This window comes from Balearica regulorum, chromosome 1, assembly GCF_011004875.1.
Source record: "Balearica regulorum gibbericeps isolate bBalReg1 chromosome 1, bBalReg1.pri, whole genome shotgun sequence".
Taxonomy (NCBI): domain Eukaryota; kingdom Metazoa; phylum Chordata; class Aves; order Gruiformes; family Gruidae; genus Balearica; species Balearica regulorum.
Window position 1 is genome coordinate 206,719,105 of NC_046184.1, and position 60,518 is coordinate 206,779,622.

The following is a 60,518-nucleotide window of genomic DNA, read 5'->3' on the forward strand; positions in this document are numbered from 1 at the left end:
TGCGTCTCGTGATGCACCGAAAGCTCCAGGAGGAGAAGAGCTGGGCTGGGGAGATAGATGATGCTGCCTGAATACAGACTTTTAATTTGTCTTGCTAAATTACCTAGCTCATCTCTCTTGGCATCCTCCGCAACCAGTGGAGAGATGGAGAAACTCCACCAGAGGGTGGCATCTGCCCTGAATCACCTCCTGGGGGAGTCTGCTCTACCTCCACCTTCCACAGCTGGGTTGCAGCGTTCAGCTCACAGAAGATTAAACTCCAGCTCACGACTGCAATACAGCACAGTGACACAGAGAAGTTCAGCTGAAGACATTTTTTACTAGATTTAAGCTAACTCCTAGGTTTTTTCTTTCAGTTTTCCCACTGAAAAATAAAAACAAAACAAGAAAAATGCAATTTTTGCAGAAAACAGGAACAGAAGAAGCTCAGCTGCAGACATCCTTACCAGCTCTAATTAGTAGACCTGAGTGCAAATCCCCACCACCGCAGAGATCCAGAACCTCAGTGCTGTGTCCCCGGGAGTCCCAGCAGTGCCGGCAGGGCACATCGCGGGGATGTGCTCACTGCTGAGCACCTGCATCTGCTCACAGCTGGGAACGGGTGACGGAGAAAGAGTGAGACTCTGAATACTCTCCTGAGAGAAATAAAGAAGAACCAGTTTCCCAGATACATCCCACTCCAACAAATCTCCCTCTGATTGGTCTTGGGGGGATGATCTGCAGCACTACAGGATCTGGGGATGGACAAGACTATCCTCCATCGCTGGAGCCCCAGCACCTGTTCCCTAGTCCTTGATGACACCTGACATTTGAGTTGCCAGTCTTTCTCCTTAACTGTCTGCTGGTGGGATGATGACCCTCAGAGATCATTTGCACCTCTCTGACATTGGGACACTGATGGTTACCATTCAAATCTCTTCTGCAACCACTGGGCTCCGTGGTCTCACAGATCCGTGAGAAGGCAGGCCCTTGGCTCCACATCAAATAACTCATCTCAGCTGTGCCGAGTGCAGTGTTTTTCTTGAGTGCAGGCTATCACCTACAGTGCAAAGGTATACAGTTACATCCCGCAGATGCCTGAGGGTGAAGGATGCTTTCAGCCACCCCACAAATATGCATGTTTTCCATGAACTCAAAAACTTGTGGGCCAAGTTCTTTGTGGGATGGGATCACTCCACACAGGCCAGGCCAACGTGTAGGTCTTGAGGCGCACACGGTGGTTAATCCCATCTGTTGCAGCAGGACCACACACAAACCCCACCACCACCTGAATGTGGCTGTGAGTGCTGGGGATTGTTTCCAGCAGCACTCAGGAGCCATCAGCCCTGGTATCATTCCTACTCACATGGAAGGACTTAGTGACCCAAGAGCCTTCCAAGGGGCTGTGAAAAAGACCATCCCACCTGTACGATCATCTGGGTGACCCACGCCAATGGACACCTCAAAGGTCTCCATGGGTGGGAGAAGTCCCATCAGCCACCAACCCCAGTGAAGCTTCATTGGCCCCAGCTTTAGGCATCCAGGTGAGGTGCCCAGCTGAAAGCCTAGTGAGATACTTATACTGAATGGAGGAAGTCCAATGCCTGCAGAGATTTTAAATGCCCACACTTAGGTGGCATAAATCCAAGATAGCAATGTCTCCCTGAGTGCATTGTATCATCCCACTGGATCTGCTCCACTCATCTCAGCAGCTTGTTGGTGTCAGGAGCAAGCAGAGACCTTCTCAGCCATTACTGTTCACTAGCTACCAGCCACTTGGTTTAAAACATCCCATCCATCTTCTGCTCTTCTCCCACCAGCAAGGAGCTCCCATGGTTCCTCCCCTGCCCACCAGCATCGCCCTGCCCACCTGCTGCAGGTCCTGGCTTTGGTACATAAACATCTTCTACCAGCAGACCCTGAGAGGTTTGGCAAAATCCACAATATCACAGCAGCAAACACGCAGTGACGTCTGCTCCAAATGCCCATTCTCCACCACGTTAAATTAGTTTAAAACATCAAGTTATTAATAAAGATGATACTGCAGAGGAATTTGAAGCTTCAGCTTTGCAGGCAACTTTGCTGCTGGATCACTGGAAAATGGCTTCAACCTCCCAGGAATATGGTCACAATTTCAGTGTTTCTGGAAAAGAAACAGGTTTTTTCACCCTTACAAATGGGAGAAAAGGAGACATAAGCTAAGATGAGCCATCTCCTCTGAGAGGGAGACAGCACGTTCACATGGCAGGCCTGGCTTTAGGCTGGAGCAGGTGCTGAACATCCACGTCCAAATGTCTAACCCAGACCCTGGGCTCCTTTTGGATGATTCTGGTCCTTGTTCCAGCCTGGACCTGAAAAATCTTTTACACTAAACATGGCAAATTGCCATGAAAAGAGCCCTGTTTTTGATAAATCACCCTGTTCTGACAGGATATATTTCCCTGGACATTTTCCAACCAGCTGTAACACTAATACCGCTGGAAAGTCTGTAGTAGGCCTTTCTGCTTGGCTGGGAACACCAGCTCTGTGGAAATCAATGGCAGATGTTACCCAGTGTAAGATCCATTCCCAAATCCAAGTTAAGTCCAACAGCCTGGGAGACTCTGCAGCAAACAGAAATCGTCCTGTGCCGAACTGGCGGGCTCGCAACCTCGCTAACACGCACACCCTGGACACACCTCACGCTCCTCACTCCTGGACAGTCCTTCCTGGCCAAACAAGTTACACTGGTGTTTATTTTCCAATACTTTTTCCATTTTCTGGCAGTGACTACTCTGGAGAGATAATCTGTGAACACGCACGGCTTGGTTCCCTGCCGACCTGGAGCAGCTCCCTGGATGGAGGGAGGTACTGAGCCGGTGACGGAGCTGCACGCAGAGGTGAGCAGCTCCAAAATGTGCAATGGCAGCAGAGGTGTGACCCAGAGGACCTGAGCCCAGGGCTGCGACCGAGGGTCCACGCTTCCGGGGTTGCTGAGTCCCTCTGCCGTTATCAGTGCCCAGCCCCAGGGTGGATGCAACAGAAATGAGGATCATCTCGAGGTGCGCAGAGACCCCTGTGTTGAAGTGTTGGGTGATCTTCATGAGGCAGGAACATCTTCCACTAGATTAAGTTGCCCAAAGCGCCATCCAGTCTGGCCTTGAACACTTCCAATGGTGGGGCACCCACAACTTCTCTGGGCAGCCTGTTCCAGTGTCTCAGCAATTCTTGCAGACCTGAGAGGAACACAGACTCTGCTGGATGGGTCCATTTGCCCAAACAGAGGTACCTGCAGGTGCCAACATCTGGTTTACTCATCCCAGGATCTCTATACTGTCAGTGGAGGAACTTGGCCATTTTTAGAGAGTGCTTGTTTTCCTTCTAAAGAAGAAAAAAGCAGCCCAGGGAACAGCATCGCACAAGAGGGAGTTTCTCCCTGTCAACTGCAAAGAATCATCCTGCCATGATGTGATTTTTCTGTATCAAAACTGCTCATCGTGCTGCACCCTAGGTGTAACCACATCTCAGAAGAATAAAACATCCTCTCTCCCTCTCTCTTCTGGCACACACAGAGCTAAATTCACCTGCAGTCCCCCAGCTTTTACCTATGTATTCTGCAGCTTAATTAATTGACTCTTTTAAAGCACTTTGAGAGAGGAAAGGTGTTTTAAAAGCAGAAAAGGGCCATTAATATCAGATGTCAAACTATAACAAAGAACAACTGTGCTGCTGGTGCTTTCTTGATTAGTCAGAGCACCCCAGGTTGCATTATCTTGTTTGCAACTGTGACAGAAATGTGATGCCAGCCCCTCTTTGGAAAAGTAACTTTTATTTTGTTGAAGCCATACGTTTCCGAGGATAGAGTAAAGCTCACAAGCCATAAATCATGCCCAGATAACAATAATCTCAAACAATAGTTAGTTTGTAGCAGGATGTTGCTTGTTCTGTGATAATCGCTCAGCATTCGAGGCAGATTTCCCATCGCCTGCTCAGACATGCAACACAGAAGAAAAATGCCCTGTGCCGGCTGCGCTTCCCAGTGTTTGAAACCTGAGCATGTTAAGACAGTTTTTAATAATACTGTTCCACATCTGCCCAAATCCTACAGTGCTGCAGCCCCTTAGATATCAAGGACTGTCCGCCCATGAGCACGGGCAGCATGGAGACCTGCTGGCCTGACCCGAGCTAGGCTGGGTAGCCATGGTGTTGAAGACATGGCGACACAGACCTCCCAAGGCGTCTCAGCTTTGCTGCCTCTCAGCACATGAGCTCCCACGTCACTGTGACCAGAGGGTGCACTGGAGATGCTGGTGGAGCTGGGATATGGGGGCTGATGGGTTAAGGTGTGGGGAAGCTGGTCTGGGTGCAGGACCCCCGAGACGTGCATCACCAGCCGTTGTGCAGCACCGCACAGCTAAGGTGGGTGAGAGATAAGGCTGCACAGAAGGCACGAGACAGGCAGCTGTGGGGGGCAGATACCTCCTCCCCAATGCTTGGCCTGCACTTGAGAGCTGCTGCCTTCAGGGGGTGCTGGGGACCCCAGGTGTCCCAGGCTGGTGCCCCTCTCACCTCACCCCGGCATCTCCTGGGACCTGAGCTGGCTGCTTTCCTGCCTTGACGGCTACCATGTAGCTCGAGAGGAGTGCTGGGGTTGGGACAGGGTCTCGTGAAGGAGTGGGAAACCAGCCACACATCTGGCTCTGCAGCAGAGAAGGCACGTTCGAGTAGGCAGAGATGTAAAGTTTGGTTTGGAGAGCATCCGCAGGCTGCTGTCTGCCTGCTGGCAGCAGCAACCTGGACCTTGCCCCTTGCACCCAAAATCCCTGAACCAACAGCTCCAAGGCGAGGGAGGGACTTGTAAAACACCGCTGACTTCACCCAACTATACCCGCATTGGCAACCAAAAGCTGCCTTTCCTTTTGAACAAAGCCAGCGCTGCTTGCAGGCGGCCTCTCTCCACAAACCAGCCTGGCCCGCGAAGGGTGAGACAAGGAGTCACCCTCTCTCGCCCCTCATCCCACTGCCTTCCCACTTCATCCCCATCGATGACATCCCCAACGACACCATTAGCATCATCAGCTGGTTGCACTGAACGCAGCCCCTGAGCAAAGGAAACAACCCTCTGTTACCGCCATGAACCAGCCAAACCTCCTTTACTCGCTGAATCCATCCCTCCCCCAGCTCAGCCTTGCCACAGGCAGCGTGAGACAGGGAAGCAAAGCTGCTGTTGAGTAATTGGGCTTTCTTCAACTCAGGCCTGGCCACCACCAACACAGCACCAGTGGGTCCCCCATGGGGATGGCAGCACTGGCTTGCACACCCCTGGGACTCCTGATGGGATGCTGTGGCAGATCGGGGGTTCACAACTAACCTGGCGCTCGAGGGAGGGACAGAGTTGGGGGTGAAGGGCAGGGTCCGTGCATGTAGGACTCCCAAATGCCTCTGGGAGTCCAGCCAAAGCAAACGCTGCTGAGACTGAGAGCCTCCCTCCTGGAGGCAGCTGCACCATCACATCCAAAGCCCCTCACTGAGCCAAGCCCTGGGGTGGGGCAGCACCCCTGTGCCCTTCTCCAGCAGTAGTGGGTGTCCCTGTGCCCCTTGGCCAGCCACATACCTCTGATGGTCCCCTGCAAAGCCCCCGCATGTGCCCCAGCTCTGGTGTCTCAGATGCGAGGGGTCCTGGCTCAGGCTGGGGGGAAGAAGGGGTGAAGAGCGAGCAGAGAGGATGAGGTGTGCAGAAGAGAGGTCAGATCCTCTGAGGCATAAACATGTCTGCTTGTGCATGAGCTCACCAGGTGGGTATTTACACAGCAAAACGAGCACTGCACCCCAGATCCCCCTCCCACCTCTCCTCCCCTCTGGCAATCCATAGTCCCCATGGGAGACAGAGGCAACACAACCTCTTCTTCCCTCCTCCAGGTTTCCAAAATCAGCTAACGAGGGGAAACGCCCAGCAAAAAGCTTTGGTGTTAGGGCTCAGGTTGAGCTTGGCCATGCTGGTTCCTGCAGCTGCCACAGCCACACAGACCTCTCTTCCTCTGGCGGGTGGCAGACGCCTCTTCCATGAGTGCTGCCAGGACATCCAAGTGCAAGCAACTCACCATGAGTATCCTAATCCCTCTGCCTTTTCTCTCCCGATTGCAGGACTACCTTCCTTGACGTCCCTCAGGCCAGCTTCACTCCCAGCACAGCACCCAGGGGACCCACCTGCCCTGCCCGGAGCTGGCTCCTGCCCCGCTCTGACTCTGCTTCTGGGTACGGGCTATGGAAACAGCAAATGACCCTGCACAAAAGCAGCAAAATCCACCCCCCCTCCCCGTGCACCCCATGTACCACCTCTCCCATGTCCCTTTTCTCTAAGGATGTCCCTGCCAACAACCCAGACCAGTGGGAAGGGCAGAGCTGCTTTTCTTTTGCCCTAGAGGAAAATCCAGCAGGATCATTTTTCCCCAGCGAGGTGTGCTTTCCAAACAAGCCTCAGAAGGACAGCTGTGGTCTTACCCATCGCCAGCCTGGGCATCGTGTCACGGAGACCTCAGGCACATAAATATCGCTGCGTGCTAGGGGAGCTGTCAGCTCTCAAGGGAGGCAGGGCAGGTGGCAACTGATTCAAAGCCAAAAGCGTGACTCCTGGGTGCTGCTGGGCTTTGGAGCATAGAGGCCTGAGACATTCAGGGGCTTAGACCTTCAGGGAACGCCTTGAAGCTTCAGGGCTTAGACCTTCAGTGACCACCAGAGAGGAAGGAGGGGTTGGGGGAAGATGACCTTGGTATGGCTAAGGGAAAATGTTTTCCCACCATGCAAAAGGACAGGCAGTGGGTCTTTCCTCACAGCAAGATCCATGGGATTTCAGCTGCCTGGAACAGCCTGAGGACTATGAGATACACCCGGTCACATCCCCTCCACCAGTGGGACTCCAGTGCAATGAGCAGTGGAACCAAGAGCAGCATTTGCTCCCATCCCACCCTGCTCCCCACTGTTTCCCAGCCCCAAATCCTTGCACTCTTCGCCTCCTCCTTTCTCCAGGTCCCAGAAAACCCTCCATAACTAAAATCCTCCCCTGACCACCACCTCCTCCCTGGTAGAGATGGAATTCTGCAGAGCTCACTGCCAGTGCATAAGTTTCAGTGCTATCATAGCCGGAAAGAAATAACCTCATACCACATTTAGCACGCATCTCCCAGAGGAAGCATCTTGACATCTGCAAATCACAGAAACTTTGTGGCCCGCACTGATAAAACCCGAATACTTTATAATAGACAGAACTTGAGTTACAATGGTGGCATCCCCCAGTGACATTACCTCAGCCCTCCCTGTTACTCCCCAGTCAGTTCATTACTATTAATGTCACTACAATAAATACCAGAACAAAATTGACAGCGTTTGACCACATATCTTAAAGCATTGTCCCGCTCCTCCCTCACTCCGTGTCTTTTCAGCCTTGGTTACCATCCCTATCAGTCATCAGAGGAGCCTTTAGGGACAAACCGTTTGACTATGTGACCAGCCAGGTAATAAAAGCCATGCAGAAGGGCAGCTGTGGCATCGATGACCAGCGAGAAGGTTCCCCCAATCCCAGTGGCCACGTCTTTGAGGACAGAGGGAATGGCACAGATGGTGTGGTAAGGGAAAGCAGCAAGATGAAGGACAAACCCCACGGGGATGCGCAGGATCCTGTAGGTGAGGAATGCCACATCTTGAACAATCTGCACAAAGCCCAGGAAGATGTTGATGATGACCCTCCCCACATCATAGGGGATTCTGATGAGCACCATGCTGATGGCTTTAAGGTAGGACACCACCCCAGTCCATAGGCTGTAGACTCCATCCAGAACCGTACCACCAACCCGCTTGATAACAAGCCACAGAAAATAAAACACAAATTTCACCAGCTCCACAAACACGTAGATGAGGAGTTCCAGAAGTTTGATGAAAGGAGTAGCAATGATGCCAGCCACTCTTCTCACCAAGCCGCTGCCTTTGGCCTCCTGGTTGTCACTTGTTCCTACTCGCTCTCCAGAGCGGATCTGACTGACAGCTTGCAGTATTGCTTTTGTTTTCTCCTGGCTTTTGTTGTCTACCCCACAGTTGCCCTTGAACAAGTGAACTCCTGCTAGAAGCTGCTTCTCCAGCTCTCCCACTGTGAGGTCCTCCAAGCTGTTTTCATCATTCATTTTTTTCACTAGTCCCAGGGACCATCCCTCCAGAGCATCACAGCAGGCTGCCAGCCAGAGGGTCTCTGGCACTGACACCTTGCCTTTAACTCGGATACTGGAAGGAATTGCACCTGCAAGGAGATACAGATGATCCTTCTTGGAGCAGTGAGGGACCAGAGCTTGCTCCACTACCCTCCCGACGTCTCTGTGCCAGCTTTTGCTCAGAGACGGGCTCAGAGGGACGGCATTCGTGAGCGTGTAAGTGGCCATCTGGAAATCCTCCTCATTGAGCAAGCTGGGATTGAGCAGCCCTCTCTCATAATCGGAGCCCACGTAGTCTGAGGTCAGGGCTTGATTTGCACCAAGGTTGGTCACAGTGCCAACGATATCGGCTTCGTGCACCATCTCATGCAGGTCATTTTCTGGATCGTCTATCTAAAATAGTAGAGAGGAGAGTTACTTGATGCAATTTGCCTTTCTAGAAAGCAACATGTAAAATGGTCCTTGAAGTATATTTTCCATTATGACTGCTACTACACGCTGTGCTTCAGGTCACATCCTGTGCTCCCTCCTTATTTTCCTTGCAGCACTTCAGAGGAGTGTATGCTCTACTTAGCTGCCGTGCCAAACCCATCAGTTCAGGCTGCAAGGGATGCTTGCAGCTCTCCAGTCTGGTCTGCAGCACAATGCAGCCTCCAGAATCTCACCAGCCACCCTGCACCAAGCCTCTAACTTGTGCTTCTTTTTTTTCTAGAAGAGATTTTTTAAGGCCAATAGATGGCTTGATGGCCATGTTCTTACCTCCTACAGTGGTGGTATCTCCAGTTCCTTTAAGCACCTACCATGACACTTCAATTCAGTCCCTCTGAACTATCAAATCCAAGCCATGAAGAAAAAAAATACGGCATATAAGACGCCCAGAGAAGGCATCTACCTCTCACCACTGATTGTGTAAGGAGCCTGAATGAAGGCAGGTGCCATGACAGGTAACCTGAACTTCCCTGTCTTGAACACAGACACAGCAGTGAGCTCCTAGGGTTCTCTCAGGGCTTGTCATTAGTAGTCTGAACCTCATGTCATTAATAATCTGAACCTCACATCATTAATAGTCTGAACCTCATCCTTAATGACCACACAGCTCCTCACATAACATGGGTGAGGATGCCATCACCACAGGTCCTTGATGGAATCTGTGCTACCTGCTCATGCCTGCCATTCCCGCGCCGCAGAGCCAGAGGTAGCGATTGCTGCAGCAGACGTCCCTCCCAGAGCCGTGTGCGGGAAGGTAACGAGCAGTGGGAGCAGGAGCACTGAACGCCAGGACGTGCTCAGGTCTTTCTGGGGCGGCCACAGCTCTGTCTGCTCCTTAGTCACTTCTAGTGACACTGCCAGCAGCTGCTCCAGGGAGGTGTGCCAGACAGATTGCCATTGTCTTCCCCAAATTAGAGGGTGAGCATGTTGGTAGAAGCTATGGGGTGGCAGACGGTCTCTTGCAGTCACGGCCCCCTGTGGTCACTGTTTCAGAGGCCGTGGCCGTCAGCTCCCAGCGCTCTGCTGGCCCAGTTAAACATGCTGTCTTTGCTCCTGACCTACAGATTGTTTACTGCGCTATTTAACACACACTTTGGAGCCATCTATGGCAGACAACTCATTTTCTACCTTGAATCACTCTGCAGTCATCCTTCCTCGTCCCCTGACCGTCCTGCGATGCACTTGGACAGATGTCCAATTACATCCTTGCAACCTTACCCAGAGTTTGCATCCTCCTAGTGCTGCATCACCTCCTCGCAGCTCTGCACCAGCCTGTGCTGAGTGTCCGGGTGAAAGGGCCAGCGCCAGCAGCTATCCCTCACCCTCACAAGAGGACTGAGCTCTGGCTGGCCTCCTCCATCAGCCAAGCCCCCGCCGTCCAGGGCTCCTTCCGCACCAAGGCTGGTCACAGTGCCAACACTAGCCCTTGCAGAGGGCTGCATTACCCCCATCTCCTGCTAGGAGGTTTCTTGCACTTCATTTTGATGTATCTGATGCTTATTGCTTCAGGACTGGAAGGATCACAGCAAGTCCTACATGCTGATGCACAAGTTGTAGCTTTTTCTAAATATACCACTTAAGAAAAAAAGACTTACTCTGTGCCTCTTCTGCCTTATTCTGCTCCTCTTGCTCAGACACCCCAAATTCACAGGCTGCAGCTGGCTGACGAGGCCATTTTGCGTTCCACAAAATCACCGTCCCTTCCTGCCTCCCCAAACCCATTCTCCCCATTCTGATGAGACGATGGTGCTTCCCATGGGACAAGGGGTGCACCCAGTGTGTTTAATCTCACGGTGATGGAGGACAGATCATGGGTGCAAGGCTGTGCCTGGGAACTGCCCCCCATGCTATGGCCCTGTTGAGCAGAGACACTCATCGCTTCTCGCTCCACGGCAGCTCTGCAGCCCCTTTCCTGCTCCAGGACCCTACCACCTTCTTGACAAATGAAGGGAAACAGTGGGGGGGGGGGGGGTCTGAGGTGCCATACCACAAGGACATGTAGACCCGTGATGTGTCAGCTCTGCCTCCTGGCAGAGATTCCCAGCCTACATGAAGTAGATGGTATAAACTTATTTCTCTGCTTATGAGCTGATGCATGCAAACCTTGAGGTGCCTATCAAGAAAATATGTCTCCGGTTACCCATTCAGCTGCAGGCTTTTGCACATACCATTGGGGTTGTTTAGGTGCAATTAAAAAAGAACATGATAAAAATGCAGCCGTGTGCTGTTCATGTGTACAGCTCTGACATCACATAATAACTCATATTATGGTTTGTAATAACTCATGTGTAACTAAGGTTTTCACGTCTCCTCCAGCTCAGCCCCAAAGGCATGCTGTCTCCAGCACCACATCTAATCTGCATTGCAAGCTACCTTTCCTTGCTGCTTCAAAAAGCTTTTGGTTTGTGTCACTGCCAGAGCATATCTGCATTCGTGGAGTCAGCCATGAAGCCACCTGCCCAAACAACCTGGAATAGCTAAGGGCAAGATCCAAGCAGACAGGTAAACACCTCATTCATAGGATGGGGATTTAAAAATAAATTATGCATCTGAACACCTGTATGGATGTGAGCACCTAACAATATCGATGCGCTTCATAAAGTGGGGGTTGCATTTTCACAGGAGGGGCAGAGCGGGGTTAAAAGTATGGCAACACACAGCTATTAGAGCAAGCAGCTTCCATCAAGTTTGGTCATTTAACAAGGCAGGACACTGTTACCTCCCACCTTCCCCACCCCAGTACTTAGGATCCCAGGTGAACTTCAGCATCCCACTCCCCTCGCTATTGCCTCAGGCACGCTTGTGCCTTTGATTGCAGTGGAACAATCGCACCCAGCCTTAGCGTGGGACTCGTTTCTCAGGGAGGAGGCACGGTACATCTTATGCCAAGGTTTCTGTTGTAGGACGTTCACATGAGTGGCTCTAGAAGTACCTGTTTCTCTTGACTGTCTGCCAAGAGAGATAGCAAGAACAGCTCAGAGGTAGCTAAGTTGGGTGATACAAATCCCACCTTGGTCATCTGGCTGGTGGTAGTCATCAACCAAATGAAAACAAGGTGATTCATCTAGACCCTCATACATTAGGACAGAAAAAGAAACTCCAGAGTTTTCCATCTCCCTCTAAGCTCCAGAAAGAGTCAAAAACATAGGTTTTCAGACAACCAAAACAAGATGAGGTGAAAGCCACCTAAGTGACTTGCTGTCAACCCCTAGGAAATCCGGCAGAGCAAGTTTTCAGACCTGAGCTTGGGGAAGTCCCATCAGTACCCTGCTCATCAGCCTACCCTGCCTGCTCTCTAATTTTTCACTAATTGCTGACTTAATTTGCTGTTTCCAGCTGCCAATCGGCAGTGGGTGGCACTGACATTCCTCGCACTTCTCACCCAATTACTGCCTCTGTGCTACATTCCGCATTTGTTTCTCAGGCAGACATTCCTGAGGAGGTAGGCATGCAGGGAGTGAGATGGTGCCCTCACCACTTACATCATTACCCAAAAAAACCCCCATGTGACAACCCTGAGGCCCTTACCAGAGTGCTGAGAGCATTTAAATAGTGATTTCTTTCTGCTTGTTGTACCTCTGCATCTCCATGTGCACACACATAGGCGTAAGCACATGCCACTGTGCAGCTGAGCCTGCTCATACCCGGCCATCCCTGTCTTGGCAAAGAAATTACCCAGAAAATAGGCATTGTAACCTCACGGGGCTATGCTGCAGAGCAGGTGTTGCTAAGGGTTCCCTTCAGCAGCCATCTGACCTTTCCTAACCATCTGACCTAGCCTTGATAGGAACACACACAATGGATGTGAAATCTCTTCCCCACTTTCTCCTCCCAGATTCAGTGTGGCAGTGCCTGAGAGAGGTGTTCGTGCTTATTTCTTGACCTACAGGAATTTTTTGTAGTCCTGATTTCCTTCCCTTACAGATTCTTCTGCCAATTTTTTTCCTAGTAGTTTTCTGTCTCATACTGAGGTTCCTCCAGTGACCCACAGAGCTGCTACCTCCCACCTCCGAGACACCGACATTTCAGCAATGGGTGACGGGAACTCATTAGTGTAAACTAAGAACAGACCCACAGCAACCCATGGGGATGCTCTGAAGAAGCCAGAGCAACTAAAGGTAGCACCTGGCCAATTATTTCTGGGGCTGCGGTACACTTTGGAGGCAGGAGACACATGGTTGGGGCTCTGGGGCGCTGGCAGGGGTGACAAGGTGTGGGGTGGAGAGGCGTGGAGCAGGGAAGGCAGGGGAGCCAGCTGGAGGGAAGTGCTGGAGAACTGAAGCTGCTGTGGAGGAGCCTGCCTGGGTAGGTCTGGTGAGTCAGACCATGAGGAGCAGGAGGAGATATGGTGGCTGGAGGTGATGAAAGGCATCAGTGGCCAAGGCAAATGGGAAAGGATCTCATCTCTGCCACTTTGCCTTGCTGCCTCCATGACACTGACAGCAGATGCTCACTCACCTAGGTCCTCTTTGTGCTTTGGAAATTCACCACCCTTTCTCAACTCCATAACGGCAGTCTGCAAAAAGCTTCCCTCTGTTCTAAAAGGGCAAGCAAACACCTCCCACAGCCATATGTGAAGTGGAAGAAGAGCAGATCAAAGGGCCCTTGGGAACCTCTGCATCTCAAACCCCAGCCCAGAGATCAGGCAGACAGTCCAAGGTGAAGACAGGGACATAGGATCTCCCGTCTTCACTGCCTGTGACCTCATGGCCTGAGTGTCTCATCACCCCACACGAGCAACACGAGCATGGCAGCTGCTCTCCTGGGACAGGGGTGAGGTTTGACTCTGGCTATGTCCAGCACCCGAGGGCCCCGCTCCCAACACGCCGCGCTGGTACTGCAGCCGTTCCTGCTCTGGCGAAGCACCCTTGCATGCTGCCAGTCTTTCCTGAGCTCGAGAGTCAGAGGTAGCCTGGTGTCTGCTACAAAATTCCCCGTGATCGCTGCTGAAAAACCTGAACCACAGCAAAATAAAAGAGGTAAGGAGTACTGGTTCTCTTAGGGCACCAGCAGCAAGTTTTTAAGGATTTCCTTTAAATATAACAGCCTGAAGGACTTGCCTAAACATGCCAAGTGTCAAGGGAGACAAAAACCACTGAGGGTCCTGCAAAATTAATTTTATCCTGCACACTCCTGACCCAGCTGAAGCCTGCACACTCCAGGACATGGCAATCATTTCCATACAGGAGTCTGTGTAACAGGGACACGACAAAAAGCTGCAGCGTCAACTTGGTGAACCGCAAATGGATGTTTTATCCCTGCGCAGCGAAGCTAAAGAGCTCTTATCAACACTGCGATCACGCTGGCAACAAAACAAACTTCAACTTGCCACTGCGATGTTTAACCCTGCTCCCCACCGGCAGTGCTCCCTGCCCGTGATAGCTGGCTAGGCAGGACAGACCCATCAGCTGGGGTCAGAGATGACCTTCCTCTCCCCTCCCAGCTTTCATTAATAAGCCCCATGGGACAAGGAAATATTTGTTTGCTCAGTTCCAAGCACAAAAATAAGTTCTGCTTGTGTTAAATCAATATCGAAAGGAGTTCAACAAGCAGAGCTCCTGCCTCCTTTGCAAAATCCTATCCCCAGAGGAAACGTTCTCCAGGAACATTTGCTTTACAGCGAAGGAAAAGCTGACTTACCTGTGGTTCGACCAGCCAGTTCACCTCCTCGTTTTGGGCTGCCTTTGTATACTTAAAAGCTGAATAAAGAGGGATTTTGTCCTTCGTACTGTAGAGGGTTGCAAAGCGTGGCTCTTTGTTGTACCGCTGACAGATTTTCACATGGAACGGCTCCGTAAACCCTTCGGGTGGGAATTGTCCAGGGAAGAACACGTTACACTCGGCAAAACCAGTTTCATCCTCTCCGACAACTCTGCCCTGGGAAAAGCCTGGGAAAACCGAGAGGCAAAGCAAAAACACAACTGACGTCTTCATGGTCTGCTCCCTGGAGCTGAGGGGAGCCCCGTCTGCCTCCGCTGGGTACGGCAGAGGACCTGTGCCCTGAGCCCATGCAGCAGCGCAGCCAGAAAGCGTCTGGAATTCGGGTGTAGCGTGCGAGGGAAATGAAATATGAAACCACAGCCGATCCCTTCGGGCAGCCAGCGCTTTCTGCAGGCAGCGCCCTGTGAAACCGAACGTGCGCCCGGCTGCGCTGACACACGCTGCGGACGCCAACCGCCCGCAGGAGATAACACCAAGCAACCTGAAATCATCAGGGCTGGCCGGGAAGAGGAGGAGGGAAGCCTTCGGCGGTGCGGGGATAGAGCTGAGCAGCACCGGCTGTCCGGGCTGGGGCTCAGCGCCCGCAGGGGTGTGGTGTGCTGCATTGCAGCAGAGTCCCCGGCAGGAATTTTGGCTGACACAGCCAGAAATCTTCTTGGGGCTGCCAGGGGGGATGCTGCAAAATCAGATTGGCCGCCCCAAAGAAGGTGTTAGCTGCCCTCTCCGGCTGCGAGCCTGGACAAAGGAGGGGGAGAGGAAGGGAGAGGGAGAAGAGAGGTGGCAGGATATTGGAACTGCTGGGAACCCACTTTGCCCCTTTTTGGGGTGCCTGTCATCACTATTGGTGCTGACCACATGCTGCTAAGGCGCCTGGGAAAGGCATACTCCTCCTGTCTCTCCTGGAGCTGTATGGGGCATCCAAAATCCTCCAGTATCACCTCACCTTGGCAGACCCTCCCTCAGAAGAGATTAAAAGAGGCAAAAGGAGAAAGAGCCTCGGATCACGTACCCTTAAGCAACACCCACCTCCGAATATTTTGACCAAACTTATAGAGCTGGCCAAAAAAAAAAAAAAAAAAAAATCTACCTAAAGGTAATAAAACTCTTCCTCTGCATTTACCATCTGCTCCATGAGCAGCTGCCTGTGATACCTCGGCTACTGCTGGGCAAACGGCCGTCGTCCTTCAGTGGCTGGGAAAAATAATGTTTTCAGAATAGTGGGGATGGAAAGGAGACTACAGGGCAGTTCCTCAGAGTCAAGAAAATGTGCGTTTTCCCACCCAAGAAGTTAGATATGATCAGCTGTGTCGCCAACAACTTAAAAATTCCCGGGTGCCAATAAGGCACAGGTCCCTTTTTATAATGTGATGTCCAAGCAAAAAACTCCCAAGTGCTACCGACCCACAAGTGCTTTGCAGACGAGGCAGGAGTAGTCTATATTGCAAATGACGAAATTGGACAGCGGGTGGTTAAAGTGCCTGCCCAAGGTCAGGGAAGGAGCCTGTAAAAGCACTAAAAATAGACTGGACTCTAAGACTCATTCCTCTACTCAGGGATGACTTCTAGAAGTATCAAGGCAAGGAAATACGTCAGCACCCCTTGGTGTGATGTTATCAGCTGGGGGACAGAGAGGCAGGCTGGACAGGCTGGGGAACAACAGGAAATGTAGTAAGTGGGCTTGGTTTGGGTCCAGTCAGACGCCTGGTCACCCAGCCCTGACAGAAAGAGTTAGTCATGTTCAGGAAAGACGATGGAAATAAAAGCGGAGACAGCCTGGCCTGAGGACAGCAGCTCTAAAAGACAGGCTTAAAATTTCATTTTCCTGGATGTAAAAAGGCTCCTGGGAAATCAAGAACTGAAGCTAAACCTTAGCAATTAGATGTTTTTCTGATCCCAGGATTGCAATTACCTGGGCAGCAAAAGAAAATATTTTCACAAGCACAATAAGTCCTGCTCCCCAGGCGATGCCTTTAAACACCCCACTCCAAGATGTGTTACCCCAGGACAGGCATGTCCCAGTCCAACAGAAAGGTGTCTCAAGGTGGGCATAACAGTGACCAGCACGCTGAGCAGATCGATGACTTCCACCAGGAAACATCCTGCCTCTGTCCTGGACCTGCACATCAACTTCCTGCCCCAAAGTGGCACCTCTGTCTCATTGGATGCAGAGCCCTAAGCTGTCTTCTGAGCCTCAAGGGCTTCTTACCTGCTTTTTGGGAACTCTGAGATGCTCTTTCCTTTCAGGCTGTGAAGCTGGGGTCTGCCAGCCTGTTTAGCTCTGTATTTACCAGCAAACGGATAACCCTTGACTCAGCCTGAAGAGCAAGAGCCTTAGGCTCTCACGTCCCATGAAGAGCAACAGTGTGAAAGCCAGCATGGAGTTCCACTCTTCTACTCCCAATCACATTTTCTTTTCAAGCAAGGCCCCTCTCCAGTTTCTATCTAATTTAACATAGCTGTTGCGACCCTTGAACAGGGAGCTGTATATTTTTTTCTGTTCTTGCTAACACCACTATTACTTAAGAGACTAGTGCTATCATCATGGTGTGGCACTCACTGTGCTGAGGAGATAAAGGCCAAAGGACTGCCCTGCCCCGGGAAGATCACGCTCTCAGCCAAGGGATCACAGACAGACACAGCAGTCAAACACAGAGAGGTGGAGTTGGTCAGAGGTTTTGACGACTCAGTGCTCCAATAGCTTATCCTATAGGCAGTGACAGGGAGCGATGCCTATAGGGACTGATACCAAAGGGAGTGTTAAGATCGAATCCAAAACAGCCCTAAGGCTCTTGATGGGAGCAGAAGGGCTCTGGCAAAATGCAGACTGGGTTGGAAGTGTGAGCTGGTGGTGGCAGCATGGCCTCACGGGAGCTGGGTCCAAGCCTGCTGAGGGGTGACAGTCCAACAAGCCCAACGGTGCCAGCAGTGCAGGCGAGCACCTTGTGTTTGACGTGGTGGAGGAGAGAGAGCCCAGGGAAGATGCAAAGAAGCAGGTGATGTGGTCAAAGGGGCACATGAGAAAAGCAGTCTCTCGGTGGCAGGCAGAGCTGTGTGGGAGGACAGGAGAGGCTGTAGGCAATAGACTGGACGGACACAGAGTTTGCAAGGCATACCAGAGATAAAGTGTGTTGGGGAAAACAAATTAAGGGCAGAGAGACTGGAGAGAGGGAAGGGTAAGAAAAGAGGTAAGGATCTAGAAAATGGTGTTGACCAGGAAGAAAAGGAGGATGTTGGGCAAAAATTAGAGTTGAGGAGGATCTGCATTCCTTAAAACTGGGGTACTAAGGAAAGGTTAAGAAGGAAAATGAATGGAAATAGGTGTGAGGAAATCCAGGAGGTGGATTGCGATGGGTCAAGTGAGATGACAGCAAGCTGAGGAAAGCTATCTCCTTCTGTGGTAAGAAAATGAGGAGAAAACATTAGGAGGAAGAGGGGGAAAGGAGAATGACAGGACGATTTCATCCATCTTCATTGACCATGGATGACCAGTCCTCCTCTTCCCCAAGGGTCTCAAGCACCAAGTCCAATGTCTCAAAGAAAAGAATGCCTCCCTGCAAAACAAACTTGAAGAGCACACCAGCGTTCAAACCCTTTAGCCATGAAGAAGCTGCTGGGCTCATCTGCCTGCTTTCCCACGCTGTGCCTCCAGCCCTGTCTCTCTATTCACACGGCTGACACTGGATTTGCTACAAATAGCAAATCTTTCTCCTCACATGCCTGAACCCTCTAGTCTAGTCTTTCAAAACATTCTTGACTCCAAATATTTTTCCAGGCCGGATCTCCTGTGTCCTACCACGACCTCTGGGTGGGACCTCAGTGCTGTGTGTGACTGTCTCATTTTTCTGAGAAGGAGAGGAAGAAGAAAGTGTCTCCACGGGCAAGCAGTCCCACTGGAGGGGCACCATCGGAATCAGTGGAGATACCAAGGATTGGGCTTGGAGCACGGCCGTGCCAGCAGACATGCCATGGCATGTCAGAGAGCACATCTGCCTCCTCACTGTCTCATGGGGAAACAGCCTCTTCTTTAAAATTAGCTTAAAAACTTGGTCTGGGAAAGGAGCCCAGTGCTGAGCTAGGGAGAAAAGCAGGAGCTAAACAATGTTCCTATTAAAAGTAAGAGATTCAAGGGCCAGCGGGGCAGAAGGACAATAAACTCTTTGAGGAAGAGCTTAGCAACATGCTGTTGGGATTTGGATTCCCACCTAAAACCAGGTCTTGATGCCAGTCTCTGCTGCCTACTCATTAGGTGTTCACACAGATGTCTTCACGCCTTCCCCACGGTGCCCTTGTGCTGGTGAGGAGTGGCCCACCGCTGACCGTGCTGCTGTGTTGCTCACCTTCTGCCGTGATGCCCACAAAAAAGGGTGGGCCAGCAAGGGGCCACTAACCCTCTCAAACTGCCAGGGACGCTGATCTGAGAAAAAGACGAGGAGGTTTAAACCAAAATTATGGAGGAGGTTGTCTGTGGTGCACAGTCAGAGGAAGAGGATGATGACCGGGAAAAGTGAAGCACCCAAACATGCTGCTCTCTGGGCAGTAACACTGTTAAGACAGGGACTGGTTCTGGGTTTGTACAAAAACTTGCACAGTGGGAGTCTGACGGGGACCTTGTAAACCATGAAGTACAAATGCATTGCATAAATACTGAATATAATTAATAAAATCCAAAGACTACATACTTTGGCACTTTATTACAGGCTTCAGACTCAAGAGATCTCTGTTAATGTCCAGGCTGTTAGAAACAAACACAACGACAATCCTGTGCTTGACAGCAGAAGTAGCATAGATTAGGATTAGCAGTACAAGGCCACGTTTTTAATAGTGCCAATGATTAACTATCAAAATGAGTTATTTAGAGATGCACTGAGAGCTCCAACACTTTCATTCTTTAAATCAAGATATGTTTTTTAACACAATAACAACTACAATAAATGAATTGATGCTTCAAGTGTAATCGCCTTTGTTTTACAGATCGTCAGTTGGTCAGAGCCACAACAGTTCTTTCACACCTTAAATCTGTTTTGGGCAGGAAAGTTCCCCACTTGCATGCTTTTCTTCTAGGTATTATTACTGACTTTTTATTATTTGTTATATTTTATTTTTTCAAAAGTGCGGTGCGATTCAGACAATGCTGAGAGCTCGCTGTGCTAGCTGCTGCCTGAAAACAAGGCGTGAGACAGCTCGTGACAGTCTGCATTGACAGAAGACTGATGAGTGGGAACAAAATTAGATGTATAGACTTGTTAGGCTTGCATCATCTCAGAAGAGGGAATGAGAAAGCCATAATCCTTGAGAAAGCTAAACCTGCTGGCAGGATCCAGAAGCTTTAATCAAGAAACAAGATAGCAGCCGCACCCAGGACTGCCTGTCTCCAGTAACACTACCGTGTTTTGGAACAAAGGAGTGGGAGGAGGAGTGACATGTTCTGCATTAAGGGTTTGGCCAGACCCGATAGATGGAGGTGAGGTTCCAGCTGCTCCCCAGTTCCAACGTCCTCCATGCCGCTCAGATCAGCAGTGGAGATGCCCACATGGACCCCAGTCATCCCAACAGCCGAAGCAGAGAAGTGGGCACCCCAAGGGTGTGACTTGCATCATCCTACATGGCCAGGAGAGGATGAGATGGCATCCTCCTGATACACCTCCGTCTCTGTGCCGGCTGTAAAGTGAGCCCAGGATGTCCACAGCTGGTCAGACAAACCGTGGGCAGGACCCAGCGTACTCCCGCCACCGCAGGGATTTAGCTCGTGAAATATCAAGCGTGTTGGCTGTGCGAGGGAAGGGGGAGCAGATCTCTCTCCATTCTCCATTCAGGCCTTGGGCTTGCTACTGAAATACATATTGCAACTGCTGCTAGGCATAAATGTAATATCATATTTTCCCCTTATGTTGTTTCTTGGCCAGTACGGCCTGGGGAAAGATTTAGACATGAAAAACACAATCAACAGTCCCAGGATCCCATTACTGCCGTGAGTACAGGGCACAGCTTCTGCCCTCGCAGTTCACAGAATAGCATTGGTGTGTGACAGCCAGGACAAAGTATTTCCTCTAAAAAACAAAAGCAGCAGTGCTTGTAGTCACACTAACTGACAGCAGGGTGGAAGGAAGTACTGGCCTTAAATTAGTGCTTTAAACAGTGGCTAGTGGGACTGCAGGTTAAATTACAAGTGAGAAAACCCAAAGCCTCTGGAGAGCAGACCTGGGAGTCTCCTGATTTTGAAAACAGGTCAGAAGAAGAGAAGAGCCAGACTTTGCAGCGTCTCTGATGCAATCTGCTGCGTAACTGTCTGACTTGACTTTCTTGGGAGATGGTATTAACTTGTCCATGGCTGTGTAACACTTGTCATATACCAGGCTGAGGCGCAACCAGTCCCCAAACCCTGGTTCACCAGGTGACATTCAGGGTGCACTCAGCTCCAGGGCTATAGCATCTCATGTCTAGATCTCCTTCCCCACAGTAAAACTCAAGATCTCAGGGCAGGTGTTACAGCTCCCCAGAAGATGCACGAGAACAGAAATCACAGAAGCCAGCATATTACACAGGGACCCTCATAAGCTAGACAGTCACTGCTGACAAAATATAAGGCTTTGGCACTGCTTTGCAGAAAGAATTAAAAGCCTGCATATCCTCAAGATCCGTAGCCATGAATCCTCTCCTGGCTGCAGGCACTCAAGGAAAGGTAACTTGGTTTGTTCTCTAACTCTTAAGCTCAGTATCAGCATCTAGGTGATTGAGGTTTTAGTGTTACCTCCATCAGGAGGCAGAAGAGGTTTGGGGTCAATTGTATCACTGCCGTGAAGTGCTCCAGTCACTGTCCTGCTGCCCCAAGCTGCTTGCTATTGGACTTTGCACAAATAGTCACCTATTCACAAAGTCAGAAAGCGAAACACCTTCTGCCCTTTAGTTCTGCAGTGAAAGCACAAGAGCAAGAGACTCGTGGTCCACCTGGACCCTCTAAGCAGCAGCCCCTGTGCCCATGCCACACCACCAAGCTCTCGATCTCCTCTGTGCAGCACCCAAATGAACAGGAACCCCCTGGAGAGGACCCCGGCCCTCTACCCTTCCCCCAGTACAAGGCAGTACGTAACCACTCCATGTTTCTAACTGAGCATCCTTACACCTGATGCGGAGTGCTTTGAAGCCTACCTAGCACAGATTACTGAGCTCATAGCTGGTAAAGACTGCAGGAGTTGGAGTTGTTGGAGTAGGCAGGCTCCAAAACAACGAAAACTTGAAGGGGGGAGAGATGCGAATAGTGCAGAAAGCACATTCATTGCACGCCAAACATTCCTGTGCAAGCCCTACCCCCACAGGCACCAGCTCCGTTGTCCTTCCCTCCACAGCCGCTCATCCAACCGCTGTGCTGTGGTGGGACTCCCGACCGGCGGGATGCAGCACCTTGCACAGGAGCAGGATTCCTCCCTCTATTCCTGCTTAAAATTTTACATGCGAGGATGGCAAAACAAAGTTACTAAGCGCATGCTGAGGTAGTACTGGATAGAAGCAATGAGGTCAAGCTGCTTCATGTGCATGTTTTTGCACATGAGCAGCATGGGCTGCGGGGACAGATGTGAGATGTGGCTGCTTGTACCATGCCCATGGCAGGCAACAGGCCAAGGGGAATGGGAAAGGGAGGGAGGGGAGCGCAAAGTTTAGTTTCAGTTACTAATCCTCAGCAGCAATGATACAGAAACAGGCAGAGTCTTGCCAGGACGAGGCACATCTGTAGACGCGTTTGCAGCACACATCTTCTTGCTGAGCCCCGAGTCTGCAGGGGAGCACGCAACGCCCTGTTCAAAAGGCCTCCAGCTTCTGCAGGCAGGGCTTTGCTTACACCCACCACGGAGCTCCATGTTCAGCTGAAGGAACTGGCTACCACAAATCCTGAACCAACCAACTCTGCTAATCAGGTTTTGACACTCCTAACTGCTTAAGACTTCCCGTTCCAATGCCCAAACCCCAAAACACAGATCAAAACCCAGGAAGGGAACAAGTTTTGCCAGGCTCATCTCATCCAGGACGGACTTCAGTCATGGTTACTGATCTTGTAGGATCAGCCTCCTACTGATCTTGTAGGAGAAGCCTTTGGTCCATTATCGGTGGGTTTATAAAGAAGGAAATGTGCAGGACTTGGGGAGGGGGGTTACTTTTTCACTTTCCCCAGGCGAGTGGCAGTGCTGGGAAGAAAATACCACTGTCCTGAGCGCCAGCCCTCTGCACTGGCACAGCCCCACATAAGCAAAAGGCTCCCTCGAAGCCCCACCAGCTAAAATACCACGAATTTGCAATCAAGACCTGAAGGAGAATCAACCTGGTTGATCTGGCTTGCATGTAGGGAGTTCATTGTTTTCCAAGCTGTTGTTCTTTGTTTTCATCTGAATCAGAGTAAACTCGCTTCTGCCCACGTCTGAAGGAAACAATGCGAGTGTTTAAGACTCTTCCAATGCCAGAATCGCCTTGCTACTGGGCGAACCCTTTGCACACCGTGCTAGTTCAGTAACTAAAGGATAACTAAGGATAACCGCAGGCATCAAAGGCGCCTTGTTATTGCTTGGTCCACTGTCAACCAACCTTCTTCCTAGTTAATTTCTGCAGAGGGCACATTAATACCGCCAGATATGGGATAAAAGTTCTCCAATACCCTAAAAGTCCCAAGAAGGTCTATAACTGGTTTACTGTAGTTGGTATGGAAATCACTGGACTGTGTGCTGTACATTATTTGGTATTTCTCTAATCGGTCCATGCCAAACTATTCCCAAAAATTGTACAGTGGTACTAGGGCTCTGTATTTTCTTTTGATTAAATGCATAACCTTGGGCCTGCAAATGCATTTTCAGCAATTCGGCAGCTGCTTCGATTTCTTGTTGTGACTCTGCCATAATGAATTAGAGCATTAATATAACGGTAAACAGTACCCCACCATAGTGCTACATCAGCTGCTATCATTTGGTGGCAAATGGAGGGACTGTGTTTGTATCCCTGAGGCAATAAATGGAAAGTATATTGCTTTTGTTGCCAAATAAAGGCAAACTGGTCTTGACTTTCTGAAGCAATGGCTATCGAAAAGAAAGCATTAGCAAGATCTATCACCACTTTCCAGGGTTGTACATTTTTGCTAATTTTTTCAATGTCAGAGTCACCCTGCCTGGTACCGTAACTGCAAGTGGGAGGAGTGACTTTATTCAATTCTCTATAATCTGCAGTCATTTTCCAAGTGACGTCTGGTTTTCAAATAGGCCAAACAGGATTATTGAAACCAGTCATAGTTTCCTTACGGATTCCCACTTGTTGAAGTGTCAGAATGGTTTGATAATTTCTCCCTCCCCCCTGGAATACGATACTGTTTTACAGTTACCACCTTGGTAGGATGGGCAGCACAACAGGATCCCACTTCAGGAATCCACACAAGGTGGTTACAGGTCGAATGGCAAATCCATTAAAGGAACACAAGGGCATTGGTCCCCCTGATGGTAAGAGGCTACAGTGCGGCAGCTTGGGGGGACCTGGTGTGGTGGGCTGACCCAATGTGTTGGTTTTGCGTGGCAAGGTTTTGGGGTATCACTCCCCTCTAATGAAAGAGGGGAGTGATAGAGTGGATCTGGTGGGCACCTGGCCCTCAGCCAGGGTCAATCCACCACACCCAGGCTGGAGGCCAGGTGCCCCCAAAGCCGCTCTGTCACTGCCCTCCTCAGCTGGGCAGGGGAGAGGAAATATAACGAAAGGCTCCTGGGTTGAGATAAGGACAGGGAGAGATCACTCACCTGTTACTGTCACGGGCAAAACAGACTCGATTTGGGTAAAATTAATTTAATTTATTGTCAATCAAATCAGAGTAGGATAATGAGAAATAAAACCAAATCTTAAAACACCTCCCCCTACCCCTCCCTTCTTCCCAGGCCCAACTTCACTCCCCATTTCTCTCCCTCCTCCCCCCTCAGTGGCACAGGGGGACGGGGAATGGGGGTTGGGGTCAGTCCATCACACGGTGTCTCTGCCGCTTCTTCCTCCTCAGGGGGAGGACTCATCGTTCCCCTGCTCCAGTGTGGGGTCCCTCCCACAGGAGACAGTCCTCCATGGACTTCTCCAACATAAGTCCTTCCCACGGGCTGCAGTTCCTCACCAACTGCTCCAGCGTGGGTCTCTCCCACAGGGTGCAGACCTTCAGGAGCAGACTGCTCCAGCGTGGGTCCCCCACAGAGTCACAAGTCCTGCCAGCAAACCTGCTCCAGCATGGGCTCCTCTCTCCATGGGGCCACAGGTCCTGCCAGGAGCCTGCTCCAGTGTAGGCTTCCCATGGAGTCACAGCCTCCTTCAGGTGCCTCCACCTGCTCCAGTGTGGGGCCTTCCAAGAGCTGCAGGTGGAATCTCTACACCCCCTCATCCTCCCTCCATGGGCTGCAGGGGAATCTCTGCTCTGGTGCCTGGAGCACCTCCTGCCCCTCCTTCTGCACTGACCTTGGTGTCTGCAGAGTTGTTCCTCTCAAATCTTCTCACCCCTTTCCTGGCTGTAATAGCTCCTGGTGTTTGGTTTGCTTCCCCTCCTTAAATCTGTTACCCCAGAAGCACTACCACTGTCGCTGATGGGCTCGTCCTTGGCCAGCAGCGGGCCCGTTTTGGAGCTGGCTGGCATTGGCTCTGTTGGACATGGGGGAAGCTTCTCGCAGCTTCTTACAGAAGCCACCCCTGAGCCCCCTTGCTATCAAAACCTTGCTGTGCAAACCCCATACACCTGCTCAACCTTCATTTCTGCTGTTTCGGCATTTGCCAGGTAGTGGCTTGCATTGAGATGGCAGGCGGGGTGAAGGGTGGGCACTGAGTTAGTGGTGGGGCAAGGGCCGGTTGCTTTTTTTGCGTAAGCCCTAACTTTTGCCACCAGTGAAACATTTCTGCCGTTGTGATCTCATCTATTTCTGAACATGGGATACCGGCTTGAACAAGATCATTCCCTATTTGTTTCCTCATCACTCGTACTGTAACTCCTTTGGGTTTTGCCGGCTTTCCTTTTTTTCACCACCCAAACAGATGGTCCTGAAATTAAAGCCCTAATTTCCCTCACGGTATCTGCTGCCCCACCATTTGTATGAGGTGTTGTGCTTCCACCACCTCCCTACCTTTTAAGTCTGGCTCAAATTCAAACTCAGTCTCAGAGTCTAAGGATTCACTCTAAATAATTCCATCCCATTCCTTGGGATCTCATGAAGGTTTTGTGGTCACAGTATGAACTTGGGAAATCAAAACCCTACTTTTTCTGTATCTGTCCATTTGTTTATTAGGGATACGTGCTACTGACCACTCTACATTATCTTGCAGCCCACAGCACCACACTGCTTGAATAGTAATTACTTCTTGCATGATCACTTTTGCATCTTGTAAAGCCCTGACTTCCTTTTCCAATTCTCTCATTTTGCAACAACTTCACGGTCAAGAGCTCCTGGACCAGTAACTAATAACCATGCCAATCCCCCCACTAACTTGTGAGAATAATCCGATGCTGCTTTCCATGGCAATCTGCACATAGGAGTTTTAATTGTCACTGTCATGGCCTCCCCAGCCCCTGAATTTTTTACCAGCCATGGCATGGCTGTTCCTGGATCCTGCCGACTACACCAGATGTGTGAGCCGACACAGGCAGGACGCAGAAACAACCACAAAACCACGGATGAAATGCAAAGAGAAAATTTATTTTTGTTACCTTGCGAACCAGGGGATCCCCGAAGCAGCACCCGGGCAGAGGCACACAATCGGGGACAGAGGCACTGCGGAGCTCGGTCCTTGCTAGAGAATCACTGAACCTGCTGTTTTCACCTGTGTATCAGGGATTCACGCAGGCGTAGTTTACTGCTGTGCTTTGATCTTTCTCACAGCAGGGCAGGAATGTCATGTTCAATAGGGTGGCTCTGAGTCTATCACAGGCCCATGTTACCTAAACACAGATGGAGGTTGGGATTGATCCTATGGATGAACTTCTTTTCAATGAGTTTGAGGACTGCACTACTGAGATGTTGCTGGAAAGGAACCTGAGTTGGGTTTTAACTTGGTCAGGATGACACTTAGCTGTTTTATTTTTCTTATAAACTCTTTCTTGTGTTCCTGGTTTGGAGACTTGAGATAAATTAGAGTCTGTGTTTTCACACTGGCTGCTCTATTCCTTACAGCCTTGTTTATAAAAAGTACATAACTGCATCTTGAAGCTTCATCAAACACCACAGACTATGGTTCCTTTGCCAGCCGTTAAACGAGCTGGACCAGTGCTGCAGGTCCAACATACTGGTTTTGAATGCATGGTCTGTTCACTGTATTTTTCTCTGCCTGCTTCCCCATGCATGCAGTAACAGAAATTTGAAATCCAGAAGGATCTCATTTAACCTAATCTCATCTTTGGAACAAAACTGCTTATATCGCTTTACCTTGTAACCTCAACATCATCTGCCTGCCTTTATAACATACTAATGAAATACAGGGCAGGATTTTCCGAGATTCCCCAAGACAAATGAGTGAATTACCTTCCAGATGAACCTGTCACTGTCCACTGAACAGAAAAGGAGCCTTAAAGATTTGCCTAGACTAGATAGCTCACTTACCTGGAGCCCTGTGAGAGTGATCCTGAAGTTAAGAGAGAACAGAACATAAACTGAGGACTGACACAGGCATAAAATATTGATAAAGAGCTAAAACAGAGAAAAAACTTGTAAAGCAGCATGGGTACCAGCTCCTGATGCTATTGCTAAAAGTTACAGCTGCAGCTGGCTTTTACAGAGACAAGTGCATGTCCACTCCATCCCACCCGATAAGGTCACTTGTGGAATACTTCACTGGTTTCTTTGTTCCACATCTGCATGGAGAAAACAGAAGGAAAACAAGTAAGTCCAAAGCCAGACCCACTGTGGTGCGTGGACGGCTGGCCCTTCCTTCCATGTAACACTGGTTTTTCAGAGTCTGGGCACTGTGCTGCTGAGACTCCTCCCAGCCAGACTGCGTCATCAGCCAGACAGCATTAAGAAAATGATAAAATTAGCTTAGCTATTAGTAGAAATGTTTGACTAATAAATAAAACAGTTCGACATTTTTGCTTAACAACAGTGGATGCAACCATAGACAGAGGTATGTCCTGGCTGCTCGCCTGGATGTAAATACTGCACGGCTAAAATTATTTGCTTTGTCCAAGCTCAAAAAAAATCACATCAGTAGAAACAAGAGAGCCTCCATGGACCTGAGCATGCATCCAAGACTGTGAGGCCAGGAAGCGTGAGCTGTGTGCTTCTTGGAGCGACACTCATTCCCCTGGCACCCTCCCTCCCCAAGTCCCCGAGTGCCTTTTGGTTGACATCACGTCTCACATTGAAACAGTGCTGGGATCTCAGCAGAGAGTGCATGGGGAAGCAGGCAGAGAAAAACACAGTAAAAAGAACATGCATTCAAAACCAGTATGTTGGACCTGCAGCACTGGTCCAGCCCGTTTTCATGAAGGTCATCATTGCCTCGGGGAGGATCCTGATCAGGTGCTCACCCTGTGCCTTTTCTTGCAAGGAATTCCCGCTGACTCCTGGTATTCTTCCTCCATTGTGAACAGGTCACAAGGTTTCTCCCTCGCTGCAAAGCAGGAATTCACACCCGCTAAGTCCACTTGGGACCGGAGCACTGAAGGCAGAGAGACAGCAGCCCACGGGATGCGATGGAGCACAGAAGCAGAAAGCTGGAGAGACGGTGCAGTGGGAGGCGGCAGGGAAGAGGTTAAGGGCCAGGACGACGTTGTGAGCAGGAGAGGCGGCAGCAGCACAAGGTTTTTACTGCCCCACGGCAGCAGGGAGGGTGTGACTGAGAGCTAAACAGCGCAGGATGGCCTCATCGGAAAGTAGCCCCCACTGACTCACCGGCTGAGTCACAGCCTTGCCTGGCGTCTGTTCTTTTCCCAATCAAGGAAACAGCAACTTCCCACAATCTTCTTTTAAGGCTTTTCTGTTCAGATGCTGAGCATTCCTGCACCAAGCCTTTACTCTAGACAATCCCCTGCGCCCTTCCCTGTCTGTAACCCAGCGGGAGGCACAATCCTTCAAAGCGCACAGTGTCCTGAGGGAGGAAACGTGCTGCTGCCTCTCCTAAGCAGAAATGGGATTTACTGCTGCTCGGCCCATGCAAGCTGTGCCCCGGATGGCAAAAGACTGGATCTTACAGGAAGGGAGGCAAGGGAAAATTCAGACTGGGAGATTTCCATTCTGGCACTGAACTTCTGCCCTGCTGGGGGAAATGCACGTTTTCACGGACCATGCTGCTTTGAAAGAGGAGATGGCACACCCTGATGCTGGACTTTAAGGGTGGGCAGAAGGTAGCCCCATAATCTACAGTGGGAGACCCAAAAATTCAGGAAAGAAAATTGCCTTGAATAATTCCAATCTGGATTCAGAAACAATCAGCGAAAAGCAACAATTAAGAGTAATGTTATAGACGGAAGAAAGGGGAACCAGATAGCAAAGAGTATACATGAGAAGGTTTAATGAACAGCAAAATGACACAGGAAACTGGGGAGAAAATCCCTACATTAGCAGGGCTAAGAGGGAGTTTTTAAACTCTGTTAGGAATGTAAGGAACCTTCATAACACTACAGGCCAAGAAGCAGATGAGAAAAACACTAACAATTCCAAACAGGCACAAGGTTTTTATACGTGTTTCTGCTCTCTTTCAGGACACGATGTCTTTTGCAGTCTTGCAGTAATCTCAGAGAAGGACCAGCACTTAGGAGAGACCTGCATCCTAGAGCACTGAGACAGCCAAAGAATGTTGGTTTCCTGGTGTGAGCCACAAGCAAATATAAAATTGCACTGAGAACATGCACAGGTATGTATTGGGTTTGCATGGCAAGGTTTTGGTAGCTGGGGGGCTACAGGGGTGGCTTCTGTAAGAAGCTGCTAGAAGCTTTCCCCATGTCTGATTGATAGAGTCAATGCCAGCCGGCTCCAAGACAGACCCACCGCTGGCCAAGGACGAGCCCTCAGTGATGGTGGTAGCGCTTCTGGGGTAACAGAGTTCAGAATGGGGGGAAAAAAAAACCCACCACCAGGAGCAGTTGCAGCCAGAGAGGAGTGAGAAGATTTGAGAGGAACAACTCAGCAGACACCAAGGTCAGTGCAGAAGGAGGGGCAGGAGGTGCTCCAGGCACAGGAGCAGAGATTCCCCTGCAGCCCATGAAGAATGATGGTGGAGCAGATATCACAGATATCCACCTGCAGCCCGTAGAGGGACCCCACGCTGGAGCAGGGGCAGAGTGTGAGGAGTCCTCCCCCTGAGGAGGAAGGAGCAGCAGAGACACCGTGTGATGAACTGACCACAACTCCCATTCCCCGTCCCCCTGTGCTGCTGGGGGGGAGGAGGGAGAGAAATGGGGAGTGAAGTTGGGCCTGGGAAGAAGGGAGGGGTGGGGGGAGGTGTTTTAAGATTTGGGGTTTATTTTCCATTACTTGACTCTGATTTGCTTGGTAATAAATTAATTTCCCCAAGTGGAGTCTGTTTTGCCCATGACAGTAACAGGTGAGTGATCTCTCCCTGTCCTTATCTCGACCCAGGAGCCTTTTGTTATACTTTCTCTCCCCTGCCCAGCTGAGGTGGGCAGTGACAGAGCACCTGGCTTCCGGCCTGGGTCAGCTCACCCAAGGTACCATAAAGAATTTGGGACAGTAACAAAGAGGCCATGCCAGTGACACCAGTGAGGGATTTCTTTTCAAGAGAGATTCCTTTAACACAGCCAAATATGTTTATTCATCTCAGCTCAAAGACTACATGGAATTTTCTAATCCAGAAAGGAACAACCCCGAGAAGGATTCAAGAGCCAATTCTGAGAGACTAGAAGAGCCCAGGCTGCTTACCTTATTCAAAGGCAGCTGCAAGACTAGATTACAAAGTATAAATACCTGGTGAGAAAACAGGCTTTTAAAATTACCAGAGAAAGGCAGAACAGGCACCTGTGGTTGGGAATAAAGCCAACTGAAATTAAAAATAAGGCGCAATTTTAAACTGTGAGGATAATTAATCACTGGAGGAAATGATCAAGGGAAGTGGTGACTTCTCCTGTTTTTCATGCTTTCTACGCAGTACACAATACCTTTCTAAGAGCTGCCACAGCCAAATTGCTCCGCAGAGGAATAACTGCGGGTGCATCCTTGGTGCCAATTACTGTATGCAGAGAGATTCAAGGCTCAGCATGCCACAGGAAGAAATAAGTCTTCACTCTTGAGCTGTTTTGTGATTAGAGCAGCCATAGGAAGGGGGAGGCCTGGGGTTTTGTCACTATCTGGTCGCTTACATTATCTGATGAGATTTTAGTTCATAATCCTGGAATCCAGGAATTCCCACTTGCCGCCTGTACCATTGAACTTGACTAGTGCTCCCTCCTACACACATGCTCTTTTTCTCAATGAATCTTTAATTCCTTCCCTTATGCTCAGCAGTCAGCTTCAAAAACACTGGGACAACATCCCTAATTATCAAAGCAGCCTAGAGCTGCCTGACGGACAGGGCAACGATTCTGCCCGTGTGGGGTCAGCCCTGCTCGGGAAAGGGCTATAGGATGTGCCACGGAGGGGCTGAGAGGCTGGTCATGATATCCATGAGTGCTGGGCATGCTCTGAGAATAATTGTTGGCTGAAAGCTCTCTGAGCACTTAATCTGGGGGATATATTTGTTAGGCCCTGGTGAGAGCATGATGCTAAACTTCTTAGACCTAAACTAAGTCCAAACAAGTTCAAGATTGGGCAAAACTCTCTATGTTTAGAGATCTTTACACCCAGAAGTTGTGGACCTGTGCAGTTTAGGTGCCTCTGCAACAAGATCAAGTAGGGATTTTCAGGAGTCTGGACTCAGGCACCTCCGCTCCACCAACACCCTTCTTTAGTGCCCAAATCTTCTAAGGAAACCAAACCCTTGACCGTAAAACATGTGTGTAGCTATTTGTACTTCACATGGATACACCCAAGCTGGGGAAAGGGAAGCACCTTGCGGTCATGTGGAACAATTTTGGCGAAAGACACTAAGCCATTCCTTTACTATTTGAAGAATCATTGCATCTGTTCAGAGCAGGGACTGTGCTAGTTTTTTAGCTCTCATCTTCAAGTAATCCTCCACACGAGGAATGCTTGCCATTTACTCTAACCCAACAGCAGGAGAAGTGTCTTCAGTTCTTGAGATCTTTAATCAAGACTTGATACCTTCTGCCAGATGCATATCACAACTGAAGAGAACGCACTGCCTTCAGGACAGGTTACTGAACAAAACACAACGTTCTGCTGCACCACGACAGTCAAATTAGCATAACAGCTCCTACTGATTTAAAGTCCACAGATTTATAATCTATGAATAACGCCCAACATCATAGGATGATGCACTGATTTCAGGCTGCTGTGATCCATAGCCCAACAACACTGAATTCCCAACCGCCCAGCTGGGAAGCCAGACTCCTCTGCGAGGTTTGATCTTGAGTCTAATCTGCCTGTAGTGACAGAAATCATAAACCCATTTCACAGGGTGTGGACTGAGGCTTACAGATAAGAATATTTGGTTACTGACTGGCGTAGCTCTTAGGAAATGACACAGTAATTACTGTTACTATTTATCTGACTTCTGAGTAAAGCTTAACATTTATGACAAGTTGCTTAAAATAACTGGTTTCTTCATACACCAAGGCCCGCTTCTTCCAAGCACGCTCTCTGCTGGCTCCCTGACCCACGGGGTGTAACTCATGTCGCTGCTGTAGCTCCCTCGATAGCAATATCTTTGGGGACCTCTTGTGGGTTCTCTTCTAAATTGCATGTTGGATGAAGAGTGCTCACGAAAATGTTTCCGTGTTGCAGATACATCAAAGAGCCTTTTACTTCATATGACTTCATATAGATTCACAAAGTTTGATAATAAGATGCATCTAAAACCAACATACAACAAAGGAACTGCATTTTAAAAGGGAGTCTTTAATCCCCAAGTGATGCTCATTCATGCTTTGGCTTCTTTACACAGACAGCAATGAACATACATCATGTAAAGGAGTTCTTTGTAAGGGCGCGGGGGGACACACATGACTTACGGTCGGGCTTCAGCTGATAATTTACACCTCTGAGCAAAGAGAATGACGGAGGTATTCCCTCTGCCATTGTTTTATCTTTCCCCATCATCCCTGCAAGGATCCCAACCTGTTTCCTTAACCCCTTCCCTCTTCCACGGCCATTCCCTCATCCCTCCTCACACTGACAACCAGCCCAGGCACTCTGACGCCATGAAGTGCTGTTTCATATAACTAACTGATAATGCTTTTCCAAGCCTCCTACACCAAGCAGGCAGCCTCTGGGCAGACTCCTCTGAGATACGCAACTTGCAAGTCTATTCATGAGCTAATCTGTGAGAAGACCTGACAGTGGCTCACACCAGCAGGTTAGTTACAGCTGCAGTATGCCCTCAGGCCCTCACCCTCCACCTGCCTGTCCCCTGGCCTTCCCCCAGGGCCTGCCCAGTCCCCACCGCCCTGCAGCCTGCAGGCCACCGAGGGGAGGCCTTGCCCAGGCAGGACCAGTGCAGGGCCACGGCCTGGTAGCACCTCAGGGCAAGGCTGTCTTCCAGGGCAATCCTGAGCCTGCAGGACGAGTGCCCCAAGCTCCCTGTTCCAGGCTGGGCTCGCCCGACCTGGTCTGAGGACGAGGAAGAGAAAGAGAAGAAGGAAAGTAGGAGGATGCCACCATTGCTACACAGGCAGCAACACGGACACAGCGCCCACTTCCGCCTTGATAGCCGTCATGGCGGACACACTCGTCTCCCTCACATGACAGTCCCGCCAGCCCTCTCTATGATAAATCCTCCCTCGGCAGCGGCTTCCGCCCGGTTGTGTCTATGGTTCCCGCGCGGTGCCTTGTGGGTGCTTGGCGGAATTATGGTGGTGGCGTAGGGCCTGTTTGCGCAGGGTGCGAGGAGGCCGAGGTGTAAGTTCGCGGGGAGGCGGCCGGGGGGCCTGGCCGCGGTGGAGGTGCGCTTGGGAGGGCTGTGGGGGGGTCGCTGAGGGGGAAGAAGGCGGCCCTGGAGCAGGAGGTGCTGGAGACTGGGGAGGGGATGGGGCCGGGCATGAAGGGGGCTCTGGGGGGCAGCTGGGGCGGGAGTGTCTCTGGGGAGAACAGCGGAGGGTGGTCGGGTTGGGGGTGAGGGGGCGGCGGGCGGGCCTCACAGCGGAGCTCCAGGGACCAGGCGGCGTGGCGGGGCCTGCTGGGTGGCGGCGGGAGTGGCTCGGTGCTCCTACCACGGGCCGAGTTTCCGCGGGGGCAGTGCCGGGGCGGGCTGCGGCCGGGCCCGGTGCTTGGGCTCCTCGGTGAAGGCGCTCGGAAGGGGCCGGTGGTAGCGGAGCGCTGCGTGGCTAGGACAGCTCAGCTCCAGGCCGAGCCCAGTCGCTTTCTCTTGTTTAATACCCCCGGTGTGGCCGATTCTGTCTTCGTGTAGCGCTAAAGAGGCTTCTCCAGGGCTGTATTTCTGAAACCTGGGAGGTCAGTGTGAGGGTCCCTGAGTGGCTTCAGATTGAGTTTTACTCCCTTAAAACCAAGCTGAATGCAAGCTGACTTAAGAGAAGCAAGGACTATTTCCAGGGGATTTGTTAATGCTTCATGAAACTATGCAGCCATGTTGGATCTGGATCGTCACCTGAATCAGTTGAGCCCCCTGTTAAATAGAATTAGTACAGATGAGTTCTGAGAGCATGTGGCTTGGATTATGGGTCTGGTAGAGTCTGTGCCAAGACAGAGCAAAAGTGCCTTGCTGAGCTGCAGCTGACTTGCACAGTGTCATTGAAAAGCATCAAGCTAAGGCTAGTTACTGTCTCACTTATTTTTAAAGGTGTTTGTTAATTTTGTTTTCTGAGTAGTAGTTCAGTGGCAGTAACCGTGTTCTGCCTGATGGGCTGTTACTTTGAGCAACCAATCTATTTCATTATTTTAACACTGAAGTTGTGTTTTGTGATCTCAATAAAAGTGAAACAATAACAAATAATGCAAGCAGAGCATAAACAGATAATTGTCATTTGTGATATCACAGAAGCATGTGGAACAGTATATTTTTTCCTCTACTTTTTAATATGGTTTAAAATGTTTTCTTGTCATCCTTTAACATCCAACCTTTTGGTTGGTAGGACTGGTGCCTTTATGTATCTCTGCAGATGTCTCTCTCCTGTGTCTTGTATACCTTCAGTCTGTGATTAATGGATGCATGTGTTTTGGTGAAGCAGGAAGGAGCATAGTTTCAGATAATAGGTTTAAGGTGGCAGTGGTTGATCGTGCAGGTTTTTTTGGCATTGGCTGACGATCTTAAACTCTTGGCATCGCGGTTTAGGATTGCTCCCCTCTGGCAGCGCTGAGCACAGTGCATGCTGACAGGGTGTCAGTGTGGCTGGCTGATTGGAGTCTGTTTCACTCCTTTGCCACAGAAGAATTGATTGTAGCAATTTTGGACATCAACTAGTTCATTTTTAGGACATGTTGGTGGTACGCAGTTTCTAATGAGAGCTGGTGAAAACTCCTGCATTCATCTGAGCTTTTTTTTAATTGCACTTTGTTTACATAAGGATGAAGCTGTCGGCATTGTGCTACCGGGGAAACATTAACCCTAGCCCTTCAGAAGTTTTTGTTGGCGAGCTGGAGCTCTGCACGGGTCAGTCCCAAAGGACTGTGCTGCAGTATTAATAACGGTGCTGTGCCTGTACTAGAGAGCTGAACAGGGCTATGATGAGGGCTGGAGTGTTCAAGTTGCATGATCTTCATCAGTATTTAATTATCAATACCATCCTAGGCATGGTATGGTCTGTGTCAGCCAGTGTTTCTGGTGATGGTACCTAGATACGATTTGGGGAATAACAGAGGGATCATTCCCAGTAGGCAGTCATTTTTGGATGTCGTTTTTCTGGAGGGGAGTTTAGTTACAAGATTGTACGACTTGCCTTAAGGATAGGAGCCTAGCTCCTGGCCAGTTTTATTTACTTTATAAATGTAGCTTCACATTCCTGTTAGAGGCCATGTATCATCTTTCAAACATGTTAGAATAGGCTTTCTTTTGAAAATCTGAATGGATTCTGTCAATAAAAAGCTCCTTCAATTTTGAGGATCGTGTGGCAAGTGTTGTGTAGTGGGACTTGATATTGCCACTACAATTCCAGGAACAAAGTAGCTTCTGATGAATGTGTTTTCACTGTAAGTTGTAGTAACAACTGGTTTTTATCCTTGATTCTGTAGTAGTTAAAATGACGACAGCAGCGAGGCCAACATTTGAACCTGCAAGAGGAGGAAGAGGAAAAGGTGAAGGAGACTTAAGTCAACTATCCAAACAGTATTCCAGCAGAGACCTTCCTTCTCATACTAAAATCAAATACAGGTTAGTATTGGGGTTTTTGGGTTTATGGCAAAACAGGCTGGGAATGATTTTTTTGTTATGAGCGGTAGTCTGAAATTTTTCACAGTAGTTGTTCACGTGTTTGACACTGAGCAGACACCAGAGATTGTGCAGTGGTGCTGAGTGGGCTGAAACTCTCAAAGGCAGACTTAGGAGATTGAATGCATTGCAAGTAATTGGAGAGGTTTAATTTTAGTGCTGTTTATTACTGCTTATGGAAGTGAATTGTCAGAAGGTGAGCTTTGGAGACCAAGCATTTTGGACAGTAGAGTGAAAAGAAAATTGTCGTTTGGAACAGGAGAAGCCAACTGAGCCAGGGAGGGTGCTGTCCCTGGCAGAGCAAGATGGGATAAGAGGAACGAAAATGAGCCTTAAAAGCATCTTAAAAGCAGGAAAACCATGTCCTATATTTGGCAAAGGACCGCTGGGGAAGGGCATTAAGAGGAGGCAGGGAAATGATGGAATAGTACTCAGGCAGTAGGATATATTGGAAGAGCTGATGTTAAACACTGCGGGTGGTTCATGCTGGTCTTTGGAGAGGATATTGCTTTAATCAGTGAGAAAGATAATGGGATCTTAGAAATATTTTCCTTTGTTTGAAATGCATAAGAATTCTTTGTTACTCTTTTGAAAGATTAAATGAAATCTGTAGTCAATGTGATACAGATAGATTTCATTTAAATTCTAGGTGTCAGCCTAGAAATGCCTTGGTTGGTTGGTTTTTTTTTTCATCTAACTAATGTTACTCTTGTCAGTGAATTTACCATTAGGTTTTATATTTCCACTTTTTTGTGCAGGAGCTTACCCTTTCACCTCTTCCCTCCTGCCCCTTTGATTTTGAAGAATACATATGGATAAGGGAGTTGGAGTACTTTGGAGAATGCCAAAATCAACAGCACAAAAAGTGCTGTCAAATGCGTTTTGTTGCGATAGGAAAATTGCTGGAGGTTTATTTCTTTAAACAAAATGGGGTTTGGAACAGCAGTCTGTTGCTTTGAAAGAAGTGTGCTGGGACAAATATGTACAGGAATATACAATGTGTGTTTTAACAAATCCCTCCATGTGCATGAGAGAGAGAGATGGAAGGGGCATTAAGTGTCTTCTGTTCTTTCTCCCAAATACCTAATACAAAGTTGTCTTTGTTGAATTGCCAGGACTGCATCATTGCAGGGAAAAGTTTGGTGCTTCAGTCCCACTCATGTTTGCTTGAATGACACAGGGTTTGGGGGGATTTTGCAGCTGTATCAGGGATTCCAAGTTCAGGTTTTTAATTACAAAAGCAAATGAAATACTTCATCATAAAGACAGGCTGTGCACACAATGTATTTATAATGGCTCGAGTCTGGGTTTCTTCCAGACACTCTTATTTCCAGCCCTGGGTTCACAGAAAGGTGAAAGGAGTTGCTGCTTGTTGTTACTCATTAGTTCTTTTCAAGATTTCCACAGAAAATTCAGCACACTCTAGGTGGAACTTAGTGTGACTCAAATATAAATAGTCTGTTGCTTTTGGCCAATGTATATTATATATTGTAAATACATGTTTTTTCCTCTTTTATGTTTCACTAAAGCTAGTGTTCTGCCTGTTCTCCCAACCTTTTTTTTTTTTTTTAATGATCATGGGAGATTACCTGGTATGTCTCTTGGATGGGGAAAAGGTTTATAAAAACTATGTTACAGTCTTGGTCTTATCTGTAAGCCTTAGAGCCTGTGTTTGCAGCAGCAACTTGGGATGATAAAATGGCGAGTAAAGTTGACCATAATGCTGGTGGGTGTCTGCCAGGACACTAGGCTTGGACTGCTGGACAACAGAAGATTTAGACATAGCTACATAGTCACTGAAAGGAGTGCATGTGTGGCATTGCATGTCTGTGTGTGTAGTGTGTACAGAGAAGGGGGCTGATGAAGAGAGAATAAAGAAACATGCATATACGTGGTACCCAGTTCTTTATACTTACCTGTTCCCTTGAGGAATTACTGATCTCCTTCAAAAAATTGCTCCCAGCTCCAGACTGTCAACTTCAGCTTTTTTTTCCCCCCCAATATTTAGACAAACCACTCAGGATGCTCCTGAAGAGGTGCGTAACCGTGATTTCAGAAGGGAGCTGGAGGAGAGAGAACGGGTCGCTGCAAGAGAAAAGAATAGAGACAGACCAACCAGAGGTAAAAACAAAGAAACAAGAAATCTTAATCATAGAATGGTTTGGGTTGGAAGGGACCTCAAAGATCATCTAGTTCCAACCCCCCTGCCCTGGGCAGGGACACCCTCCACTAGCCCAGGTTGCCCAAAGCCCCATCCAACCTGGCCTTGAACACTTCCAGGGAGGGGACATCCACAACTTCTCTGGGCAACCTGTTCCAGTGCCTCACCACCCTCACGGGGAAGAGTTTCTTCCTAAAAATCTAAATCTGCCCTCCTTCAGCTTAAATCCATTACCCCTTGTCCTGTCACTACATGCCCTTGAAAACAGTCCGTCTCCAGCTTTTTTCTTTTTTTTAATACCTTTGTGTGGCATTGCTCTTGCATAAAACTTGGTGGTGTAGGAGGTTTGCAGGTTGCAGACAGCATATCATGAGAGCAGAATTTAGGGTATTGGTCTGATAGTTCACAGCTGTTGACCTGCAAGGGAATGTCCGCTGGCTTTGTGCTAGCAAAAATCTAGGCCAACGAGTAGAAAAGTGTAGGCCATCATGCAGGCCAGCTGATACGGTATGATTGTAATGAATTGGCAACAAGTATGTACAGCTAATAAAGGGCTTTTTCTGTACTTGGATAAGTGATACGGGAAAGAGAAGGGGAATGACTCATCTTCTATTGTTACGGCACCGGTGTAACAATACATTTGTTTTTAAAGTATGCAATTCTGTTCAGGTTTGGTGGAAGTGATAATCAAAATGAAAATCAAAGGTTTTTTTGAGAAATACTAATTTTTAATATTAAGCTTGACAGAATGCGGGTACTTTAGGTTTAGGTATGAGAGTATTGTGAGGTTTCCAGATTCACAGGTGAAAGTAGATGTGGCTTGATTTGGACCAAACTAGCCAACAGTAATGCTTTGGTCCTCAGTGGGAACCCTCCATCTGGATATATAGAATAAGGATACTTTTTCACAGCTTTTTCTTTTGCTGTTCGTTCTTCTTGAAACAATGACTTCAAAAAACTTTTGGAGGTCAAATTGTAAATTTGGGGATGTTACTGCTTCCCTTGAGGATACCTACAGGGGATGAAGTAGTATGGGCATTAAGATTGAGAAGTAAGGAAAAAGTAAGCATAAGCTTGTATCTCTTACTTTAATGCAAGACAAATTGTTTGTGAAGTTTTTTTGCTTTCTGACATTAGATGCTGTTAAATGAAGTGACTTAGTCCTTTTTTCTTTAAATCTTATGCCATAGAACACACAACATCATCTTCTGTGTCTAAGAAGCCTCGGCTAGACCAGATTCCTGCAGCAAATCTTGATGCAGATGATCCGCTTACTGATGTATGTATTTTTTTTCCCCTACCTTCTTTCCTTTCGTTGTCCTGCCTTCAGGATTTGCTGTAAATAGAATATGTACTTTTATTTTAGGTCTGCTAAAGATTTAAGACAGGTTCTGACATGCATTCCTTTTACAGTTATTCTGCTGTGGTGGAAGTCTAGAGCGGTTCAGAGGATTCTGGTCCGTGCTGTAATGGTATTCTTGGAAAGCACACAAAAACTAGGGAACTGAAAATACCACTTGAAGTGTGGGGAATGGGTGACTTTTTAGACTCTGTCAACTACTGGGTTAGTCTGAATTCCCTTAAGGTAGAGCTGTTGAGGTACACTGACCGTCTGCATGAGCAATGGATTCTTGCTTTTTGCTCATCTCCTCATGCTGATATGTAGGAGTTAGGTCTAAGACTTGACAATAAGCTGAGGGTTTTTATAATCCTGTTATATTTGGTCCTGACAATATTGGACGGGGTATTCAGGCACACTGCTACAATGACTTACATTACAATGATTAGAAAGCGATTGAGGACAGTCATTCTCTAGAATCTGTCATCTACATAGCATTTAAATTATAAAAAAATTAATGAGTCATCCAAAAATCACAAACATATTTTTGTCTTCCCTTTACTGTACAAGAGCAAATAAATAATTTGTATTGTATTTGCTGCTGCTGTAAGCACCCGAGTAATTCAGAAATCAGTCAGCAGCATGTTGAGCCTTAGCTGGGCAGATCAGGACTATCCTGGGAACTGCTCTTTTTTTGTATGAGACACATGTCTCTGCAATAACCTTTAGAACTAAAAGCTGGTTTTGTTAAATGAAATGAATGAGCTGCTGCTTGTTTCCATTTGCTATTAGGAAGATGATGAAGATGAGGACTTGGAAGATAGCGATGACGATGACACTGCAGCTCTTCTGGCTGAACTGGAAAAAATCAAGAAAGAACGAGCTGAGGAACAGGCTCGAAAGGTAAAATCTCACCTGTTAAAGAGCATCTGTTTTTTTGCAGACTGGTGTTTATTAAAACTGGTGTGCCTTAAGCATTTAAGACAAGTGAGAACTGGTAAACAGGGTAAGTGCCCTTCAACTCATCTCAAGTGGAGTCTGATGGATTTGTTGCCAAGAATTTTTTTCTTTAGTAGACATACTGAACGTTTTACTCACTAGAACATTTTATTCACTTTCTCAACACTTCACAGAGGCATAGAGTCCAGATATCTTGCTTTTCATATGCAGGTCCTTCTATGAAGACAAATATCATATGAAACCATATAGTGGCATTAGCTATCTGTTATCCAATGCAATTTCATTTATTAACTAGCTTTTATGAAACAGGAAATACAATTTTTTAATTTATGAAATAAAAATATGTGCTTGTTGATGCTTTTGCTTATGGCTGCAAGTTTTATACAATGATTGCTCTTTCACAGCATTGATGTTGTGTTGCCTTGACAAGCAGCACCAGCTGTAACTATAAGACTAGAACTATTTTCATGTGATTATATGTTGGCAAGTTTATTTGAAAAAAGTCTCCACAAAAATGAATTAGTAACATGTCAGTTAGTCTTTTCAATACATGGAAAGTCTTCTCACATGTAGCTGTCATACCTCCCTATAATTTCTCTCTCTCCAGACAGAAACACTGTGTTCTACCCTTGAAAAGGGAAGGAAGTCCCTGTAGTTAGAGATCGTTTTCCCATGAGCGGGATCAAATCCTATGCTGTTGGCTCCCACACCTCTTTGGTGTAATGTTGCTTGTTGGGATGGAGTGCATTAGCCAAATTCCTGATTACTGAATGGACTTCTATTCCCAGAAACAGTCCCTAGTCTGTGTTGTCAAACTGATCAGGATTTAGGATGAACTGTACTAGCTTTAACGTTGCATTGCAAATGTTTAGAGTCCAGGTATCTCACCTGCACTACTGAAATGCTCTGCCACTGGTGCTGTAACAGAAGTGGTGCACACTTGCAGCATTCCCTCTGCTGCTTTTAGTCAGCTCTTTCTTTTTTTGAGTAGGACTGAAATCATTTTAGTGCTTTTGAAAAATGTTGCATAGTTCAGTTTGAGCAGTTTTGTATGTTGTTATACGTAGATTCTACAGTAGTGTAAGAAAAACCCCAAAAACCAGCTCTGTCATCTTTGCATAATCTGAGATGTTTTTAGAACATGCTAAATAAACATATTAAATGCTGATCGGGTTCTTTGCTGCTGTGACAACTTAAATGTTTTGATTCCTCTGCACTACTAACAACCTTACTGTAGCTTAACACACACGCTTAAAGTTTAATGCTTTTCACAAATGCTCTCCAGTAGAGTCAGCTAGCAGTAAACAGGACACAGAATCTAGCAGACACTAGGAACAGCCAGGAGAGAATAATGTTTTAAATGTTGCGGGCAGCAATGTAGTGCTTGACCGCTCTTGGCTAACGATACAGAAATTTACCTTTAGACTCAACAAGGCCTATAAAACCAGTGTGAGCTCTGCAGTTTTGGATTTAAGTACTTAGGAAGGCTGAAAGCTGTATCATGCTGCTTCAGTGCAGAAGTTTTGCTGGAGAAAACTGTTGATTCTCCATGTTGATAGTCCATCTGACCCATGAGCAGTGTCTTACATCAAAGTGTTTGAAAGTGTCTCTCATCTCTTTGTCTAGGCATTTGAAGCATATCACATAGCCATGAAATTGTGTTCTGCAGTAGTAACATGGTGAAAATTACTTTAAAACACTGGCAACAATTCTTCCATATGTTCCTGTGTGAAATACACTAAATTACAAATTAAGGGTAGCAATGTATACGAAAGACTTCTACTTCGGCTGTTCTTGCACACCGCTTAAAATGAAAGCTTAGATCTGTATGGATTTTTCACCTTGCCTGATAGTTGAAATTGTATATCTAGATTAAGCAGCATAACTTGTCACATTTCAGTGTAGCAAACTTGCATTAGGAAAATAATGGTAGTAAATTGCAACACAACTAAGTGCATGCTTCCCTGTGTGTAGAAAGCGGGAATGTTATCATCTCTATGAAATTCTTATTTTGTCACTAGAGGGTGCTAAAAGCTATGAAGTATTGAGTGTAGCACTTGTTTTATTTTGCTGCGTCTTAACTGGTATTAGTTTTTACCTTCATGGATGTTCTCCTTCCCCCAGGAGGAGAGTTTGTAATGTCCAGTGCTACGTGCATACTGAATACATGCACACTTATCTAAAATGAATATGTTTGTTTCTTCCTAAAAATTAGTATTAGTTATTTATTTGCAACAGTGCACATTATTGCACACTCACTACCTACTCTGTTCATCCTTTCACTGGTTGGTGGCACATAGGCTCTCTTAAAAGTTAACATCTTCAGTAAATAGTGGGTGGTCTACAGGTACTTAGAATTTTATTTTCTTGGGGTTTTTTGAGAGTAGGAAACCAAGACTACGTTGATTGGAAAAAGTGAAAACCAAGGTGGGGCACAGCCTGGGAAAGAGTCTTTGGGAGTACGGGTCTCCTTAGAAAATATTACTTATGTATATTGGCTTTAGGGGTGCTGTCTGTTTAGATTATGCCTTGTTTCCCATGGCTTTGAAATAAGGCATTACTGGCAAAGCATTTTATAACAATTTTATATAAATCCCTTTTCCCTTCAGATATGTGGGACTTCATATTATTATGTATTGCAAACCGTAATTTAAACCTAATTTTGTAGGTGGCCTTATATTAGTCATCCAGCTGACTTCAGGATAACATCTCATGTAAATTCTTAATTTTGTAGTTGCTGTTAGTCCTGACCCACATACAGGGATGGTTTATCTGCTGAAATGCTGGTGTCCGTAGTAGGCAGCATGGGTAAACCAGTGGCAAGGCAAAGGGAAACTGCAGAGTGAATGTCTGGTCACTCTTCTGCACATCGTTCTCAAATCTCTGTGTTGTTATACAGACAGATTAACATGTCTCTGCATCTTCTTGGAACATGCCAGGGTCTTAACAGGATAAATAGTGGGTAAAATACAGTAATATATCCCAAATTTGTGCCATATGGACTTTTTTTCCCTGATACTTCAATTATTTTGATTTATTAAAATGCTAGTCCAATTATTTCTGAGACTTCCTTTAAAGTAAACTGTATTTTTGTTAACTGTTTTCACTCATTGCTTTGGTGTCCAGTATTTAAGTTCCCATGAAAGGAGGATTGCTCCTTTTAAAATGCATCTCTGGTGAGATAGTGGTTAAAAACAACAGATGAAAATCTACTTTTTTTTTCAGATCATCATGCTCTCTGTTAACTTCCCTTATGTGGTAATACCAATTCCCATAGAAATCCTCTAAATCTAATTTTGACAAATATTAGTATTAAAAGGTTGTAACTTCCTTCACACTGATATTTCCCTGTAATCTGTGAAGCAAATAGTTTGTCAACCAAATAAGCAATCCCTGTCAAAGCTTGCTAACTTCTCAAAATGCATAAATTCCCTTGAATTCTGTAGCAACATTAAATACATACTATCAGTGTCTTAAAGAAACTGATAGAGCATGGGAGTCTGCCTGACTCTTCTCACGCCCTCCCCAATTTTAATCTCTCAGGTTGTTGCTGGTAAACGCTAAGCTGACTGGGAGATTTTAGTTTTGAAAGCCATTTCTGCGGAATAATTCTGGGTCTGTCTAAAACTGTACAAACGCTAGGTCTGCTGTCTGCTGATAGTGTGAACTATCCACGGATAGGTTTCATGGAAACATTTCAATATTCCAAATTCAGCATTTTGATGCTCTTGATTTTCAATTTTCAAGCACTTCCTTAAAAGGTAAATTGAAATAATTAAAAACAAACCTCAAACCAGTGAGCAGCTGAATGTACGTGTGCATTTCCAGCAAAGCTATTTTAACATCCAGTCATTTTATGCTGATCTGAGAAGAGTGAAAGTTTTTTGGTTTGTTTTCTTAACAGTTTTTTATTTCACCAAGTGTTTCTCTATCACTGAATATATTACTTTAATAATGGTCAAAGTAGCTCTGTCCTGTGTTTTAGCCATGTCACAGACTTTCAGATAAAACATTAGATAATGAATCTTGATGGATATTAACCTTTTCACTTAAATTTTAAGGGTCTAACTAAAACTAGAATATCAAATCGGTGATTAAGAAGGAATTTCAGTAAAGAGGCAAAAGCAGATGGCAGTGTGTTTCTTCATTAAATGTTTAGACATGCTAGCAATACTCACCCTTGCCAAGAATGAACGATAACATCTGCTCTCTTGTGGTCGAAATGACAAGAAATCTGTGTATAGGCGCTGCAGTTGTGATTGCTCTGTACTCTTATTTTTTGAAGTTTGAATTGGTTACTTGAATCGCTGTATTGCATAGAGTTAGTAATTTGCATAGGATCAAATAACTGGGGTGGATCTCTGTGTTACTAAGTTTTGCTCCCTGCTTCTAAAGGCAGTGCTGTCATAGTTTGTCATTCAAAAATTAGGTTTTAAATAAGGTTATGTGTTTTGGGGTTTGGGGTTTTGGGTTGGTTTTTTTTTTTCAGCCTTCAACGAAATGGGGGTATTTCAGGTTTTCTTTCAATATCAATAAAAACTGAGTAGGATAACTTACTTTAATACAATGGAGTCATTTCAGGAATTTCAGCACTTTCTGTAAAAGTAATCTTGCTCTGTGCTAAGGGTAGGAACTATACTAAAAAAAAATAACCATGGTAACAACAATGTTTTTCTTTCCTTTGCAGTCAGAAACAAATATGTCAAGGGACTGTTATTCTTACAGCAAGATAAGGAATAATTGTTTAGTTAAAGTTAATATAGTTCTGTCTGCTTCCCCCCCCGCTGCCCCCAGCTGTGATGTCACATAGTGAGTTCAGTTGTACGGTGAAGGCTTGCTGTGGGATCTGATTCACATAGCAGCGTCTCCATTTGCCTCCTTGGGGTACAGGACTCCCTCTGCCAGTCCAGTCTTACTCCCCACACCATAATATTCCTGTTCTGCTGCCTCTGCCTCTAACGTGGTGGTTACAACATGGTTGGTGTCTGATTCATCTCTGCGGATAGTGGGTGTGATATGCTGCCATTGAAAAGCACAGCGCTGCTGTCTGTAGTGATGGAATAGTCTGTAGCATGTCTTTTTGCTAAAATGGCTTAGTAAAAGGGTTGTATACCTCCTCTTGCTGAATGGAAAGGCAGGGAAAGAGGCATTATTTTAGAAAGGGTGAATACAGATGTATTATTTTCCCCCTTAGGCTTTTCTTCTCTTGTGGGTTTGTTGTATCCATAGTGTTTTAGCTTAATAAGCCTTTGTTCCACCACACAAAGGAGCGATGTAGGCTTTGGAGCAACCAGAGCTGCTCATTTTGTGAACAGCTGTGCTTGATCGTGCCTCAGAGGTGTGAAGCTCAGACAGCTATGAAGGTTATGTCTGGTCTGTTTGATTTGATACAACCCATGCTCCATCGCCTGGAGTGTCCCAGCTTTCAGTGGAGGAGTGGGCAGTGGAAGATTTATGTGGAAAATTCTGAAACATAATGAAAACCTCTTCTGGCTGGAGATGAGCGATTCTGCAGCTCTGGCCAAAATATATAGCTTCACTTAAGTGTACATGTCGACTCTACACCACTGTGAGGTACACCTAGTATTTCTTCCATGTCACGTCTCTTAAGATACAAAATTTAGTAAATTATTTTTTTAATCTTGAATACCTTCTTTGGGAGGTTTTAGTGACACTAAATAATACAAAAAATCTTCAAGACTAAACTTCAGAATTAGCTTGCTTCCTAAAATTTGTAGCAAATGTGTTGAAATGTCATCCAAGCTAGAACAGCTTTGAACGACTGAATTCTATAAATAAACTACCACGCGCACTAGGTTTTCTTTGTAAAGTGACTAAAACTGGCGATGCCTTACTCAACAGATCTGTTCCCTGTTTGCTTTCAGACTTTAATCTGTTGATTTTTAATGACAAAGGTAAGCTTATGCAGTTTGTTACTACTGTTTGAGACAGAATTCAGTTGAGCTTGAAATGCCAAGTTGTTGGGTTCGCTCTGCAAGTTCTGTATCCCAGCTTCCGTGGTGGTGCAGTGGTGATGCAGGCAGTAGAGCCTGGAGCATGGTTGGTCTCCTGTGTGTGTAACTTAGTATGACCAGAAGAACCGTCCGGACTTTTTATTGTATTCTCTAGACCTCGTCTGAGATGTGAGCTCAGATGCCTACAAGCAGATGTTGAGATGTAGGTGTCTTAATCTGGAGCTAAATCCTACTCTTAGTCTTATACTACTGCTTTTAGTGTAAGGCTTCTTGAAAGTGTTATTTTGATATTTTTTTTTTTGTTTTCTGTCACCACATTTTATCACTTGAGTCTGATAATGCTTTCTTTGATACCAGAAAGCAAACTATGTTAGACTTACTGAGGCTGAAGGCTATTAAATGGGTTATGTAAAACAGATAAAAGTTAGGATGATGCCTAACATGCCTTTTTAAAATATTATTGTGGAAAAATTAAATGTGCATCTGTGTGTAATAAGAACACAAGAGTACTGTATGCTTATTTTTTAATGATTTTTAATATTGGCTTTATCTTCCTCTAGTGATTCTGAATGTTTACAATTCAAATGACTGTTTGAGTGCTTTTCATTTCTCTCCTCTTCATGCATGGTGGAGAATGCTGGAACCATCAGCTTTGTAGGAACTGTAGAGATTAAATGTGAAATGGGGGAAGGGAGGGAAGAACAACTGTAATTTCCCCCAAAAGGTGCTGACTGACTCCAGTGGACTTTTGACCATCAAAGAAACACTGTGTGTGCAGTGCATTGTGGTTCCGTATTTGTTAGTGGTGTGTGGCCACGTTTTCATGCGGAATAAAAAGCTAGCATAAGCTAGTTATGTGTGCCCCAGATAAAGTGGTGCATGATGCGCAGGTTCAGTAACTTTGGATCGTGGCCGAGGTTAATGTCTTAGAAATCTGAGGGCGAGATTGTGCCATGCTCTGCATGCCGCCTTGAGAAGAGTTTCCCTGGAGTTCAGCTCTAAAATGGAAAACTGCTGTGGCTGTTTTCATATATAGGACTTGGAAGAAGTTCTCGCTACAGAAGCATTTGTCAACAGGGGAGTATTAATTTCTTACAATGTTTTTTTTAGTTCTATCTTGAGTATAGTCCAGTATGAATTTTTGGCTTGTAGCATCTTATGTGCTTTTAAGCTTTGCTCCAGACCTCTTGTTTTTTCAAAGTCTCACTTTTAATGGCACGTCAGAGATTAAATTTAATGAGGCAGAGCCCACCTCATTTCGGACAACAGAGAGAACGCTTCACATCCTTGCATCCTGTTGTAAATTTGCCTAATGGGCTTAAGCAGTATCTGATAATCTTTCAGGGCGAACCTGAAAATCAATACTGTTTTTTTTTCACTTGTACCAGTATCGTAGATTCTGCTTGCTTTCAAATCAGTGCTCTGCATGCATGTGCTGTATGGCAGTCTCAGGGCTGCTTGGCATCCAGTGGGAACACAACACAGACTGCAGGTAAATTGGATTTCACTGCTTTTGGTTCCTCCATGTTATGAGGAAAGAAGATGGTAAATCAGAGGTTGGCATACCGTGAAGAATAAACTGCATACATTTCTTGTCTGTAATCCACAGAGGAAAGAAATGTATAATTTGTATTTCTGATATGGGGGAAATTACTGTTCCATATCAAATATTTTTGCTCTGTGTTTCCTTATTTAGTGAGGTGGTGATAACAACTGAAGTTGGAATGCAGACGTTTGATTTAGAACTATGTTAGAAAATGCAAAACTTTAGTTGATTTGTGTTAATAACTTAACTGCTGCGGTTTGTGTTAAAGCTCCATGGATACAGCAGCAAGGGCAGTTTTTGCCTATATGTGTTTTAATAAGGGCATTACATGGCTGTGTCCATGCTTTTAAGCAATATGCCCTTTTGGGGAGCTTTTTCCATCCCACTGGCAATTAATTGCAGCTGGTTCTAGATTTTATTCGTGAGAAGCAATGTAATGGAAGGTGTTTTTTCATAACTAAAACTTGAGTAGATTTTAAGAGGTAAAATATTTACCAGTGATCCTGCATCATCTGGTATTCATATGTATGTTAAGTTGGTATTGTTCTTAAGAGGGTTGAGGTGTTTTATAGGAGTATTCCACGTACCTGATCAGTCCAGCTGAAAAACATTGTAAATTGTGGATAGTTTTAGTAACGCATCACTTAGTATTGATTAAATGTTTGAAGCTAGAGAACTCTGGGTAGCATCAGTGTTCAAGTTTAGCACTTAAACCTTGTAAATGCTATTATCAAGAAAAACATTTCCTCTTTTGGGATCCCATAGCAGCCCTCAGCCATGAATTTTATGTAGTTTGGAAGAAACCAACCAACCTTCTGACATCTTTGTCTTTAGTTTATGTGATTTTTAAAAGCCATGGTTTGAGTCTCCTGCAGTGCTAATGAGACTTCAGTGCGTTTTTTAAGTAGAATGTCTACAGTTCACACTTCAGCATAGAGGGAGCGGGAGACCTAGTTAGTCATCCAAATTAAAGAAATTTTTTTTTTTCCTTCTGGTGCTTTCATCAAAGAGCACTCCTTGTAATGCATTTGAAAGGTTGTGGAATAATATCTTGATGTAAAATGAATATTAGTATTCATTTTGAAGTCTGTGAACATTTAAGTCACTAAATATATTAATAGAGCTTGGAAGCGTGGGCAGTGAAATCTGCTTTGTGTTGCCTGTAGTGCAGTGCTTCACTTAGGCTTGAGTTACATGCTTTTGACAGTACAAGGAGAAGAAAATTTTTCTGCTCCTTAATATTGGAATTATTAAATAGTCTTATGACATGTACTGCTCAGTTTCATCTTAAATTTCTCAATATTCTTTTTAACTGAGGAAGTTGTAGTTGTAAAACCTAAGCACATTGCTGAAGATGATAGAGAAGTTTCAACGTGCTGTAAGATTTCTTCCACCTAATGAGTATTGTATAACGTATTCTCTTCTCATGAGGATTTAAAAAAATCTTTTAATCTGTGTACAATTTTTAATGTAATAAATATGTAAATGCTAAAGCTAGAATCTAACTGAATATTTGGTGGAACATCAGAGGTAAATAGAGCAGATATGAGTGTTGCTAGATTGGTAGTTTATTAACAATGTTAAGCTCTTTAGAGTATCTCTGCTTCTATTCTTACTCTACTCATATGCATGTCAAATACTCTAAAAAGTCTGAGCAAGGAATTAAAGCTCTGTGTGGGCGTTGGCAGCGAAATAATGCTTATCTCGACCAACTAGATGAGAAAAATGGCCCAGAAAAGTAATGTATCCATTTCTGGTTCTCAGGAACAAGAGCAAAAGGCTGAAGAAGAAAGAATTCGAATGGAGAACATTCTGAGTGGTAACCCACTGCTGAACCTTACTGGCCCAGCACAGCCTCAAGCAAACTTCAAAGTGAAAAGGAGGTACTGTGCAGTCTGTACTGTGATACCCATCCCCTTGCTCCCTCTCAACACTGATGACTGAAAATGTCATCACTGCCATTGGTTTTTATTTCCTTCCTCAGGATACAAGCGGTATAATGTAGAATTGGGATACTGATGCATGTAGTGATTGTCTTGTGCATTTCTCTGAACAAATCATCTTGCTACTTTGTGTTTAAAAAAAGAGAGAAAGATTCAGAATTGTGTTTGTCTGATGCTGTTCATAATGATACAAAAAGTAACAGGACCAAAGTTTCTCAAGAAATGTGATGTTATGCTTCCCTCTAAAACCTAGCTCGTTTAGGGTTTTGTTTCTTTGAGGTTTTTTAGTATAACTAGAATTAATAAATAACATCCTTTTTCTGAATACAATTCTTGTTTGCACATACTCCAATTAATGGTGTGTTTATCAAAATTAGGGCTGTTAGATTAAAGGTTTTTTCTGCTCTGTTCAAATGGTCATTATTTTCTGTAAAGACAAAATAATCTTTAATCATCTCGGTTCTGACTCAGGAGCATGTAGAAGATGGCTTGGATTACAAAGAGAGATCTTTTTTTATTTCTTGAAGACTAAAAGCTAATCCTAATGACTAGCTGGTTTTAGTACATTTAATAGCAGGGCACAACTTCCTTTATATACTTTTGTAAATTGCACCTGATTTTCATGCAAATTTACTGAACTTAAAAACTTTTGTTTTCAGATGGGATGATGATGTTGTCTTCAAGAACTGTGCCAAAGGGATAGACGAAACAAAAAAGGACAAAAGATTCGTGAATGATACTCTGCGATCAGAATTTCACAAAAAGTTCATGGAAAAATATATCAAGTAGTACAGTTTTATGTGCAGTGGTGCTGAAGGACTTGGAAGGTCATGGTTGTTCCCTCCCTCTCCCTCAGAATTCAAGGCTGAATACTTGGTTGTGAATTCCCAAATGCTTTTCCAAGATCATCAACAGCTTCATAATTAGTAATGTCTATGTATCTGGAGTTTTTATTCCTACAGTATGTTTTCCTTTTAATTAAATCAGTTTGTGGTTCATGAATGTTTTTCTGTTCATGTGCATTTACTTTTACTGACCATCTTGTAAATGGTAGAAGAGAAAAGCTGGTTTGCAATAAATACTTCTAATTGTTTAGGTTGCTTTCCAAAATAACCTGTATTTGTAGTGACAGTGGTTTGTAACTTACACAACTTACAGAAATGTCAGTGTTATCAAAGATGGGGAATAGCTGAGTATGATAAGCTGTATGAACTGAAAAGAGCTATACTTTCTGAGGCAAACTGGACTTCCTCTTAATACCTAGTTAGAAAGTTAATAATCTTCATTTTTAGTTTCTTCCTACTGTCAACCGAGTTACTTTTTGGTGGGGTAGCTCCAAATTCTTAGCAGCCTTGCTTTCTGGGCTGTCTTGTCTCAGCACTTCTGGAGCACTACCATGTAATGTGGGGAGGAGCCTGGAGTGGGGAATGCTCTGTGGAACCGTGGGGGTTTTTCCTCCTTAATAAACCATTGCAGCGCTCGGTCCCTCAGCCACAGCCACATGGCCGCAAGGTTCAGTCGCTGTGTGCGTGGAGTAATAGTGTTGTCAGAAGCTTGTAAATGAATGTTTTTATTAAACAAATGATCTTCTCAAGATACCATTGTACACTTTGTTTACTACTTAAATGTCCATTTTAACACTTAATAGGACAGTATAAAATATGAATGACTGAAAAAATCTCAGTTGTAAATGGATCTTTTGTTGTAGTTGTTGTTCCCTCCTCTTCCATCATCTCGGTTGCATTTGAAATCTTGGGTGAGTGATGCAGTGGATATGAACCTAAAATTTGCAAAATGTGGTAATTACCTCTCTGCCTAGAAGGCTACAGTGACAGAACTCAGATGTGTTTATGTAAAATTCTTGCCCTTTTCCTTGCCTGTGCTATGCTAAATCTAGTTCATTCTTACAGACAGTGTTTCATAGCAATATTATTATTATTTTCAGGCTCTTAATTTGAAAATATATCTGATTTTAAGAGAGTAAATGTAGAGCACAATGTTTTAGATTTTTGTTGGGCATGACTGGTATCCTGTAAGAGCTTTCATTAGCTTTAGCTACGTTTGCCACCCTTTCATTAAGCTACACATAGTGTACTAATGCCAGCAGCTAATGCCCATATTTACTCGGAAGCGAGATTTTCAGCATGCTTAAGGTCATGTGAGTTCCTGGAGGAATACTGGAGCTACTGGAGGAATGTGTGTTTGTGTTACTTCTGCTACCTGCCTCATGATAGTAGTGCTTCTTGGGAAGCAGCAAAATGGCTGCAGTTTGCAATTCTCTCTCTTTAAATTAAAACTACTAAAATCTTGGTACATAGGCAATGTATTTTGAAGGGAAACAAAAAGTTGAGCTGTACTTGTCAGAGTCTGGCGCTGGATAAGCCAGCTGCTGCTTTAGGTCTGACCTAACAGCATAGTTGTCATGACAACAACAAAAAAATACATTGGTCTCACAGTATTACAGGATATAATCACTGTGCCAAAGTGAGCAAGTGAGTGTACAGTTTTATTGGAGAGGGGGAGACATAGTTGAAACGCCAATTCAATGCCTTCATGGAAATCATAAGTGCATAATGCCATTGTTTGTGTTCTTGAAGTAATGTAACTCTTTTCTTAGAGAAAATAATACTTTGAAGCAGTCAGATGGCCGGGGTTGGATGAGCTCTTCTTCAGCTCTGCAGGTAGTTGTTCTCCACACCTGGAGGAACATCCCTTTGTTAAACTTTTGCACAATGCCTAGGTGTACTGGGTCATTTTTTCCGGTAGGTCTCACCCTCCCTGGTCCTGCAGAAAGAGCTGTAGGGGCTGTGGAGCTCAAGGCTGCAGCTGTATTTGAGGGTTTTTGTTGGCATTGTTTGGCTCAACTGCAGATTCTATCTCTAACCTCCCCCCTCAAAGCTTTTGTATTTAACCTCTTGCAGTGTAGGCTGACCCACAATCTGAGGACTTCAGTAATACACAAGCACAATTTGATGATTAAGGAATCTCAAGCCTTATCTCTTCGGGGGCTTGCATCATTAACTACTGAATTTGCTTCACCAGCACTGGAGAACTGTGAAGCACCCTGTGCTTTTTGTTGGGGAAGAGCCCTGTGCTTTCAGTATTGATGCTGTCTTGATGTTTAATATTCTACACTGCTTCTTGTACTCATCTAGGAACAGACCGTTTGTTTTTGTAAAACTCTTGAGTTCTTGAAAAAAATCAGACTGTGATGTTCTATACCTCTGCTCCCAGCATAATTTTTTCCAAGAATCTCTGTTCAGTATGACAAACAACTTTCAACAAAGGCAGCAGAGCTGGCAAGGCAGCTGTTCCCAAGAAGTGGAAGAAAGTTAACATTCGGCACTTCAAGGAACGTAATATTTTATTATTCTGAGCAATCAGGATTGTTTAATCCTGTGGTTTTGCAAGCAACACCTGAACTCACTGCAACTGGTAGCTTGAAACAAAGCCACTTGCTTTATACCGTTTCCCCCTTGTTTATGGCTATTTTTGGGGTAGCATTGGAACTGAAAAACAGGATCTATTTTCCATAGGGACTAACAGTTAAACTTCTAAGTTGGGGGGGGGGGGGGGTTGGGGGTTTTTTTGGTTGTTTTTTTAAAAAAAGCTTTGCCTTTCAAAATTTGTCTTGGAATATGTTTATAATTCTAAAGGGATTACTAGTATGAGGAATAAAGCTTAATGATAGTCCTGCAGCTGGAAATAATTGTGCTCTGTGTATACAGGGTTCTAAAATGCTTAGCATCTATTTGTCTTCATCAAGTAGATGGCTGAATATTAAAGGCTTCATATTGCAGCCAGCAAAACTATTACATGCATTTTTCAGGATTTTGCATAGTCACAGGTACCATGTAGGTACCTGTGAATGCCTGGAAGGAGAGTTAGTTAGTTTTAAATGCTTTTTTGGTGAGTTCCAGTTCTGCTGTTAACTCGGATTTTGTTTGAAATAAAATCCTGGAGCAGAGGTGAGCTGGTACTTGCTCTGTTTGCCTCTTGGGCAGCCCAGCTGATGCATGGTGTGGTCAGAGCCTGGTGTCTCCTTTCAGCCCTGCATGTATCCATCCCCATCTAGCTGCTGAAATTTCTCTCTGCTTTTTCCTACCACTACAAATACCTTAAAGTCTTTTGTGCTTGAGGCACAGGGTCAAACCATCAAATGGATGGGGGATGTTGTCTTGAAGCGCTTCGCTTCAAAGGAAGATCTGTAGGATTCAAGCCTTGGAGGGATGTGCTGAAGCTTAGAAAGTGCTTCAGGCTCAGGTGTTTATTCATATCAGCAGAGTGGCTACTTGGAGCCTGAAGCCTTAATTCTTTTCTAAGGATAAGTCAGAATCACACGATTTTCTTTCTCAGTCCATAGTGCTCAGCAATGCAGATTCAGGGGGAGGGAAAGAAAATACCCACAGAAATGTTTCCAGACGTGGAAGTCCTCCTTCCATCTCCTGTCAACTTTTAGAATGAAATTCAGTTAGTTGTTGGCCAAGAACAAAACTTCCTGCCAAACTTTGTCTTGCTAAATAAAAATGTTAGGATGCTTTTTTCAAAGAAATAAAGTCTATGTTTTGTTGTAAGTTCACCTACTTTTCCCCTAGGCAGACTGATAAATTGTCATATTTAGCGATAAAAGCAAATGCAGCCTCACTACCATACTTAATGTCCCCCAAGACATGGTCCAAGCAGAGCGTCAATAGGTTTGGAAAAGTCAGGTTTCCTAAGAAAGGGTCCTCTGAGCTCTTTTTTTGAATTAGAGATGAGCAGAATGGTGTTTCTGTGTGTCCAGGGCACTCATTTTAAATAAATTAAAAAAAAAATTCTTATGTTGTTCAGTCACAGATACATTTTACCATTGTGCTGCTTTCTTCCTTTGACCAAGATCACAGAGGCTGGCTTTTATGAATCTCAGACTTGACTTCATTTTCTTTTCCAAGGGGGATGTATTGTGGGATGTAACTGAAGGCAAATGACTGTGATACTGTGACTGGCAGGGAAATAAGATTGAAAGTTAAACAGTGACTATGTCTATTTTTTAAATTGCTTCAGTTCAAAAGAATTGGAATATACCTATGGGATATGATAAAAGGGTGTATGTGCAGATGTTTGGGTTTTTTTCCCTTTGTTGCCTCTGACCAGCTCAGGAGCAGAAGCTTAATGTCACTGATCTTACCAAAATTTGATCTTTCAAGTGGGAACTAGAGCTTGGTGATTTAAAAAAAAACACCACACATATAAAATTACTGGGAATTCTAGTGTTCCTAGCGCAGGCCTAACCAGAAGGAAGAGTCATCTAGATCTAATTAAATTGTATCTCCTACTCCAAATCCCAATTTGCCACCAAGCCTAAGAAATAACCTTCTGGAGGGAAGCGGCGCTGTACAGGAGGTAGAAAAATGAAAACAGGTATGTCTGCTCTCTGTTGAAATCAGTAGCATCTGGATAGGAAAAGATTATTTCTAAATTGCGCTATAATAGAATTTTATAGTTGCCAACAGTGATCTGTTATGACTGGTTTTATGCAAACGGAGGCTGTACAGCAGGCTGTAGTCTGAAGACCCTAAACACTCAGAAGTTTGGGTGAAGGGCAGGTTGGAGACGGGCTGTTCAGTCCCACAAAAAATTGTATTCGGGAGCTGAGGGGGGAGCCGTTCTCCCCTTGGTACCTGCCTGCTGCCTTACCTACAGATCTGCCTCTTTATTTCTGAACAGAGTTATTTCCAGTGGATGGGATTTCAAGCAGCTGGTCTTCCAGCAGAAAGGAGTTATTTTTCCTGCACTTGGGAGAACAAGTTGTAGGTTTGAGCTGGGTAAGGGTGGAAGATAGATCTGCCAGTTCATCTGCTTGCTTTCAAATGGGGTCCCCAGGGGTTGATCTCTGGGGTGGCCCAGTTGGACTTGGTGGCACACGAGTTGATGGCAGTGGCACAGTGGTGGATGGTGTGCTCTGCTGAAGCATCAATTCCTGAGCCATTGCTTGGGATGATGATTGAATCCTGGCACTCAACTGTTGGATAATCTGCTTGCAGGATCAATTAACTCCCTGAAAGAAAAGTCTGTTCTGACTGAACTCCCCAGGACTCCTTCCTCTGGTGTGCAGGCGTAGACGTCCTGTGTTCACGTGCCCCAGGCAGGAGCCCCCGATGTGCTGCCGTGGTGAGACCAGCACGATTCAGAGTTCTGTCAATGTTCTTGCTGAATTCATCCTTCTGGTGCAGACCAACGCCATGAAAATGTTGCGGTCCCACTGAGGACAGGATGACAATGGGCTTAAACAAATCCAGTCACGTAGCCTAATTCATGACCTAGTTTGCAAAAGCTGAGACTCCTGTGTGCTCTTTACCAGCCCTGAAGCTTAGTGTGTGTTAGTCTTGGTCTCCTCCCTTGCTCTGGAGAGGTCCTGGAGCTGGAGGCTGCTCTGAAGCCAGGCAGCAACAGAGGTTGTGAACACCAGACAGAAGAGCGGAAGAAGCTGGGGTCCTGTTGGGTTTCTCTTTTCCTTCCGATGAAGTGAACTGTCACTTGCACCTCTTAAAGGACTCAGTTAAACCACCTTTCCCCAGCAAAACCTCGTCCCACCAGCAATATATGGATTCATCACGTTTCTTACTGCGAGACTTGTTTTGGGCAGTACAGCAAAGATGGTGAACATTGTGATTTATTTTAAAAGATGATACTTAACTGGAACATTTTTCTGGTTTAAAACTTTTAGGGCTGAATTAATTTCAGACGGAGACATAGGTAAGCTGATGGTAACAACAGTGAATCATGCTTTTAAAAAATTTATATTCTCTCTTTCAATGCAGACAGTGAGAGAAGGAATAATTTTAGAAAATTCCAGAGCCAAAGAATTAAAAAAAGAGCAAATTAAAGTCCTTCTTTATGTAATACCCATTTCTGCCATTTGTTCCAGCAAAGAATAAAAGCAAGATGGTGTTATGTAGGCGTTAGAGCAGGGGATGGTAATCAGGACTCCTGGAGTCTATTTCCAGCCACTAACCCAGGATGGTGGCCTGGTTTTTATTCCCCTTGATGGACTCGAGCTGCAGGACTATGTTATTTGTGGAGTCAGGCATGAAGCTAAGGGGTGAAGCGATGATTTAAGCTGCACTCTGAGATGTGAGGAAAGCAGGATTCGGTTTTTGGCTCTGCTGCAGTTTGTGTGAATTTGCAGGAGCGGCTCAGCCATGTAAACCCTTCTAGTCCAAACCCCGGATCCAAGCGGAGAGCAGGGTTCTGGTGTCCCAGCTCTGTTCCCACTGGAGGGGGTGCACCTTTACCCCTGCGGTGCTGAGACGCAGGGAGCAAGGCGAGGACCCACCTTACAGCATCTGATAGCTTCGGTGGTCACAACAGAGATGCAGGAGGTCTGAATTAATATTGCTCGAGGCAGGGGACAGAGAGAAAAGTGTTCAGCATTGGTCCCTTGGGTAAGCTGATGGCTTAGGCATCCATGGGTGCCTCAGTGTGGAGGCTATCAGCCACTTGTGGTCCTGCGGCAGGACCTGGGCAGCCATGTCTTCTGCTGGGCTGGGTGGAGCGCTGAAGTAAGGTGAAACAAATGTAGTCCCTGGTGCAGAAAGGTGTGTGTTGGCACAGACGGCGTCTGCACCACACTTCTGCGGTGGGCAGGGGTCATGGTGGGGGGACACAGCCACCCTCTGGGATGTGCCTGGGGTGGCCGTAGCCCATCTGGACTTCTGCTTTCCAAGTCAAAAGCCTGCAGGAAGACAGAGCCTGGGACGTACATTCACCAGCTGAGCTGCCCATTAGCTCAGCCCCAGCTGCAGCGGACAAGAGCAGCGTAGCTGGATCTAGCCTGAGAACGGGGAGTTACAGCCTTTGGCACTAAGATTTTATTAAAATTATACATTGTCAAAGACAATGTTTTTGGTCAATTAGCAGTGATCTGTCTCAGAAACATATTTTGAATTTTATTCTTCCTTTTAATAGAAAACTACTAGCAACTGCTGATTGCAGACAGGAGCATTTATGGATAAAGCCTTTCCTTGCCACACTGCTGCAGCCTGGCTGGCTGGCTGGCTCGTTTTCGGCATTTGTTGGTTTGGAGTGGGTTTGTTATTTTCTTTTGTCCATTTTTTTCCCTGATAGTTACTCCTTGCCAAGAATATCAAATCTGAGACCTGGGGTAAGCATTTTGCAAAAAAATGGAGAGATGCCTTGGTACAAGGCAGGGACTTGACAGAAGACCTGGAGGGCATTTGGACCATGCTGAACGGGAGATGGACACAGTGCAGAACTAGCAGATGCAGAAAGTTAAAGGAAAAAAAATTAATAAAATTATGAAAAGAAGTTAAGAAATCAGGAGATCAGGAGTGTGACAGATGAACAGGAAAGATGAGCAGAGAAACATAGGCAGGGAGAAGCTCTTATGGAATCATAGAATCATAGAATGGTTTGGGTTGGAAGGAACCTTAAAGATTGTCTAGTTCCACCCCCCCCACACTGAGGGCAGGGACACCCTCCACTAGACCACGTTGCCCAAAAGCCCCATCCAACCTGGTCTTAAACACTTCCAGGGATGGGGCATCCACAACCTCTCTGGGCAACCTGTTCCAGTGCCTCACCACTCTCACAGTGTGTTGGTTTTGTGTGGCAAGGTTTTGGTAGCGGGGGAGGGGGGGGGGGCTACAGGGATGGCTTCTGTGAGAAGCTTCCCTTGTGTCTGATAGAGCCAATGCCAGCCGGCTCCAAGACGGACCCGCCGCTGGCCAAGGCCGAGCCAATCAGCGCCTCTGTGATAACATATTTAAGAGAGAGAAAAACAGAGAGAGCTTTTGCAGCTGGAGAGAGGAGTGAGAAGATGTAAGAAACTCTGCAGACACCAAGGTCAGTGCAGAAGGAGGGGCAGGAGGCGCTCCAGGTGCCGGAGCAGAGATTCCCCTGCAGCCCGTGGTGAAGACCATGGTGAGGCAGGCTGTCCCCCTGCAGCTTGTGGGGGATGATGATGGTGGAGCAGATATCCACCTGCAGCCCGTGGAGAAGACCATGGTGAAGCAGGCTGTCCCCCTGCAGCCCATGGAGGGAGGATGAGGGGGTGTAGAGATTCCACCTGTAGCCCATGGAGGACCCCACGCTGGAGCAGGTGGAGGCACCTGAAGGAGGCTGTGACCCCGTGGGAAGCCCGTGCTGGAGCAAGTTCCTGGCAGGACCTGTGGATTCGTGGAGAGAGGAGCCCATGCTGGAGCAGGTTTGCTGGCAGGACTTGTGACCCCGTGGGGGACCCACACTGGAGCAGTTTGCTCCTGAAGGTCTGCAACCCATGGGAGAGACCCACGCTGGAGCAGTTCATGAAGGACTGTAGCCCGTGGGAAGTACTCACGTTGGAGAAGGTCGTGAAGGACTGTCTCCCATGAGAGGGACCCCACGCTGGAGCAGGGGCAGAGTGTGAGGAGTCCTCCCCCTGAGGATGAAGAAGCAGCAGAGACAACGTGTGATGAACTGACCGTAACCCCCATTCCCCGTCCCCCTGTGCCGCTGAGGGGGGAGGAGGTTGAAGCCGGGAGTGAAGTTGAGCCCGGGAAGATGGGAGGGGTGGGGGGAGGTGTTTTAAGAGTTGATTTTATTTCTCATTCCTCTACTCTGTTTTGCTTAGTAATAAATTAGATGAATTCCCTCTCTAAGTTCAGTTTGTTTTGCTTGTGACAATAATTAGTGAATGATCTCTCCCTGTCCTTATCTCGACCCATAAGGTTTTTTTCATTGTACTTTTTCTCCCCTGTCTAGTGAAGGAGGGGAGTGATAGAGCGGCTCTGGTGGGCACCTGGCCCTCAGACAAGGTCAACCCACCACACACCGTAAAGAATTTCTTTCTAACATCTAATCCAAATCCACCCTGCTTCAGCTTAAACCCATTACCCCTTGTCCTGTCACTACACTCCCTGATAAACAGTCCCTCACCAGCTTTCCTGTAGGCCCCTTCAGGTGCTGGAAGGCTGCAATTAGATCTCCCTGGAGCCTTCTCTTCTCCAGGCTGAACAACCCCAACTCTCTCAGCCTGTCCTCATAGCAGAGGTGCTCCAGCCCTCTGATCAGCTTCGTGGCCTCCTCTGGACTCTCTCCAACAGCTCCATGTCTCTCCTGTACTGGGGCCCCCAGAGCTGGACGCAGTACTCCAGGTGGGGTCTCACAAGAGCAGAGTAGAGGGGCAGGATCACCTCCCTCGACCTGCTGGTCACGCCTCTTGTGATGCAGCCCAGGACACGGTTGGCTTTCTGGGCTGGAAGCGCACACTGTCGGCTCATGTTGAGCTTCTCATCAATCAATCCCCCCCAGTCCTTCTCCTCAGGGCTGCTTTCAATCCATTCCTCGCCCAGCCTATAGTCGTGCTTGGGATTGCGCTGACCCACGTGCAGGACCTTGCACTTGGCCTTGTTGAACTTCATGCGGTTCGCACGGGCCCACCTCTCCAGCCTGTCAAGATCCCTCTGGATGGCATCCCTTCCCTCCAGCGTGTCAACCACACCACATAGCTTGGTGTCGTCAGCAAACTTGCTGAGGGTGCACTCGATCCCTCTGTCTATATGTGGCTCACAAAGATGTTAAACAGTGCCAGTCCCACTACCGACCCCTGAGGAACGCCACTCGTCACTGTTCTCCGCTTGTACATTGAGCCGTTGACCACAACTCTTTGAGTGCGACCACCCAGCCAATTCCTTATCCACCGTGTGGTCCATCCATTGAATCTATGTCTCTCCAATATAGAGACAAGGATGTCATGTGGGACAGTGACAAATGCCTTGCACAAGTCCAGGTAGATGATGTCAGTTGCCCTTCTGTCT

The 60,518-nt window shown here is 46.5% G+C and overlaps 2 protein-coding genes and 1 long non-coding RNA gene across 4 annotated transcripts; 2 read left to right on the plus strand and 1 right to left on the minus strand.

Moving 5' to 3' along the window:
• Positions 1–7,123: 7,123 nt before the first annotated feature.
• On the minus strand, positions 7,124–14,962 carry ENDOD1 (endonuclease domain containing 1). Its single transcript, XM_010298036.2, has 2 exons — positions 14,286–14,962; positions 7,124–8,549 (listed from the first exon to the last, which is right to left on the minus strand). Exons 1-2 carry the CDS (start codon positions 14,577–14,579, stop codon positions 7,416–7,418), a joined length of 1,428 nt encoding a protein of 475 aa, XP_010296338.2. The 5' UTR covers positions 14,580–14,962; the 3' UTR covers positions 7,124–7,415.
• Positions 14,963–28,131: 13,169 nt separating this feature from the next.
• Positions 28,132–29,438, plus strand: LOC142599931 (uncharacterized). The gene is made up of 3 exons (XR_012833428.1): positions 28,132–28,146; positions 29,047–29,198; positions 29,300–29,438. It is a non-coding gene; the product is annotated as an uncharacterized LOC142599931 (long non-coding RNA).
• A 3,739-nt stretch (positions 29,439–33,177) lies between these two features.
• CWC15 (CWC15 spliceosome associated protein) lies at positions 33,178–51,320 on the plus strand. 2 transcript variants are annotated; one of them, XM_075742367.1, is made up of 7 exons: positions 33,178–33,316; positions 35,603–35,741; positions 37,807–37,919; positions 39,150–39,238; positions 40,091–40,201; positions 49,544–49,662; positions 50,382–51,320. In XM_075742367.1, exons 2-7 carry the CDS (start codon positions 35,611–35,613, stop codon positions 50,509–50,511), a joined length of 693 nt encoding a protein of 230 aa, XP_075598482.1. In that variant the 5' UTR covers positions 33,178–33,316; positions 35,603–35,610; the 3' UTR covers positions 50,512–51,320. The 2 variants fall into 2 exon arrangements, with proteins under 2 accessions (XP_075598482.1, XP_075598483.1); XM_075742368.1 differs by lacking the exon at positions 33,178–33,316 and adding an exon at positions 33,320–33,422.
• Positions 51,321–60,518: the final 9,198 nt, after the last annotated feature.

Bases quoted from the DNA above. Each gene is read 5' to 3' on its own strand.
- CWC15 (XM_075742367.1), top strand. From the start codon at position 35,611: ATGACGACAGCAGCGAGGCCAACATTTGAACCTGCAAGAGGAGGAAGA. The intron at 39,239-40,090 runs GTATGTATTTTT...ATTTGCTATTAG, and splicing joins CAGATGATCCGCTTACTGAT to GAAGATGATGAAGATGAGGA. The intron at 40,202-49,543 runs GTAAAATCTCAC...TCTGGTTCTCAG, and splicing joins CTGAGGAACAGGCTCGAAAG to GAACAAGAGCAAAAGGCTGA.
- ENDOD1 (XM_010298036.2), bottom strand. From the start codon at position 14,579: ATGAAGACGTCAGTTGTGTTTTTGCTTTGCCTCTCGGTTTTCCCAGGC. The intron at 8,550-14,285 runs GTAAGTCAGCTT...CTACTATTTTAG, and splicing joins ACTGGCTGGTCGAACCACAG to ATAGACGATCCAGAAAATGA.